Below are 72,089 nucleotides of genomic sequence, written 5' to 3'. Positions count from 1 at the left end.
TTTAATTTGTAGCTTCTTGATCCCATATATGGTTTTAAGACCATGATATGTTTGATGGTGCTATTTTGTTAAGTTAAGGTAGGTTGGTTCGACCACTTTTATTGATAGGGTTTGCATTCTAGTTTGTGAACGCTAATGGAAATTTAATATTTTTAGTAGTCACCAGGATGTATCTATATCACTTGTCTCTAACTACTGGTTGGCATGTTTTGAAGGAACTTTATATTTGCTTCTTTGTATAATGTGAATGTATTTGTTCCGCTTCACTAGTCAGTGTTGTGTTTCTTGCCCCCATGTCATTCACATTTACTATAGTTGTTTGCAACTTACTTCATTAGATGCTAGATAACAACATCTGATGGATAGACAAGCCACAAGAAACCATATGAATTACGGAAGTCTAAATTTTATTGATGTCTTTAATGTTTAATCATAGAGAAAAAATTTCAACCATTAGCCAATTTGTTGTCTGAAATGAAAAACCACATTGATTACTGTGTAAAAAATTTGGGTATTAAATTGATAACAAAGTAGAGGATTATTTTTATTTAAAGAACCAAATTCATAGATGGTGAGAATGAGTGTGAGAGATTAACATTATACTTTAGGGAGAAGAAATTTGTTATTAGTAGCAAGGTAGGTGCAAAGCATGGAAATATGCATATTAAGATGTATTGTTCTGTTGTGAACTTATGACACAATCTTAGAAATTCAAGTTGAGTTACAAGTTTCACATTGAGTATAGATGAATATATTGTCTATAAGATTTTATATTCAAGATGATGAATTGTTTTTATATGAGATTTTGCGTTTTTTGTTTTGATTGTTGATTCAACTTGTGAGAGAGTCCTCAAGAGGTCTTTGTCAAATTGTTTCAGATAAGCACATATTTGCTTATGTATGTTGTTCTAATATAATATCTTATGATATTATTTATGCTAGATTTATTACATGACACTTTAGCTTTGGGACAATTAGTGATTGAATAACATTTGTTGTTGGTTGCAAGAGTTAGTTTTGATGTATGGTAGTATGGTGCAAAATTTATGTTGGCTTCAAGTTTGTCAAATATGGGAGTTATGAAGGTTTCTTAACCCAGGGGAAATTTGTTTGTTTATCATGCCATATAACAAAAGTAAAAATGAGAAAGGGTAATTTGGGAGAGATTCAAAGTAAGATATATGAAGGATTATTTTCCTAATAGTGTTAGATATATAAAAGAAATTGAGTTCATGCTACTAGAACAAGGAAATCTTTCATTTACTGAAATATGCTACTAGGTTCAAACACTTAGCTATATATCATACCCAAGCCATAATTTGAGGCTTGGAGAAGCAAAAAGTTTGAGTTTGGGTTAAAGTAGGAGCTTAAAGAGGTCGTGATTCATTTTTCAGTTAGAACCTTCCTCTAGTGGAGAATGCAAAAATGGTGGAGAGTCTTAAAAGTAGTAGTTGAGTTGCTAAACTAGGAAGAACTTTTAAAAGTACACCTAAGAATAGAGATAAAAAGAAATAGGAGTGGAGGACCCAATTTTCAATCACAGTTTGGTGTCAAATGCTTTAGATGTGATAGACCGTGTGTTATTAGATCATGTTCTCAACCAATGACAAATATAACATGCAATAGATGTCAAAGATACGATCATGCAATAAAAGACCATTAATTGTGTTTATAGTTGAGAGTTTTAAATTCTAGTAGGGTACAAAAAAGGTTTTGTTTTTTAGTATTTCGAAATGAGGAGAATGAAACCTTCTAATCTCACCTTTCACACATCCTATTTACACCCATTACCAAAATACAAGAAAATGGTATGAAAGAAAATGGTAAGAAAAAAATGGTAATTCCTTATTTATTTTTTTTTTGTGTAGTTACATCACTCCATGTATAGGAATATATGGAGACTTTCTCTCCAAATTACAAGCTAAATTTTTGGTGATCCACCAATCAAGGGATTCTATCATTTGTTAGAATGTATGGCTTTAAACTAGAGGGGGGGGGGGGTGGATACTTTAAAGGGGGTTTTCGCAAACTTTTTAAGCTAGAATGAATTTCTTTGCAAGAAACCAGATTAGGAATTCAGTTAGCTAAGAAACAAAGCTCAAAATAGTATAGCACCAGAAAAACAATCGGTTGTTTATACCAGTAAAAATAACAACAACTGAAATTAAAGAGTTTAAGGAAGAGAGAGTTGCACAAACAGTTTATACTGGTTCACTCTTAAACCAAGAGCTACATCCAGTTTTCCAGAAACCACTAGGGAATCCATTAGGTAATCAAATCCATATTACATACACACACCACCAAAGAAGTGACCTTGATCCTTTAAAGAAACACACTTCCTTTGGCACAACACACACACACACACCAAGAATGTTGATCTTGACAACCTCAAGAGCACACCACCCTTCTTGGCTTTACAACACAAGAATGTACATAAAATTCAGAACGAATTACACCCTTACAGAATCAACTGAAATCAATACAGAGTAATCCTATTCCACTTCTCTCTTGAATAACCAAAACTTAAAGTGAAAACTCAAATGTTTGAAAGCTCTTTGAAAAACTCAAATATGTTTTTCTTTCAAGTTGTTTGTTATAAAACATTAACAAACTATTTATAGTATTCAAATCTTGGTCAAAGAATTTAAAGCAGAAGCGTATTCGGTTATCAAATCAATTAAAGCTCACTCAACTAACAAAACTGATTCTGTTAGAGTTTTCAAACAAACAATTGGTTGAAAGAGCGAATCAATTGGTTGTTTTGGTTTGACAACAAGTCAACCATCCAAAACAGTTTTCAAACTCTTTCAAAAACACCTAAGTATAAAACAATTGGTTGTTTCGACAAAACAACAAGTTGTTTTTCACTTAGTTTGAAAACCACTTTAAACTTGAAAGATTTGAAAACACTTAAGCTTTAAATTCAACAAAGAGTGGATTACAAAAATAATCTACCCCAGATTCTACTCTAAAACACATCAACAACTTCAAGCAACTCCAGCCTTCCATCAAACGCCAGGATTTGGATTATTTCAAAGCTTGAACACACTTGATTCAACAATCTCCTCTTATTTGATGAAGACGAATCCCTGGTTGCTTGTATTGGACTTGATTGAATCTAAAGCAGTTCTTTCAAAACATCACATATACAATCCAATGTATCTTACCACAGCATGTTAGTTTTTTTACATTTACAAATTAGTATATAAAAAAAACAATCGATTGTTTCTGTCAGCAGAAGCAAAAACAGTTTTGATTTCAGAGTTTCCAATAGTTTAAAACAATTTTGCAGAGAAAGACACACAAGAACCAATCAATTCTCCCCCTATTTGTCTTCTCAAATAGACTGTAACAGTTATAACACAGTTTAGGAAAGATTTTGAGAGTCAAGAATGCCTAACTCATTTCTCAAAAAGAAGAACCTTTCTTTTGGTAGTGGTTTTGTGAAAACATCAGCCAGTTGCCGTTTTGTCTCAATGAACTTCACTTCATAATCTCCATTGTTCACATGATCCCTTATGAAATTATGGCAGATCTCTATGTGCTTAGTTCTTGAATGCTGAATCTGATTTTTGGTAATATTTATGGCACTTGTGTTGTCACACATCGAAGGAACTTTGCTAATCTTTAATCTAAAATCTGCAAGTTGTTGTTTAAGCCAGAGAATTTGTGCACAGCAGCTTCCAACAACAATGTATTCAACCTCTGCAGAAGAGAGAGCCACACAAGCTTGCTTCTTACTATGCCATGAAATGAGACTTGAACCAAAAAGGTGACAAGTACCACTTGTGCTTTTTCTATCTAGCTTACATGCTGCAAAATCAGAATCTGAATAGCGAGAAGGATACCATAGACCAACATTTGTTGTTCCTTTGAGATATTTCAGAATCCTTTTTGCAGCTTTGAAGTGGGATTCCTTTGGATTTGCTTGATATCTTGCACAAAGACATATCGCAAACATTATTTCCGGTCTACTTGCTGTGAGATAGAGCAATGAGCCAATCAAACCTCTATATTTTGTTTGATCTACCCCTTTTCCAACAACATCAGCATCCATATAACAACTTGAGGGCATAAGTGTGCTTGCTTCCTTGCAACTTTCCATTTCAAACTTCTTGAGAATTTCTTTGCAATACTTTGATTGGCATAAAAAGATTCCATCCTTTGTTTGCTTGACCTACAATGCAAGAAAGAAAGAAAGTTCCCCCATCATAGAAATTTCAAACTCACCTTTCATAGCTGCCACAAATTCTTCACACAAACTATCTTGTGTAGCACCAAATATGATGTCATCAACATAGATTTGCACATGGATAATTTCAGAATTTGACTTCTTGATGAAGAGAGTCTTGTCAATCATTCCTCTTTCATAACCATGTGACAAAAGGAAGTTGCTAAGCCTCTCATACCACTGCCTTGGAGCTTGTTTAAGCCCATATAATGCCTTTTTCAACTTAAAGACATGATTAGGGTGTTGATGATCTTCAAAGTCGGGTGGTTGATCCACATAAACTTCCTCATTGATGTAACCATTGAGAAAAGCACTCTTTACATCCATTTGAAAGAGTTTAAATCCACTCATACATGCAAAAGCTAGCAGCAACCTCACAGCTTCCAATCTTGCAACAGGAGCAAAGGTTTCCCCATAGTCAATTCCCTCCTCTTTATTGTAGCCTTTGACAACTAGCCTTGCTTTGTTTCTTGTGATCATTCCATCCTCATCCAGTTTGTTTCTGAAGACCCATTTCAATCCAATGATGTTCATCTCAGTTGTTTTAGGGACAAGAAACCATACCTCATTTCTAGGAAACTGATTCAGCTTTTCATGCATAGCTTCAACCCACTGTTCATCCTTGAGAGCTTCTTCAATTAACTTTGGTTCAATTTGAGAGACAAAAGCAGTGTGCCTTCAGAAGTTTGAGATAGAGCTACGTTTAGAAACACCCTCCTTTATCTGCACAATAATGTTCTCCACTGATAGATCTCTTGGGATTCTCCATTCTTTGGGTAATTCACTCTGCTGCACAATTTCAATCGGTTGTTTCGAGCATTCAACCGGTTGTTTCGAGCATTCAACCGGTTGTTTTTCTGCACAATAGTCCAATTTCTCCAAATTGATGTTCTGCTCATCCTCTTCAGTGCTGTTCTTTGAAACTTGAATGCTTTTGCGATCAGCTTCATCAAAGACCACGTGAACAGACTCTTCTACAGTCATTAGCCTCTTTTTGTAGATTTTATATGCATGACTATTTAGGGAATAGCCAATAAAGATTCCATGATCATCTTTTTCATAAAATTTCCCTTAGTTTTCCTTTCCATTGTTTAGAACAAAACAGTTGCAACCAAATACTCTGAGGTGACTGATGTTTGGTTTCCTTCCATTGAAGAGTTCATAGGGAGTCTTCTACAAGATTGACCTTATTAGCACTCTATTCATCACATAGCAATAGGTGCTAACAACATCAACCCAAAAATACTTGGGTAGGGAAGATTCACTTAGCATTATTCTTGCTAATTCTTCAAGGGATCTATTCTTCCTTTCCACTACACCATTCTGTTATGGAGTTCTTGGAGTAGAGAAGTTGTGCAGAATATTTCTTATTGAGCCAAGAGCTACATGATCATTTCTTCCATGATCATTTCTTATTGAGCCAAGAGCTACATCCAGTTTTCCAGAAACCACTAGGGAATCCATTAGGTAATCAAATCCAGATTACATACACACACCACCAAAGAAGTGACCTTGATCCTTTAAAGAAACACACTTCCTTTGGCACAACACACACACACACCAAGAATGTTGATCTTGACAACCTCAAGAGCACACAACCCTTCTTGGCTTTACAACACCAGAATGTACAAAAAATTCAGAACGAATTACACCCTTACAGAATCAACTGAAATCAATACAGAGTAATCCTATTCCACTTCTCTCTTGAATAACCAAAGCTTAAAGTGAAAACTCAAATGTTTGAAAGCTCTTTGAAAAACTCAAATCTGTTTTTCTTTCAAGTTGTTTGTTATAAAACATTAACAAACTATTTATAGTATTCAAATCTTGGTCAAAGAATTTAAAGCAGGAGCGTATTCGGTTATGAAATCAATTAAAGCTCACTCAACTAACAAAACTGATTCTGTTAGAGTTTTCAAACAAACAATCGGTTGAAAGAGGGAATCAATTGGTTGTTTTGGTTTGACAACAAGTGAACCAATCGATATGAAGAGTTTGATGAACTTACACTACATGAGTCATCCTCCCTTCTGGCCATTAAGCAAAGATTGAGGCTTTTCTTGTTTTGCCTTTTCTTTCTTCTTGCTTGACTCTTTGTCATTGCTTCCTTTGGTTCATGAGCAGCCTTGAGTGTCTCCCACATTTCCTTAGCAGTTTTGCACTTTGATATTCTGAAAAATTCATTAGTTTCTAGTGCAGAAGCTATAATATTTTGAGCAGACTTATCAAGGTGAGCCATCTTACATTCATCATCTGTCCATTTGGACAAAGGTTTTGTAAAGAAAGCATTTTCCTTTTTGAACTTTGGAATGTAAGGACCATTCTCAATTGAGTCCCAAATTCTTTTATCAATGGATTCAATAAAGATTTTCATTCTTGCTTCCCAAAACTTATATTTCAATCCACAGAATAAAGGTGGTTTGTAGATTGAAGCACCCTCCTGAAAAGATAGTTTTCCAACCATAGGAAAAAGATTATTAGATCAACTTGAATAACTTTCAAGAACCAAGCTCTTGATGCCAATTGTTAGAATATATGGCCTTAAACGAGAGGGGGGTAAATTGTTTAAGAAGGATTTTTGAAAAATTTTAAACTTAGAATGAAAATTATTTGATAGAACCTTGATTAAGGATTCAGTTTTTCCAAAACAAATAGCAAAAGTACAAAGCTGGAAAAACAATCGGTTGTTTTAGCGAAACAATCGGTTGTTTATACCAATTCCAAAATATCAAAACTGAATTAAAGAGATAGGGATAGAGAAATTGTACACAGTTGTTTATACTGGTTCACTCCAAACAAGAGCTACATCCAGTCTTCTCAGAAACCCTGAGGATATCCACTAAGCAATCACCACTTGATCACTTACACCACAACCAAGAGAATGACCTTGAACACCTTAAGAAACACACTCTCCTTGGCAACACTAAGATTGCTGATCTGAACACCTCAAGAACACACAGCCAATCTCAGCAAAACACACAAACGAATTGTTCAGCAGTTTACAAAGATTACACTTGTTACAGATGAATATCTGAAATCAATACAAGTAGAATCCTATTTCAGCACCTTGATCAATCTCTCAACTCTTAAGCAATCTCAGAATACTTTGAAAAAATCTTAGATCAAAAATTTGTTTCAAGATTCTTAAAACTTAAAAACAATTTTTCAGAATATATTCAAGAATATAGTTTGTTATCAATTCTTAACAAACTCTTAATTTCATTTAAAATAGATTGGTCAAAGCATTTAATGACTGGAGCATATTCAGTTAAATCATTTAAAGCTCAGTCAAAGAAAACAGTTTTTCTGTTATGGTTTCAAAACAAACAATCGATTGTTTCCTCGAATCAATCGGTTGTTTTGTTACTTAACAAAATTCACCATTCAAAAACAGTTTTCAAACTTTCTTAAAACACCTAAGTGTAAACAATCGGTTGTTTCGACAAAACAATCGGTTGTTTCAACTTAGTTTGAAAAACATTTTGCTTTGTTAAAATTGAGATGATAATTGCTTTGAGATTTAATCTAAGGGTTGATTACAACATTGAACTACCCAGAACAAAGCTTAAACCAGCACAGCAGCATCAAGCAAAGCAGAGGCTTCATCATCCTTCAAAGGATTTGGATTCTTCAAAACATTGAACATCACTTGGTTCAACAGAAGATGCGTCAACGAAGGATGTCCAAGGCTTGGTTTGGAAGAGGGGACATGTAGTATAAGTCTACGTATCGTTTACCTAAGCCAATCATCCTCCAGGTAGCTAAGTCTTGCAAGACGCAACCATGTGGAAAAAGAATTCGACAACAATTTAGTACATTGGTTATCTTACTAACGAACATGAGATTTAAATTAAAGAAGGAACGCAAAGGACATCTTTGAGAGTGTTATTATCCTTGAATTTAATTGTGCCTGTAGATGACATGGTCGCAGTTGAGCCTGTAGGCAGATTAACATTTGAAATAAATGATGATGAAATGTGTGTAAATAATTGTGAATCAGACGAGTTATGAGCAAAGAGACCTGCAACATTTATAAACGCTTCACTCTTACCATTATTGTTGAATTTTATTATCTCGGCACTAAAGCCTTGTACATGGTTTCCATCAGACTCGTTGTTGTCATACGGTAATGAAGAGGAATCTGCCATGTTTGTCGCTGATGAATAAAAGCTAATGGGGTTATTTTTTATTCGTTGCTGTTGGCCATTGCTTCCATTGGAGTTCCATGTCCCATGTTTTATGTGACACCTATCCTCTGTGTGTCCTCTTTTCAAACTACGCATTCATCTATGGTATGACCTGGTTTGTTACAATGTTCACAAATCTTACCTTTTGATTGCTTCCAATTAGAAAATCGACTCTGCACTGATGCCGCAATTGAAAAATACTCGCTAGGATCCGAATTCATCTGTTGTTGTGTCTGTTCTTGCACAATCAGAGAGTACGCTTGTCGGACATTTGGTAGAGGATTCATGACGAGAATATTGGACCTAATTGTTTTAAACAAATCACATGAGAAATTGCATCAATTTATCTTCTTCCTTCTCGACCTAGTGCTCCTATGTTTGATTACAAACTATGGGTGAACAATATAGCTCGAGTTCATCCCACAACACTTTAAGTTTGATGTAGTATGAAGCCACTAACATTGTATGTTGGGACATGGTTGTTATTTCCTTCTGAATTTTGAAAAATGGCTAGTGCATTCTTCAACCAAACTGGTCGCGGAGATCTTCCCATACTCGATGGGCAGTCTTCGTGTAAATTACCCCTTCGGCTATCTCTACCTCGATGTAGTTGTTGAACGAGGTGCTTTGATCTCTCCAAATCCAAGAGGAAAGCTTAAAGACCTTGTTTTTTATTGTGTGTGTGTTGTCTAGTAGTCTTTGAATTGTTAATTCACTCTTTAAGATGAATCAAGGTTAATTGAATCCTAATCTTTTTGAAAATATGAGTTTTCTAAAAGAGTGTGAAATTTCAACGTGTTAAAATGTTGAATCAACTGGTTGTTTAACACTTAGTGGTTTTTAAAATGGCTTGGAAAGGCTTAGCTTTGTTTTGGCTTTGTTGTCAAACAGATTTAACCGGCTGTTTCAAGAAATCAACTGGTTGATTTTTTTAAAAACCTTAACATAATTCTATTAAGTGGTTTTAATCTGTTTTTAAAATCTTGAAAATTGTTTTTGATTGATTTCTCTTACTTAGTTAATGCATAGGAGCGTAAACCAACCTTTTTATACTCCTATCAAATGATCAAAACAAGTAAATAAAAAACCAGAATCTGTTGAATAGGATTGGGTTTTGCATTCTTCTGAACTTAAGTTTTGTATACCCAAGTATATTTTATTCCTCTTCTTCTCTAAACATTGTATTTCTATATTGAAGTATAAGCCAGTTTCAGAAGGTGTTTCTGGAAACTATGTTGTTTGCCATAGAGTCGTGTGTGTTCTTGAAGGGTTCGATATCATCACTCTTGGTGTGTGTTTTATAATTTAGGATTAATTACTGATGGAGATCAAGTAGAAGAGGATTTCACTAATGGAGGAAGAGGTCATCAACCCAAGCATTTAAAGTTCTTCCTTCTAGTCTTCTAAAAAATAAAGGAGAATTAAATAAAGAGAGGACCAAGCCGAAAAACAACAAGAAGACTACAAGCATTCAAGAATGGGCTCCAATTAATATCTCTCTTTGTAATTTCTTTTGTATAAATTTGTAAATAATATAGAAATAGCTTTAGGATGTGCTAAAAGGGAAACCAAAAAGACACCTCCATTTGTATAACACCTTAGGCGCTAGTTTAGGAAAAGGATAGAAGAAATGACTCTTTCTATTCCTTTATGGCTTAGGCGCTAGTTTAGAAGGAACTAGAAAGTAACCTTCAAAATCTCCTTCTCTTTTGTACATTTGTGACCGACCCTCTCTAATATAAAATGGGTGCTTGGGTCTTTGAAATAACAAGTTTGAAGTTGAATTTTGAGAGTAAAGAATCTCTACCAAATTGGTGAGTGAGTGTGAGAGGCTTATGTCTTCTCCTCTTCTAGTGTTATCTTGGGAGATCTCTTGGGCTCTCAAGTGGCGGCAACAACACTCATCTTGAAGCCAACCCATCCTTCAAGTGGTGCGCACAATTCCAAAAGCTCCAACCACATAAGTTTCCTTGTCCTTTTCATCTTCTCCTTCCATACCCATTCCATATCAAACTCTAAAACATGTCTTTGTTGTTTCTTGTTGATTCAATTAGTAGAACTTGTTTAGTTTGTGTTTATGTTCGGTAGTTTGTCTTAGTTTGCTGTTCTTATGGTTTTAATTGTGTTTCTTGAAGTTTTAATCGGTGCATTTGCTTTCTCTCTTTGTTACATTCGGTTCATATGTTGGAAAATGGGTTTCTATGTGAGTTTGGCTTGGTTCTTGTGTTCTTAATTAAGTTCTTGAATGGCTAAAGAATCTTAATCCAATTCTAAAGGTGCCTATTCATGTTCCAACTCATATTGAATTCATTACATCTTCATATCATATTATTGTGTTCATATCAATTACACAGTGAATTCTCAGTGGTTAGCTAAGGAGTGGATGTAGCTCTGGGTTAAGAGTGAACCAATATAAACATCTTGTTTGATTCTCTCTATCCCTACACTCATAAATTATTTTAACATTGTTTTTCAACTCTACTGGTATAAACAACCGGTTGTTTCGTGAAAACAACTGGTTGATTTTCTGGAATCAAACTTAAAGTAGTTTTTTATTGGTTGAACAAAATTTTCAATTGATTGATTCTTCATAAATTTTCACTCTACTTTCAATCCTTGCAAATATCTTTCAAAAAAATTCACCCCGTTTTGTTTACGCCTCAAATTCTAATAGGAATGACTTAACCATGAAAGAATCATGGAATTACATTGATTCCATAATTCGAATTGGGATAGGTCTTTTTCTCGTGACGACATTTCTAGTGTGTTGTTAACAAATCCGAGTTTCTTATTCTGTGAGTGCGTGTACCATTGTTGTATTCCAGGATTGATAATAGTCGTCGTTCAATTTGGTCGACACCAACATGTGTCCGGGTTGGTCCGAATGATGAACATAGTAGGGATTGGTTGGGTCCATGGCAACCGGCTTGGCATTGTTGTTACTAGTGCCTTCTTTGCCTGACATGATCTCTTATTTAGCGGATAAAAATAGAGAGGTTGTCAGAGCATAAGATCGGTGCTCTGATACCATATATGAAAATGGCTTATAAGAAAATGGTAAGAAAAAATGGTAATTCCTTATTTTCTTGTGTGTATTTACATCACTCCATGTATAAGAATATATACAAGTGTATGGAGACTTTCTCTCCAAATTACAAGTTAATTATGTGGTGATTCACTAATCATGGGATTCTATTATTATCAAGTTAATTGAATATAATTTGATAATCATTATTTTCTTAAAAAAAATTAAATGAAATTCACTTCCCAAAGTATTAATTCCACTTCTTACTTTAACTTACACAACAAATTATACTTATTTTAAGCTTTCAAACAACACATGCATAATAAATAATTTCATCACATGTACAATTAGTTATGGAAAACTCTTAATCCTTACGTAAAAAAGTTGTAAATATTTAGTTCTCTTACATACTATAGATATCAAACTTATACTTTATGCAATCAAAATTTTGTGATCAATGAGTTTCAAATTAGTATGTGGTGCCTTGTCATGCACGAAATGAATTATATTTATGAAAGATGAATTCATTTTTAATATATAATAGTTTAAATGTATATTAGGGTGAACAAAAAATAAATAGTACAAAAGAAAAATAAAAAAATGACGGCTCAACTCGACAACCAACCCTGTGACGAAGGATTACCAATTTCAACTCATATAACCTTGGTGGACTAACCTACCCGACCTTGCTTTTGGTAGACCATTGGTAGGTCGGTTCAAAACATGTCAGATTGACTCATTTTGTCATCCTTATTAATTATCCATTAGAATGTGTGTATAAACTTTATAGTAATTCAAAAACAGGTATCAGAGGAGAGGAGCAGAGAATAAAAGGTATCAGAGGAGAGACATGTTGTTACCACGGTTAAAGAGAGGAACAAAATTCAGTTAAGATGTTGTGATGAAGGTGTTCGAAAGCTTCTGAAGGGAGGAGTTGGGAGAGTGGTTTCTTGGGCAACAAATGTCAGTATTTGTTAGGAGGTTCTGCAGACAACAACAAAAGTGGAAGATAACAAGTGGTGGAAGGGAAAGATGAAATGCACAAAAAGAGAAAGAAAAGGTTACAATTAGGAAGCCCATAGCAGTTTCAATATGAGGTACCACGTCATGTTTGTTGGTATGATGCCACAAAATCTGCAGATATGTTGTCTGCTCTTTGAGGTGGCTCATCATTCATAAAAGGGAAGTCAAACTTTTTTAACGTAACCTCTATTGAATCATGAACAATTATCCAATATGTGAAAACGGTGTAGCAGCTTCAAGATGAGGGACCATGTGATGTTTGTTGGTATGATGCTACAAATTCTGCAGATATGTTGTCAGCTTTGTGAGATGGCTCAACATTCATAAAAGGGAAGCCAAAATTTTTAATGTAATCTCTATTGAGTCATGAATAATTATGTGTAATCCAACAATTCAAATAGGAAGCTTGACTGTGTAGAGTGTACGTTGTATAAGGGTTGGGACACCCCTGAAGTGTCCCTTTTATTTTTAATTTAATTAATTATTTTCTGGAAAAAAAAACAAGTGCTATTATGGCACAAGAACACCAAACTCTCCTTCATCGGCTAACAACTATTATAGTAGCGATGGAAGCATATTAGTTTCATCAAAAACATAACTTCTTAAGTCTGGAAGATTTCATGAGGAATAATCCACCCAATTGTTTAATAGGAGGGTAAACCTAAATAAAGTAGAACAGTGGGTGAGGGATTTTGGGAGAGTTTTGAAACCACTCAATGTGTTGAAGGGAGGAAGTTACCCAATACCATCTATATGCTCACTAATGAAGCCAAGTTTTGGTTGATAGGCATGAATAGATTATGGTAGATAAAGGAGAAAATGTCATTTGGGAGAGGTTCAAAGTTAGATGTATGGAGGAGTATTTCCCTAATAGTGTTCGATATACAAAAGAATGAATGCAACTGGAACAGGAAAATATTTCTGTCACTGAAATATGCTACTAGGTTCAAACACCTAGCCATATTGTATACCCAAACCATAATTTGAGGCTTAGAGATGCAAACAATTTGAGTTTGGGTTGAACTATAAGCTTAAAGAGGTGGTGATTCCTTTTTCGATTAGAGAATTCCTTGTTGTAATAGAGAATGAAAAAATGGTGGAGATTCTAAAAAGTAGTAGTTGAGTTGCTAAATTGGGAGGACCTTCTGGAAGTAAACTTAAGAATGGAGATAAAAAGAAACCTTATTCCATATCTCAATTAAATAGGAGTGGAGTACTAATTTCTTAGCCATAGTTTGGTTTCTAATGCATTAAATGTGGTGGACCAGATGTTATTAGGTCTTGTTCTCATCCAATACCAAATGTAACATGTAATAGATGTCAAAGATATGTTCATGCAAGAAATGATCGTTGTGTTTATAGTTGAGAGCCCCAAATTCTAGTGGGGGGCAACAAGTACAGTCAGGTAACCATCAGAAACCCATAGTAGCTAATGGTGTTTGATATTAGTAGAGCTAAAACTTAATAATGTAATAGTCTTATTAGAGGTAAATGTTTCATCTTTACAGTGCAATTATTTGTATAGTTTGATTTTGGGGCAACCCATTCTTTTATTTGCTATATTTATGTTAAAAGACTTATGTTGTTAGTTAGAGTTAGATATTAAGCTAATGGTTTCTACACTAATTGAAATGTTCTAGTAACTTTTTCTATGTGTGCTAAGTGTCAAGTGGTTATAGTTGGGAAAAGATAAAGGATTAATATGATTTGTATGACTCTAAAAAATCTAAAATCTCTTTTAGGAATGAATTGGTTGTCTAATAATCACATTCTCATACATTGTTGTCAAAAGAAGTTGATTTTCCTTGAATAAGAGAGAATGTAGTTTATCTCAATCCAACAATTTGAAAGAGATGTACTATAGGGTGTAAAATGTTTCATGCTTTTAGTTTGTCTCATAGATGTTGGTAAAACACAAAAGGATATATTTGTAATTTGGGGCATTATTTTTAGAGGAGGTTTTAGGACTTCCACCAAAGAGAAGATATAGTTTACAATAAATCTTATTCTAGGAAGAGGTTATGTGTCACCACCCAAATTAGCAGAGTTGAAGAAACATATAGAAAATTTAATAAAAAAATAATTTATTTGACTTAGTGTTTCTCTATCAGAACTTTTGATATTATTAATAAACAAAAAAGATGACTCAATTAAATATGTATAATATAATACTTTTTAGGCATAATGCATTAGAATTATATTATATAAATTATTTTTATAATAACATAAGACTTAAAAAGAATTAAATATATATATATATATATATCAATTAAATTAAAAGAAAATAAAGACTTATATTTTTAAGAAAGAGATAAGAATTCATGTTTGGAAGAAAGAGATAAGTATGCATGGTAAAAATATTTACTAGTCATTAATGTAACAGTAAAGTAAGGACAATAATGATAATAATTGTAAGAACGTTAAAAAAAAAAGAGAATAAAGGTGCAGAGAAGCCCCCCGGTATTTATTCTTTTATCTCTCTCTTTTCATATTCTTTTTCTCCCTTCTCTCTTAATTTTCTCTCCCAATCTTCATATATGTTAGAATCTGGTTAGACTATGTTGTAGTTGGCGAGTTAAGGAACAATTCTACCTGGTCAGATTTTCAAACAGAGTAAGTTCATTTTTGCTCTAAAGATCCTTTGTTCTCTATTTTTCCTTAGGATTTAGTCATCAATCTTGGTGGTATCAGTTGAGAAGTTTAATCCTCTCAACTTATTCTATTATATACGGAACTTTTGTTATGTTTGGATAACTTGCATTAGGCCCGTAAATCTTGAAGCTTATCCAGACTGTGGGGAATAAAATTCTAGAAGTTGCTTGGAAAGCAAACAATTAAGGTAAGGGAAGCTAAATTTAATTTTTAATAGCACCCTAGGCTAGAAAATCTAGATATGGAGGGGACGTGGTCCCAATATTCAATTTCTCTTACAGGGATGTTGTTGATTTATATATTATGTTGTTTGTTTATATATTATTAAACTTTTAGAAATATTAGATTTTGATGGTTTAATATTTAAGTGTTTTTTTATGGTAAACAGACTTTTGAATGTTGTGGATCACGTTTTAAATGATATTGTATGATGAAATGTGTGGAATTGAATTCATACATTTGGGATAATGTATGGACTTATGTTTGTATATATGTATTAAGTATTGATGTCTATATGGTAACAGAGATCTCCGAGCTTCAGTGATGATCTAAGTCACACAAAATAAGATATTAGGTGGTGAGAAGCTTATGGGGGAGTTCATGCACACTGTGACATATGAGATGCACGGCTTGGGTTGTATTGAACTTACCCTGATCCTTTCTGTTGGATTTGCTGGTAATCTTTAGATAAGGTGTCAGTCTCTAGTAGGACTTACTTAATACGGGTCTTCCGAAAGGTGTCAGATGTTATTTTGTTTGTTGAATATCCTGTATGTGTAGATCCATGTGCTTGTTTTATTGTTGACATTTGAAGAAAATTGAATAATTTGATAAATTGATTATGTAATTTGGCTTTCTCTTTTGATTTAATTGTGTATATTATAAAATTTTATTTTGACTAGCTTACTCTTGCTTTTCTTGCTGTGTTTGGACTGTGATGATTGTATTACGTACACGAGCAGATGATTTTACATGTATCAGAGGGTCTGAAAAGCTTTAGGGTGTTGATTTTGAAACTTATATTGTAAATATTTGTATTTCTATATGTCCTAAACATGTATTAGGATTGAAAAACTCTAAGCTTGTATAGAAATATGTAGAACCTGTATTGTAATAGTTAGATGTTTATTTTTTGAGGTGTTACATTTAATGGTATCATAGCAGTTCATCCTTAGGATAACCTGAGGGTAGTGGGTTTATTGTGTTTCTCATGCGTGTAGATTTTTGTTTAAGTTTAGCTTCAAGACTTAGCTAAAAGTTTCGAATAGGATGTTTAACAAAGTTGTTTTCTTGAAATTTTGTTTGTGCTTGAGTCAAATTAGTTGTGATGAATAAAGATGAAAGTATTAAGAATGAAAGTAATCTTGATAGAGTGGTGAGGGTGCACACTCATGACTAGATCAAGATTATTTTCTATCTTAATTCTAAGTAGCTGAAGTACATTTTAGTGATAAGTTTTGATTGGTTTTTACCTATTTCGTATGATTATTTCTTTGAGGTTAATTTGTCTTAAAGATGTAGTTGGAAATTTTTACTAATTTCTAATCCAATTCTTTATGTGCTTAGAAAATGGCACGTAGACCACATACTCCTCTTCCACCAGTAGATATGTCCAACTTAGCTCGGGCAATAGAGATGATGGCAACAACCTTGCAACAACAGAGTGCTACTATGGCACAACAGCATCAGGTCGCCCTTCATCAATTAGAAACAACTAGATTAGCAGCAGAAGCATCTCAGCTTCATCCACAATCCCATACCTTTAGTATGGAGGATTTTGTAAGACACAATCCACCCAAATTTAATGGAAAGGTAAATCTAGATGAAGCAGACTAGTGGGTGTGAGACATAGAAAGAATCTTTGAAGCTACTCATTGCCCTGAAGGGAGAAGGTTATCCTATGCCATTTATGTACTAACTGGAGAAGCTGAATTCTGGTGGATAGGCATGAAGAAAATGATGGAAGACAGAGAAGAACATGTCACTTGGGGAGAACTTCAAAGTAAGATTCCTGGAGGAGTATTTTCCTGATAGTGTCAGATATGCAAAAGAAATTGAATTCATGCAGCTGGAACAAGGAAATCTTTCAGTCAGGCAATATGCTACTAGGTTAAAAAACCTAGCTAGATTCTACACCCAGACCATGACTGAGGCTTGAAGATGTAGAAAAATTGAATTTGGGTTGAAGCAAGAACTCAAAGAAGTGGTAAGAAGAAGTTAATTTTCCCTAAATTAAAAGGAATGCAGGTTATCTCAACTCAGTAGTTTGAGAGAGATATAAAAGAAGGTGCAGAATGTTTTGTGCTCTTGACTTGTTCTATAGTTATTTCCTGATGTGATTCCTGGACTTCCACCTAAAAGAGAGATAGAGTTTGCAATAGACTTTATTCCTGGAGCAGGCCCTGTGTCAATTTCTCCATATCGAATGACACCAGTGGAGTTAGTTGAATTGAAGAAACAACTAGAAGACTTATTAGAGAAATCATTCATTCGACCTAGTGTTTCTCCATGGGGAGCTTTAGTGCTATTAGTGAATAAGAAAGATGGTTTGTCACGTCTATGCGTAAATTACAGACAATTAAACAAGTTAACAATAAAGAATAAATATCCTCTTCCTAGAATAGACGATCTAATGGATCAATTGCATGGGGCAGTTGTTTTTTCTAAAATAAATTTGCGCTCAGGTTATCACCAAATTTTAGTGAAAGCGGAAGATGTTCAAAAGACTCCTTTTAGATCAAGGTATGGTCACTGTGAATTTCTGGTTATGCCATTTGGTGTGACCAATGCTCCAACTATCTCCATGGATTATATGAATTGGATATTCAAACATTTTCTTGATAAGTTTGTGGTAGTGTTTATAGATGACCTAATTTATAATCTATACCTATATATAAAGGGGATTCCCCTCTTAACTACCATTTTATTTTATTTTAATTTTATCTCTATCTTTCTATCTTATTATTTTATTTGTCATTTTGTGAAGAATTTAAATTTTATATCTCAAAGAGTTTAAACATTCTACAATTGCATCTTTTTTCCAGTTCATCTTCCACTTATATCCCATCAAACTTTCTATCATCTTTTTCTCCTTTTCATTAAACTTTCTATCATCTTTTTCTCCTTTTCATTAAACTTTCTATCATCTTTTTCTCCTTTTCATTAAACTTTCTATCATCTTTTTCTCCTGTTCATCTTCACTTTTATCCCATCAAACTTTCTATCCTCTTTCTCTCCCGATCATCTTCACTTTTATTCCATCAAAATTTATATCATATTTTTCTTCCCGATCACCTTCACTTTTATCCCATCAAACTTTCTGTTTTCAAATTCAAATTACCAGAAGTTGCAAGTTCCAAAACCACTTTCGTTCCAGAACCACGAAATCAATCTGTAAGTGTTGTTTTTCAACTATAAAGTATATATTCTGATTTTACTTTTATTGATTATTCATTTATGAATGTCTTTGGCATTATATGATGACAATATTATAATTATTGTGCTCACACAAACAAATAGAACAATTAAAAAATAGAAAGAGAAATTAAGTACCAGAAAAAATTGAACCAATGAGAGGGTTACTATATGAGAAAACATATAGGAAATTTCCATTCAAAGGATCGTGATTGAGAGGCATTGTATTGATGGGTGAGTTGCAGGGATTATGGTTTTCTTAGGGGGTTTAGTTTTTTAAAAAATTAAAAATTAAATATTCAAAATTCAAAATTCAAAATTTTAAATTTAAAATGGTAGTTAAGAGGAGATCCCCTAGGTAATTTAAAATTTAAAATTTAATATTTAATATTTAAAATTCAAAATTCAAAATTCACAATTTTAAATTTAAAATGGTAGTTAAGAGAAGATCTCATATATATAGGTAATTTAAAATTTAATATTTTAAATATTAAAACATTAAAATTAAAATGCAAAATTTTAAATTTTAAATGGTAGTTAAGAGGAGATCCCGATAATTTAAAATATAAAATATAAAATTTAATATTTAAAATTCAAATTTATTTTTTAAAAAAATTAAAAATTAAATATTCAAAATTCAAAATATAAAATTTTAAAATTTTAAATTTTAAATGGTAGTTAAGAGGAGATCTCCTATATAGGTAATTTAAAATTTAAAACGTTTTTTTTTAAATAATTTCATACTTTATATATTTATTTTTACATTTTGAAAAATATACTCTGAATATATTTTTTATTTACGCTATCTATTTTTTCCATCTAAATAAATAATATTAAATAATATATACATAAAAATATTTTTTAAATATTATCATATTTTATGTATTTATTTTCACATTTCGTAAAATATTTTCTGAAAATATTTTAAATTTAGCTATCTATTTTCTGTCACATATTTCTTTTCTTGCTATATGTATGTTTGCATTGCAACAGTATTTTAATAATTTGTTGTGCTTTTAGTATTGATTTATATTTTAGAATTTTTTAAATAATTATTCTAATGTTTATTATGATTATTTTACATTTTAATATATTACATAATTAAATGAAAAATATAAGTTCTTTTTATACATTTATTTTCACATTTTGAAAAATATTTTCTAAAGATATTTTTTTTACGCTACTTTTTTAAATAATATATTGGTGAAAATGTTTTTTAAAATATTATCTATATTTAATATATTTATTTTTACATTTTGCGAATTATTATATGAAGATATTTTTTAATTATATTTTTTCATTTATATAAACAATATTTAATATATATATATATATATCAAAGTGTTTTTTAAATATTTAATATTTAAAATTCAAAATTTAGTTTTTAAAAAAATTTAAAATTCAAAATTCAAAATTAAAAATTCACAATTTTAAATTTTAAATTTTAAGTTTTAAATGATAGTTAAAAAGAGATCTCCTATATAGGTAATTTAAAATTTAAAATTTAATATTTAAAATTTAAAATTTGAAATTCACTATTTTAAATTTAAAATGATAGTTAAGAGGAGATCCCCTATATATAGGTAATTTAAAATTTAATATTTAATATTTAAAATTTAAAATTTAATTTTTAAAAATAAAGAAGTCACAAAATAACAAATATCTCTTCTCATATATTTTTAAAATAATAAAATAAAAAATAAATATTATAAGGATAAAATTTGAATACTATTAAATAATATATGAATTAAAATGTTTTTTTAAATAATTTCATATTTTATATATTTACTTTCACATTTTGAAAAATATATTCTGAATATATTTTTTATTTACGCTATCTATTTTTTCCATCTAAATAAATATATTAAATAATATATACATAAAAATATTTTTTAAATATTATCATATTTTATGTATTTATTTTCACATTTCGTAAAATATTTTCTGAAAATATTTTAAATTTAACTATCTATTTTCTGTCACATATTTTTTTTTTCTTGCTATATGTATGTTTGCATTGCAATAGTGTTTTAATAATTTGTTGTGCTTTTAGTATTGATTTATATTTTAGAATTTTTTAAATAATTATTTTAATGTTTATTATTATTTTTTTACATTTTAATATATTACATAACCAAATGGAAAATATAAGTGCTTTTTATACATTTATTATCACATTTTGAAAAATATTTTCTAAAGATATTTTTTTTACGCTACTTTTTTAAATAATATATTGATGAAAATGTTTTTTAAAATATTATCTATATTTAATATATTTATTTTTACATTTTGCGAATTATTATATGAAGATATTTTTTAATTATATTTTTTCATTTATATAAACAATATTTAATATATATATATATATATATTTATATAGATAAAAGTGTTTTTTAAATATTTAATATTTAAAATTTAGTTTTTAAAAAAATTAAAAATTAAATATTCAAAATTCACAATTCACAATTTTAAATTTTAAAATTTAAATGATAGTTAAGAGGGGATCTCCTATATAGGTAATTTAAAATTTATAATTTATAATTTAAAATTTAATATTTAATATTTATAATTTATAATTTATAATTTATAATTTATAATTCACTATTTTAAATTTAAAATGATAGTTAAGAGGAGATCCCCTATAGGTAATTTAAAATTTAAAATTTAGTTTTTAAAAATAAAGAAGTCAGAAAATAACAAATATCTCCCCTCATATATTTTTAAAATAATAAAATAATAAAATTTGAATAAATACTATTAAATAATATATGGATTAAAATGTTTTTTTAAATAATTTCATATTTTATATATTTATTTTCACATTTTGAAAAATATATTCTAAATAATTTTTTTTATTTACGCTATCTATTTTGTCCATCTAAATAAATAATATTAAATAATATATACATAAAAATATTTTTTAAATATTATCATATTTTATGTATTTATTTTCACATTTCGTAAAATATTTTAAATTTAGCTATCTATTTTCTGTCACATACTTTTTTTTTCTTGCTATGTATGTTTGCATTGCAACAGTGTTTTAATAATTAATTGTTGTGCTTTTATTATTGATTTATATTTTAGAATTTTTTAAATAATTATTCTAATGTTTATTATTATTTTTTTACATTTTAATATATTACATAACCAAATGGAAAATATAAGTGCTTTTTATACATTTATTTTCACATTTCGAAAAATATTTTCTAAAGATATTTTTTTTACGCTACTTTTTTAAATAATATATTGATGAAAATGTTTTTTAAAATATTATCTATATTTAATATATTTATTTTTACATTTTGCGAATTATTATATGAAGATATTTTTTAATTATATTTTTTCATTTATATAAACAATATTTAATATATATATATATATATATAAGTGTTTTTTAAATATTTAATATTTAAAATTTAAAATTTAGTTTTTAAAAAAATTAAAAATTAAATATTCTAAATTCACAATTTTAAATTTTAAATTTTAAATGATAGTTAAGAGGAGATCTCCTATAGGTAATTTTAAATTTATAATTTAAAATTTAAAATTTAATATTTAATATTTAAAATTTAAAATTTAAAATTCACTATTTTAAATTTAAAATGATAGTTAAGAGGAGATCCCCTATATATAGGTAATTTAAAATTTAAAATTTAGTTTTTAAAAATAAAGAAGTCATAAAATAACAAATATCTCCCCTCATTTATTTTTAAAATAATAAAATAAAACATAAATATTATAAAGATAAAATTTGAATAAATACTATTAAACAATATATGGATGAAAATGTTTTTTTAAATAATTTCATATTTTATATATTTATTTTCACATTTTGAAAAATATATTCTGAATAATTTTTTTTTATTTACGCTATCTATTTTTTCCATCTAAATAAATAATATTAAATAATATATACATAAAAATATTTTTTAAATATTATCATATTTATGTATTTATTTTCACATTTCGTAAAATATTTTCTGAAAATATTTTAAATTTAGCTATCTATTTTCTGTCACATACTTTTTTTTTCTTGCTATATATATGTTTGCATTGCAATAGTGTTTTAATAATTTGTTGTGCCTTTAGTATTGATTTATATTTTAGAATTTTTTAAATAATTCTTCTAATGTTTATTATTATTATTTTACATTTTAATACATTACATAACCAAATGGAAAATATAAGTGCATTTTATACATTTATTTTCACATTTTGAAAAATATTTTCTAAAGATATTTTTTAATTATATTTTTTCATTTATATAAACAATATTTAATATATATATATATAGATAAAAGTGTTTTTTAAATATTTAATATTTAAAATTTAAAATTTAGTTTTTAAAAAAATTAAAAATTCACAATTTTAAATTTTAAAATTTAAATGATAGTTAGGAGGAGATCTCCTATATAGGTAATTTATAATTTAAAATTTAAAATCTAAAATTTAATATTTAATATTTAAAATTTAAAATTCACTATTTTAAATTTAAAATGATAGTTAAGAGGAGATCTCCTATATATAGGTAATTTAAAATTTAGTTTTTAAAAATAAAGAAGTCATAAAATAACAAATATCTCCCCTCATATATATCAAATATTCTCTATCTCTATAGGCACACAAGTATTCTTACACCTTTTTAGATCACAAAGTACTCTCTACTCCCCTAGACAACTAGTTTTAATCTTCCTTTGAAATTGTTACTGAATATTTGGGTTGGGTTGAAGGATCTGTTACCAAATAGTGGGATGATCGGAGTTATCATAGATAAGTTTTTTCAATAATCTCGAGTTATAGGGTGGATAGTTTGGTCTCAACTATCACAAGTGAGTAATATCATCTTAATAAATACTAGGTAATAGAGAGAAAATGAAGGAAGGTTGGAGGATGGGAGACGGAGGACGACAATATCGACACGAAAGAAGCACCGGTCGGCATGAAGAATCTACAACTTTTTTCTTCTCGAACTTCCCAGATGATCATGGCGAGCTTGAAATGTTCAAGGTGTTTCAAAGATGGGCTAGAGTGAAAGAGGTGTTCATCGCACGAAAACCAAACAAATGGGGAAGGAGGTTTGGGTTTGTGAGATTCCTCGGAGTAAAGAACGTAGGGTATCTGGAGAGAGATCTGGATAAGATATATCCAAGGAATAAGAAGCTCTTTGTGAATGTACCAAAATACCGTCGGCAACAACTTGAACCAGTTGGGGTGGAGGGGAGGATTCTGAGGAAGCCGTTCAGGGAGAGGAAGAATGTCACAGGGCAGGAAGACGACCTGAAACACAAGTATAGGCCGCAACAGTTAAGGGAGGAGAAGTGGGTGGAGAGGAACGGAAGCAGGTCATATGTCGATGCTGTAAGAGGTGAATTCCAAAAGCAGTGGAAGGGCCAAAGCATTAAAGCAGAACGGTGTATCATATCGTGGATGGAAAGAAGCGTTGTGGGAAATCTCAGAGATGACTTGGGAGTTGACCAGTTAGGGGAGGAGTTATTGAAAGGGGGCATGAACATGGTTGAAGTGAGGTCCCTGGGAGATAACCTCGTGCTTCTTACGCCAAGAGCAGGGGAGAACATGGAGGATGTTATCAAGCTTAACAAGGTTTGGATTGACACTATGTTTGTGAGTGTCAAGCCTTGGTCAGCTGACAGCAACCCGAGCCACAAGACAGTGTGGGTGAGATGTTATGGGTTACCCCTTGTATTCTGGAATAGGGATTGCTTCTCTAAAGTAGTAGGCCTTATGGCTCCGTCGGCCACTCTCAAGGCTGTTGCAGATTCTACTACTTCATGGGAGCTACTAGAGTATGCTCGAATACAAGTAAGAATATTAAAACTGGAGACTGCGAAAATGGCGAAATGTGTGAGGGTAAATGATCAGTTGTGCAACATTCTTATTGTGAGGAATTATATCCTTCATCTGAGTCGGCGGATAGCGTTTCCTCGTCAGAAACATATATAGAAGAGACAGTTTTATATGAAGAGGAGGTACCCAAACTATGGGAGGAGGACAGCCGCCGTGCAAAGGTAGAGGAGAAAGGGAAAGAGAAAGTAGTGGAAGATGAACAGTACTCATATAAGACAAAATCACCTTTTGGGGGCTCGCTGACAAAAAGCAAAGTAGGGCAGAGGTCAGAAGAAAAAGCAACTACTATGAATAAGGAAAGTATGGGGCAGAAGGGAAGTGTAGGAGTTGACTTGGTGGGTGGCTCAGAATTAGGCTGCGGAGTAGGTTTAGAGGGGCTACTCGTACAAGCTGATGTGGCAGTATTGGTCATGGATGTGGAGCATACAAATAACTCCAACAAAAGTTTTGGGGCTTTGGGCCGCAATGGGAAGATGGTGGCTCAAATAGCAGAGGGAGGAATTGGTGTTACAGCCCAACAAGGAGAAGAAGCAGAAGGGTCTGTGGGCAGGCCCGGCGATGAGGAGCTCGGTCGGTGCTATGCTCAAGGTGGCGATGAGGAGCTCGGTCAGTGCTACGCTCAAGGTTTCACCTGCACGCGGAGAGTAAGCTCCGAAGGAGATCGGCAAGTATCATCACATATATCAACCGATGACGACAAAAATTCAGGGGTTTGGGTATCGCAACGTGGGGTGTCATCAGGGCCAGAAGAGATCGCCAGGGGGGAGCACAAGACTGCAGGTGACGCAGACAGTGGAGAAGTTGGACTGAGACCCTCAGATACGCCAATCTTAAGTATTCCAGTAGGAGAGGAGGGGATGAAGGAGAGAAGTAAATCCAATTCTCCACCACGTAGGAGGAAGAAGAAAGGCCTTGCGGACTTGGGAGAACCTTACTCCCACCCAAGGCGATCGGCAAGGCTGAGTCGTAGGTATGCACAGGTAGTCATCCCGGCTAGTAACAGGAATGAAATATCCGTAGTATGAATCTCTGATAAGGATATAACTAATTGTAATTCTCGGGAAAAACCACCCAATCTCTGGGAAGTCGGTAAAATATGCGGGTTGTTATGCAGAAAAGATGAAGATGAGGTCATCAAAGAATATGGCAGTCTGGAAGAAAGAGATGTGGAGGTTGTGAACCAATGTAAGGAGGGTGATGCGAATGGTTACCCATGATTATAGTGAACTTAAATATCAGAGGAATGGGGGGTAGTACCAAAGCTAGGTACTTGAGACATCTCATAGCTAGGGAGCGAGCGGATGTTGTATGTATCCAAGAAACGAAAGCAAAGGAGTTGTCAGATACCAAATGTTACTCTCTATGGGGGGATAATAACATTGGATGGTTACATTATGGAGGAGACAATGGAAGAGGAAGCCTTTTGTCGATGTGGTCTAAAGAAGCGATTAGGTACTCTAGCCACTTGATGGGAAAGGGGTATATAGTTGTGTTTGGATGCTACATCAAATCTAATATTGATTGTGCAGTGGTGAATGTCTATTCCAGTTGCAACCTGGCCGAAAAGCAGTCTCTCTGGGCGGAGGTATGTAATATCAAAGCAACATCACAAATTAAGGTGTGGTGCTTATGTGGTGATTTTAATGCCACAAGAAGTCGTAGCGAATGGAAAGGAAGTGTGGGCACGAGAACCATCTCAAATGATCACTCAAGACAAATCAAGGGGTTCAATACCTTTATTGATGATAATCTTCTGATTGACATCCCCTTAGTGGGGAAAAATTTTACTTGGTTCAATGCGAATGGCTCGGCGAAGAGTATATTAGACAGAATCCTAGTCTCTGGGGAGTGGATGGATAAATGGCCCATGTGCAAACAGTATATTCAAAATAGAGAAGTGTCAGACCACTGTGCTATAGTGGTGAAGTCGGTGGATAAAGACTGGGGTCCGAAGCCTTTCCGTACCATCGATGCATGGTTTACGGAGAGGGGCTTCTGTGATATGGTGAAAGAGAAATGGAACTCCTACCCAGCCCAGGGGAGTGCCTTTGAGAAGTTTAAAGTAAAACTGAAGTGTTTAAAGGGCGACCTAAAGGTATGGAATAAGGATGTGTTCGGTGATATTAATACAAGTAAGAAGAGAACTCTACAGGAAATTGAGATTTTTGACTGTCAAGACTGTGCTGGTATCCTTACAGAGGCTGATCGGCTGAATAGGAGTGTGCTGGTAACTCGCCTAAGGGAAATTGATAAGAAGCTAGACTCGTTAGCGGGCCAAAAAGCCAGAGTAAGCTGGCTCAAGTATGGTGATTCTAGTACCAGATTCTACCACTCCACTCTGAGATGGAGAAGACTTAGAAATGAAGTTAAAGGAGTGGAGGTAGGGGGACAATGGTGTGAGGAACCTTGTACGGTACGTCTAGAAGCTAAGAAGCTGTTTGAGGCTAGGTTTAAGGCAACGACAGATCTTGGAGTAAGGCTCGATGGGGTTGAGTTTAAGTCTCTCTCGTCAGAGGTCAGTCTCAGTATGATAGCTGACTTCACGGAAAAGGAAATAAGAGATGCTGTGTGGCAGTGTGAAGGCACGAAGAGTCCAGGGCCGGATGGGTTCAATTTTAACTTCATAAAGAAAAATTGGGAAGTTATGAAAGTTGAAGTTGTGGCAGCCATGATTCTGTTCCATGAAACTGGATGTATTCCGAAGGGCTGTAACGCCTCCTTTGTTGCTCTAGTACCCAAAGTCAGGGATCCTGCTAAGCTTGAGCAGTACAGACCAATATCCCTGGTGGGCGCCTTGTATAAGATCATTGCAAAGGTGTTGGCGGAAAGGATTAAGAACGCTCTCCCTTATGTTATTGACGAAAGCCAATCGGCATTTCTCAAGGGAAGAGGAATCCTAGATAGCATTCTCATGGCTAATGAGGTGGTAGAGGACTTGAGGCGAAGCGAAAGGAGTGGTCTCTGCTTAAAAGTGGACTTTGAGAAAGCTTATGACTCAGTTAGATGGGACTTCCTCTATGATATGCTACAAAGGATGGGCTTTCACAATAGGTGGATCCTTTGGATTAAGGGGTGTATGGAGAGCGCATCGGTATCAGTTCTGGTAAATGGAAGCCCAACAGAAGAGTTTATACCATCTAGAGGGTTGCGTCAGGGTGATCCGCTAGCACCTTTTCTTTTTCTGGTGGTAGCAGAAGGTCTTACGGGGTTTGATCCGGTCGGTCATCGGTAGTTGATGACGTCAGCAGCAGATAACCACGTGGACCACTCGCACGGTGACACGTGGATCAGGTGGCAGAGAAATCGGGGAGGAGATGACCTGGTATGGTTATCGGTGGTCAGTTACCGAGTGACCACCGACAGATCAGTTCCAAGATAAACGGGTGACACGTGGATCAGGTGGCAGAGTAGTCATGGAGGAGATTCCCCGGTATGGAGATCGGTGGTCAGTAACCGAGTGGCCACCGACAGATCAGTTCCAAGATAAACACCCGAGGGAGAATGCGAGAAGCAAGAGAGCACCGATCAGTCATCGGGTGCATGGTCATCGGGGTTTCGTGTTACACGCAGTTAAACTGGGACTGAGATTCCCAGCGAGAGCGTTACGCATGGACCTCGCATGATCATACCTCAGAGAAAGAAGAGCTCCTCGTCGGTATAGTCGTGCACGAGAGTGGCCTGAGGGAGTCAGTAAACCGGTCAGTGATTGGTTACTCTCTCAACCCATTACGTGCATGGCATCGTGAAGGGGAAATTGTGTATGCAGAGAGCAATGCTTGGTGAGTGTGCCTAGTCCAGCCACACCTGGCGTTCTCCTGGGAATGTGCGATTTCACCCAGATGGAAGAAACGCACTAAGTTACTCCGCAAGGGAATAACTTAGGCGCACAAGATATGCGCTAGAGCCCTTCAGGTGGAGGCACGTGAACGGTTAGATGCGAGTTGCATGCCTCCACGTGTCACTGTCTGAGAGGGGCGCGACCCAAATAAAGGTGCACTCCGTGTCGTGAAAGGTACAGACAGAAAACCCAGACACCCACGACCCTGATTGTGGTATGTTTTCGTACAAAAGCATAACAGAATTCTGACACGCGCAGAGGACAGCGTAGCAGAATTCTGTTAGGCACAGACACAGAAGGGGATAAAAAGAGAATCAGAGAGAAATACACAGACACTGTTTTTTTACACACAATATTTTCTAGTGATTCTGTGATCTAACTTGAGCGTCGGAGTGCAAACGGCCGCTAGAGGCGCCGTCTGTGTGTTTGCAGGTTGCGTTTGGAGTTCCCAAGGAGGAGGTTCTAAGAGTGTTCTTGCAGATAGCACAGTTGCCAGAGGTGGGTCAAGCAAGCGACAAGGCAATTCCTCCACGCTCGAGTTGTCGGCAGGATCATTTGGCGCCCACCGTGGGGCACGGATAAAAGGTGATTCCCACCCATAGTTTGTGTTGGTGGTGCTTCGAGTGTTCTCTGTTCGACTGCTCGTTATCGCAGTCGACTCCTGGAGTTTCCGTTTGTTTGGAGTTCTTTGAGCTGCTGAGTTTGCTGAGGAAGGATGAGGACAACGCGCTCCAGTTCAGTTGCGCCATCAACCGACGAAGATGTTGTGTCCATGACGCAAGTGATGGACATGATGAGGACGCTGCAGGAGAACGTGGCTGCATCGCGTTCTGAGCAGGAAAGGATGCACGAGGCGCTGGTGGCCTCGCAAGCAAGGAACGAAGAGCTCAACAGGATCAACGAAGAGCTGCGCAAAGCCCTTCAGGAGCGGGAGGAGCGTGCGGCAGGGGACAGATCTGCACCGGCTAACACTGTGGCGGTGAAAGCGTCTTTCACTGGGGTGGAGGACCCTGAAGCCCATCTCACGGCGTTTCATACCGAGATGATGCTCTCAGGGGGCTCAGACGCGGTGTATTGTAAGGTGTTCATGAGCACTTTGAGCGGAACGGCGTTGGACTGGTTCGTCAGTATACCCACTGGCCACATTACCACGTTCCAACAGTTTTCCAAGATGTTTGTTGAGCAGTACATAGTGAACAAGGCGCTACCTTTGGTGTCTTACGACTTGTTCGATATAAGGGAGTACCAAGGGGAGTCCTTGAAGGATTTCCTGAACAGATTCGGAGCTCGGATAGTCCGTTTGCCAGGAAAGGACGAAGAGATGTTCGTGCACGCCTTCAAAAAGGGCGTGTTGCCTGGGCCTTTTAGTGAGTCGCTCATCAGGAGCCACCCCGCCACGTTCACCGAAATCCGGCGACGTGCTGTGGCTCACATTGCCGCCGAGAGCGAGGTCACCGAGAAGAGAGGAAATGTGGCCCCAGCTAAACCGCGCACCCAAGCAAGGGTGCAGCCTCAAAGGGTAATGGAGGCGGCGGCGGGAAAGAGGGATCAAAGGACGCGTCATCCTTACGACCCTAAGAAAAATAAGAGCAAGGGACCAGGGCGCCCCAGGGAGAGTAATCGCCCCCCGAGGTATGAGTTTGTGACGGGTTTGGCTGATTTGATCGCCATCCCAAACATAGCTGCCAGGCTCAAAGTGCCTGAGAAAACGGCGGAGAAGATTTTGGGGCCAAAACTAGACGCATGGTGCGAGTTCCACAAGAGTTTTGGCCACTCTATCAATTCGTGTTTGGCTCTGGGGCACCAGCTCGCCGAGCTGGTCAAATGTGGTTTCCTGAAGGATTACTTGCTAGAGAAGCAAGCGAACCAAGCATCAGGGTCTCAACCGGCGAGCAGCGGAGGGCAACAGCGTCGGAACGAAAGAGGTGCCTATTCACGGCGAGATCCACACCATAGCTGGCGGATTCTCCGGCGGGGGGTGCACAGCGTCGGAACGAAAGAGGTGCGCGAGGTCGATAATGTCAGTGGAAGTCTTTGAGGATCACTCGCCCGACGTGGACATCACGTTCACCAAGGGGGACCGCAGGGACGTGGTGCCTCACGACAACGACCCCATTGTGATCTCGCTTGTCACGGCGGGAAGGACCGTCCACCGGGTGCTGGTCGACCAAGGAAGCTCAACAGATGTGATGTTTTGGCCAACCTTTGAGAAGTTGCAACTGTCCCCTGATCAGCTAAGACCATATGGGGGCTGCTTGTACGGTTTTGCCGGCGACCAAGTGGAGGTGAGGGGGTATATCGAGCTGAGGACGACCTTCACCGACGGCATGGCCTCACGAACGGAGAAGGTCAGGTACCTTGTTGTAAACGCCCCATCAGCATACAACATACTGCTGGGGAGGCCAACGCTCAACAGAACAGGAGCTGTGCCTTCGACAAGGCACATGAAGGTCAAGCTGCCGTCTATGGAGGGTATGATCATCACTAGTTGCTCCGACCAGAAGGAGGCAAAGAAGTGTTACGAAAACAGCCTCAAGAACAAGAGGTCTGTGTGCCACGTAACCACAACGCCTCCCCCTGGCATGGAGCCGGAGCGCGAACCCCGACGAGCTTCGGATGCGGCGTTAGAGGTGGTCGCCGAGGGCGATGTGCCGATGGGGAATGTAGAGGCGAGGTCGGAGAGAAACTGCTCGGAGACCGCCAGAGAAACTGGTATCGCGAGGGCGCTGATCTCCAGCGAGAGGAAACCTCAGCCAGTAGAGGAATGGCTCGAGAAGGAGATCAGTGGTAAGGTGTTTAAGCTGGGAAGAACCCTGGATAGCAAGACGCAAGACCAGATCGCCGAGGTAATAAGTAGACACTTGGATGCGTTTGCGTGGGCTGCTTCAGATATGCCGGGGATCGACCCCGATTTCTTGTGCCAACGTTTGGCAATGGACCCCCAAGTCAGGCCTATCCGCCAAAGAAGAAGAAAATTCAATGAGGAGAAGAGACAGGCGATCAAAGAAGAGACACGGAAACTACTTGCAGTGGGCCACATCAGGGAAATCCAATATCCAGAATGGCTCGCTAACGTCGTCCTGGTCAAGAAGAGCAGCGGAAAATGGCGGATGTGCGTTGACTTTACAGACTTGAACAAGGCCTGCCCGAAGGACTCTTACCCTTTGCCAAGCATTGACGCCCTAGTAGACAGTGCATCAGGGTGCAAGCTGCTCAGTTTCCTGGATGCCTTCTCGGGGTACAACCAAATCAAAATGCACCCCATGGACAAAGAGAAGACCGCCTTCATGACGAAAAGGTCATGTTATTGCTACAAGGTGATGCCCTTCGGGTTGAAGAATGCAGGGGCCACGTACCAAAGGCTGATGGACAAGGTGCTCGCGCCCATGCTCGGAAGGAATGTGCAGGCATACGTCGACGACATGGTCGTGACATCCCTGGAGAAAGACAAGCACGTTGCAGACTTGGAAGAGTTGTTCACCACAATAGCCAGGTACAAGCTAAAACTGGATCCTGAAAAGTGCGTTTTTGGTGTAGAAGCAGGGAAATTTCTGGGGTTTCTTCTGTCAGAGAGGGGAATTGAGGCTAACCCCGAGAAGTGCGCTGCCATTTTGGCAATGAGGAGCCCCGCCAATGTGAAGGAGGTGCAGCAACTCACGGGGCGGATGGCCGCCCTGTCTCGATTCGTATCGGCAAGCGGAGAGAAGGGCCACCCATACTTCCAATGTTTGAAGAGAAACAACAGATTTGTTTGGACAAAGGAGTGTGAGGTGGCCTTCGTAAAGCTCAAGGAATATTTGGCGAGCCCTCCAGTTCTGTGCAAGCCCCAAGACATAACACCCCTCAGGCTGTACTTTGCCATAACTGAGAGGGCGATCAACGCAGTGCTAGTGCAGGATCAGGACCAGACCCAAAGGCCTATATATTTCATTAGCAAGGTGCTGCAAGGCCCGGAGGTAAGGTACCAGGCCCTAGAAAAGGCAGCATTAGCGGTTGTATTCTCGGCGAGGAGATTGCGCCATTACTTCCAGAGCTTCACGGTACTGGTGATGACTGATATGCCGATCCAGAAGGTTTTGAAGAAGCCCGATGTGGCTGGAAAGATGGTGAAGTGGGCGGTCGAGCTTTCGGAGTTCGACATCAAGTATGAACCCCGGGGATCGATCAAAGGTCTTCGCCGATTTCGTGGTCGAGTTGTCCTCCGAGGTGGCACAAAACGCCGAGGGTGACTTTCGCTGGGTACTCTCTGTTGATGGGTCGTCCAACCAGCTGGGCAGCGGGGCTGGGGTCATCTTGGAAGGGCCCAACGGAGTGTTGATAGAGCAGTCATTGAGGTTCGCTTTCAAAGCAAGCAACAACCAAGCAGAGTATGAGGCTTTGATCGCTGGAATCTTGCTGGCTAAGGAAATGGGGGCGAGAGTGCTGATGGCCAAGAGCGACTCGCTGTTGATCACGGGACAAGTAACTGGCGAGTTCCAAGCCAAGGACCCGCAGATGGCAGCCTACTTGGAGTACGTGCAGGAGCTAAGAAGATCTTTCGCTTCGTTTGAAGTGGTGCACGTGCCAAGAGAACAGAATGCCCGAGCTGACTTGCTAGCCAAGCTCGCCAGTTCGGGCAAGGGGGTAGGCAGAGGACTGTCATTCAAGAAACTTTGAAAGCGCCTCGAGCATTCGTGGCAGACCACCAAGTTCTCCATGTTTGTAGATCAATGGGAAGACCGGCGAGAAGTCATAGGTCCCTAACGCAGGAAACTCTGAGGGTGCCGAGGGTCAGAGCGCGCCCAGCAGAAGAAGGGGCAAGATCGATGCAGATTTGCGCTGTCCACGAGCCAGACACGTGGATAACGCCTTACCAACGTTATTTAGCGGATGGTGTGCTTCCAGTGGACTCAGCTGAGGCCAGAAAAATAAAGAAGAGCTCCAGCAAGTTTACCCTTATTGACGGCGAGCTGTGCAGGTTTGGATTCACGCACCCCCTTCTTGTATGCATACACGGAGAGAAGTGGACGAGGATTATGGCTGAGCTCCATGAGGGAATTTGCGGGAGCCACATTGGAGGTCGATCGCTGGCGACAAGGACTATCCGTGCAGGCTATTACTGGCCCACGATGAGAGAAGATTGCAAGAGATACGCCCAGCGTTGCAAGCAATGCCAGCAGCACGCCGATTGGCACAAGGCACCCCCAGAAGAGCTGAAGTCGATTTACAGCCCCTGGTCGTTCCATACTTGGGGAATTGACATTCTGGGACCCTTCCCATTAGCGATCAGGCAGATGAAGTACTTGGTGTTGGCGATTGAATACTTCACCAAGTGGATCGAAGCGGAGCCAGTGGCCCAGATCACCGCACACAAGATTGAGAGCTTTGTATGGAAGAACATAGTGTGCCGGTTTGGTGTGCCTAAACGCCTGGTGTCAGACAATGGGACTCAGTTTGCAAGTCACCTCTTGAAAAAGCTGTGCGAAGAGGTGGGGATACAACAGGTGTTTGCATCTGTCGAGCACCCACAGACGAATGGCCAAGTGGAGTCTGCCAATCGGGTGTTGCTGAGAGGTTTAAAGAGAAGATTAGAGAAAGCTAAGGGATCGTGGGCTGAAGAGGTACCCCGCATAGTTTGGGCATACCATACCACTGAGCAGTCAGGAACCCACGAGACCCCCTTTAGTTTGGTTTATGGATGTGATGCGATGATTCCAGTCGAAATCCAGGAAAGCTCGTCGAGATTCCAGAACTTCGTGGCGGAAGACTCGAACGAAGAAAGAAGAATGAATCTGGATTTGCTGGATGAGGTCAGGGAGGAGGCGAGAGTGAAAGCCGAAGCGGTAAAGAGAAGAGTTGAGCGAAGGTACAACTCTAAGGTAACGTCAAGGCAGTTTAGAAGCGGCGATCTGGTGATGAGGAAGGCCCATCAGTATGAGATGCAGAACAAGTTATCGCCCAAGTGGACGGGACCGTTCAGAATAACCGAGGCGCTCGGGAATGGCGCCTACCGCTTGGAGACGTTAGAAGGAGGGGCGATTCCTCGCACTTGGAACGCCACACATCTCAAGTCGTATTACAGTTAAAGCCTTGTAAGTAAAGACGAATATGAAGAGATTTGAATAGTTTCTGTTAAAACAATTTCAAGGGGGCACTCTTTTTTCCCTAAGGAGGGTTTTTAATGAGGCCACCCAATAAAGAAGAGTTTTTCAAAGTTTAAAGCTTCTATGTTTGCATGCTTATGGCTTCGAGAGTTTTAGGAAAAAGGCCTTATTACTCGTACGTGATCTAGGGCAACAGTAAAATCGTATTGCATGCTCTCAGTTAAAAGTTTTAAAGTCCCCATCGTTTTTCGGCGATCGGCGGCATCAGTTAAAAGTTTTAAAGACCTCGTCGTCTTTCGGCGACCGGAGGCACCAACAATGATTAAAGACCTCAACGCCCTCGCGCGTCTTGAGGCGAGAAAGAGATAAAGTCCTCCTCGTCTTTGTGCGAGTGCAGACGAGAACAGGTTGAAAGACCTCTCTGCACCAGCAGATAGAGGCAAGATTAAAGTCCTCAGTGCATCCAGGGGGGGTGGAGATGTACACCCTGGGCAAGTTGAGGCACCAGATAAAGTCCTTCTCACCTTAGAGTGAGTTCAGGCAAGATAAAGTCCTTCTCACCTTAGAGTGAGTTCAGGCAAGATAAAGTCCTTCTCACCTTAGAGTGAGTTCAAGCAAGAAAAAGCCTTTCTCACCGAGTGAGTCCAGGGAAAATGAGCTGAAAGGTCAGGGGTGTTTGTGACCTTAAATGGTGGGAAGAGGAGGAAAATGCCTTTCCCCCTTTAAGTGAAACATCAATGTTGACCCAGTAAGACCAGATCATTGTTCTGAAACTCAGGGAGGTAGAGAAGGATCCGAAAGGCGCCTCTATCCCCAGATGAGGGAACAATGATCAGGTCAGGAAAAGAAGAAAGGTAACATCGCCAGAACCTTATGGCGTGAAAGTTGAGACAGTGAAGGGGTTGTGCGGTGAGTACCAGATCAGAAGAGTTCCGGGCGATGACAGAAGTAGGGGGGATTTCACTTGGCAGATCAGGTAAACTGTATTTTAATACTAGTTTGAGTCAAAACCTGCTGCCTAGTAAGTGATTTTATGTTAAGGTTTGTTGCCTTAAGTTCACAAGTTTTATTGAACGTCATCGCCGAAGAATTGATAGTTGCTCAAGTTTACTTTGAGTTAACAGTTTGCCAAGTTTGTTATAAGGTTAAACAACTTGCTCGAGTTAAAAGCGGTACATGGAGGGTCAAGTTCAAGTATTGCTGAGTTCACGCAGTTGAGCAAGTTTCGCCAAACAAGGTATCACCCCTGACGATCGATGTCCTCTATGCATTTAGCGCTAGAGCGATAGAGAAGCAAAGTGAAGTACGAAGAACGATGACTGATGAGTTGTCGGTGGGTACGCTACCCGAAGAATGATGACTGATGAGTTGTTGGTGGGTACGCTGCTTGAAGAACGATGACTGATCAGTCTTGCCTTGTCGGAGGAAACTTTTCCAAACAAATTCCTACACAACAAGCTAGCAGACAGGCTATGCCTTGTTAGTCATCCAGTACAAAGCAGTGCACAAGAACTGTTAAGGACGAAGCTAAGGGAGTTGTTAGTCGTGATCAAAGTAGAGGCCAAGATCAAAGAAGGCAAATCGCGCTAAGCCTAAGCTGGTTAACAGTTAGTCGTGTGCAAAGAGAAAGACAAAGCTTAAGAAAATGCGAAGAGAAAGATATGCGTCTGAAACTAGTATATATTAAGCGACAAAGTTTATACAAGTTCAAGTACAACAAATTGTGCATAAGTGTAAAATTACAAAAAAAAAAAGAGAGAAAGAGCTCAAGGAGGAGGGATGAGTTTTCCATCTACCACTTCGTGATAAATGCTGAACTGGGAGAGGTCCAGATCCGGGAGAATGCATTTGATCTGCTCGAGTGCCAACTCGAACCCATCAGCAAGGGCTTCAGCGCCCACGCCTATAAGGTCAGCATTCTCCACTTCGAGCTTTTGCTTGGAGGCCTCCGCAACATTCTTCTCGGTGGTAAGGGAAGCAATGGAAGAAGCAGCTTCTTCCAATTGGCCCTTTGCCTCAGAAAGCTTGCTCACCGCCTCCTCAAGCTTCTTCTCCCCAGTACTGGTCGTTTCTCTGGCAGACTCGAGATCCCCCGCCAGTTGTGAGTTTAGTTGGCGTAGGGAGGAAGTCTCGGCCTCCAGGTGGGTCACCTTGCCCCGCAACTCCACCACCTCGCAGTCCAAGACATTGATGGCTTGTCCCATCAAGATCTCAGTCTTGATGGTCTCTTGGACCTGCGCCAGGTACTCACCCCTGGATTTTTCCACCATACCCCTCAGCAGGGCTACGGACTTTTGGGCAGCTTTGAAGTCACTCTGCAGTGACCCCTTGTCGTGCTCAAGCTCCTTTACCCTCTTCTCCAGGGCTATTTGCTTGCGGTGCTGGGTGGAAAACTCCAGGGAAAGCACTATCTGCTTCGCCAGGTGAATGTCCACCTCCTCCCCGTTCCACTCGCCAAGCTCCCGGCTGCGAATGAGCTGTCGGACCAAGGCAATGACTCGGCTGAAGTTCTCATTGCTTGCTCCAGAGCCGCTTGGTCGAGAGCTGGCCCCGCTGCCTTCAGCGGTAGCGGCGGAGGTTGGCGATGGTGGCGGCGTCACGAGAGGTCCCGGGAGATCCCCCGAGCAAGCAGAATCGCCCCCAGCAGGTGGAGTGGATTGACCAAGTGGTTGGCCTGCTGGGGAAGGAGATGGTGATCGAGGAGCTGGGGATGGCAGTTGTTGAGGAGAGGGAAAGCATGTTGGCACTGGGGCAGGTTGAATAGAAGGAGGCGAGGGCAAACCTTCCTCTATCTCCACTACCTCAATCTCCCCAGGCTGAAGAGATGAAGCCCCCCCAACCGCTGGAAGTTTCCTCTTGCGATGTACGAGAGGAGAGCCAGAGCTCTCCTCTTCGGTTGAGGGAGCAGGAGCAGCAGGAGCAGTAGCAGCAGATGAAGGAAAGGCCTTCGCCAGCTTTCTTCTCTTCCTTCCTGGCTCGGGGCCTTCAGCTGGCGCGATCGAGAGAGGAGGAGCGGCGATAGGATCGGTGGTGGAAGAAGAGGAGCCAGTCCCTTTGGCCCCTTTGAGTCTGGCAAGCTCCAGCAAAGCTTTCCTCCTTTCCTTCCCTGACATCGTATCTACATCGAAGGGAAAAAGAAGAGTTAGATGGCATAGTTATGCAAGTGAGTCAAAATGTATGCAAGCATGCATGAGAATGTGCAAGTATCCTAAGAGGTGAAAGAAGAAAAGCCTACCTATGTATTTTTTCAAAGCCAACGCATCAAACTCATGTTTGATGAGAAGAGCAGAGTTGTACTTGGCCCCCAGGAACAGCCCACATAGCTCGCGCTCGTAGGGGGCCATGGCTTCGAGACCCCGGGGTTTCTTGAACTCAACCCCAAGAACCCAGTAGAGGGGGTACCCCTCGAGCAATGTTGGACTTTGTGGGGTGGCAGATATCATGTAGAACCTGCCTTTCCAATCTTTGAAGGATTGCTGATACAGGCCCAAGAGCACCTGTCCAACAACCCCATTCAGACTAACCCAGGACCTGTCCCCAGGGTTCTTCGCCTCGAAGAAGTAGAGAAACACATCCACGGAGGCGTTAAGCCCGAAGTAATTGCAGAGAATCTCAAATGCCCGGATGAAAGCCCAGGCATTTGGATGGAGTTGGCAGGGTGCGACGTTCAACTCCATCATCAGCTCCTTCTCGAAAAAGGTGAAGGGCAGGCGCAACTTCAACCTCTTGAAGATGGCGGAGTAGATGAAGGTGAAGGGCACCCCATTGGTGGCCCTGTCATCCGCACAGATGGGCATCCCTCGAGGAGGAATGCGTATACAGATATTAAAATCGTTTTCCTTGTCGATGGCGCAAGAAGGCTCATCTGGGTCGTTGCTCAGAAGGGATTTGAGGTGACCCTGCGGTAGTAGGGTGGAGGTTTCGGCCAGCAACGCCAAGGGAGCCCAGTCGTAGACCCTGGCGTTGTCATGGTAGGAGGTTGCATCGGGTGGTGGCGGCATCGGTGCACTTGCTGAAGGCTGTGCACCAGAAGACGAAGCGACGATTCGAGCGGTTTGTTTTAAGCGAGCTATTGCGAGATAACTGCAATGGAGAAAAATGAAGGGTCAGAGGAATGGAAGAAGAAGAAATGATGAATGGTTCGGTGAAAAACAGAGGAAGGGAAGAAGAAAGAGATGTCCAGGCAAAAAAGAGGAAGAGGGAGAAGCAGAAAGCAGAGTGAGGGGCGCGAAAACCCTAGCGCGGGTCGAGAAGAGGAAAAACAGAGAAGATGAATGCATGATAATGAAAGGGACGAATGCAATCGGTGAAAAGAGCCTAAATAGACCAAGGAAGAAGAAAAACCATACCTTTGAGTGATCGCGAAAGGTTAGGAGGTAGAAAGCTTGAAGGGAGATGGGCGCGCAGAGAGGGAATTCGAAGTGAGCGTGAGAGTGTTGAAGAAGATGATGAAACAATGAAAACGCGCGCCTATTTGAATAAGGGAAGTGCTAGCGGCACTCCACGCTGGCCGTTGATGCGGCCACGTGTCGCAAGATTAAGAAAGGAAGTTGTAACGTTAAAGGGCAACACGTGAGGTGGCACGTGATGTGGCCCCACTTGCCACGTGGACCGAGAGCGTGACCACTTAGTCTCTTCGCTGAGAACGAGTTCACAGCTCGAGACTAGGGGGCTTGTGATCCGGTCGGTCATCGATAGTCGATGACGTCAGCAGCAGATAACCACGTGGACCACTCGCACGGTGACACGTGGATCAGGTGGCAGAGAAATCGGGGAGGAGATCACCCGGTATGGTTATCGGTGGTCAGTAACCGAGTGACCACCGACAGATCAATTCCAAGATAAACGGGTGACACGTGGATCAGGTGGCAGAGTAGTCATGGAGGAGATTCCCCGGTATGGAGATCGGTGGTCAGTAACCGAGTGGCCACCGACAGATCAGTTCCAAGGTAAACACCCGGGGGAGAACGCGAGAAGCAAGAGAGCATCGATCAGTCATCGGGTGCATGGTCATCGGGGTTTCGTGTTACACGCAGTTAAACTGGGACTGAGATTCCCAGCGAGAGCGTTACGCATGGACCTCGCATGATCATACCTCAGAGAAAGAAGAGCTCCTCGTCGGTATAGTCGTGCACGAGAGTGGCCTGAGGGAGTCAGTAAACCGGTCAGTGATTGGTTACTCTCTCAACCCATTACGTGCATGGCATCGTGAAGAGGAAATCGTGTATGCAGAGAGCAATGCTTGGTGAGTGTGCCTAGTCCAGCCACACCTGGCGTTCTCCTGGGAATGTGCGATTTCACCCAGATGGAAGAAATGCACTAAGTTACTCCGCAAGGGAATAACTTAGGCGCACAAGAGATGCGCTAGAGCCCTTCAGGTGGAGGCACGTGAACGGTTAGATGCGAGTTGCATGCCTCCACGTGTCACTGTCTGAGAGGGGCGCGACCTAGATAAAGGTGCACTCCGTGTCATGAAAGGTACAGACAGAAAACCCAGACACCCACGACCCTGACTGTGGTACGTTTTCATACAAAAGCATAACAGAATTCTGACATGCGCAGAGGACTGCGTAGCAGAATTCTGTTAGGCACAGACACAGAAGGGGATAAAAAGAGAATCAGAGAGAAATACACATACACTGTTTTTTTACACACATTATTTTCTAATGATTCTGTGATCTAACTTGAGCGTCGGAGTGCAAACGGCCGCTAGAGGCGCCGTCTGTGTGTTTGCAGGTTGCGTTTGGAGTTCCCAAGGAGGAGGTTCTAAGAGTGTTCTTGCAGATAGCACAGTTGCCAGAGGCGGGTCAAGCAAGCGACAAGGCAATTCCTCCACGCTCGAGTTGTCGGCAGGATCATTTGGCGCTCACCGTGGGGCACGGATAAAAGGTGACCCATAGTTTGTGTTGGTGGTGCTTCGAGTGTTCTTTGTTCGACTGCTCGCTATCGCAGTCGACTCCTGGAGTTTCCGTTTGTTTGGAGTTCTTTGAGCTGCTGAGTTTGCTGAGGAAGGATGAGGACAACGCGCTCCAGTTCAGTTGCGCCATCAACCGACGAAGATGTTGTGTCCATGACGTAAGTGATGGACATGATGAGGACGCTGCAGGAGAACGTGGTTGCATCGCGTTCTGAGCAGGAAAGGATGCACGAGGCGCTGGTGGCCTCGCAAGCAAGGAACGAAGAGCTCAACAGGATCAACGAAGAGCTGCGCAAAGCCCTTCAGGAGCGGGAGGAGCGTGCGGCAGGGGACAAATCGTGGTTATGGTTGAAACACAAGGAAAATAATTTTTGTTACTCCTATGCAGAATGGGTTATGAACCCGCTGACATGCATTGGCAGTATCAAATAACAAGGGGAGGCATATAGCAGGCTAGACAGGATAATGGTGGTGCTGCTAGAAAGAAGGAGGGTAAGGACTGGGTAATAGCCACTATGGTCAGAGAAAGGAAGTGAAATGGGTACAGTAGGTCTCTGAAGTAGCAAATCTGGAGAGGTTGATACCACAATCGGTGATCGTCGAAGGTATGCAAGTCAACATGATCGCCGGTCGGCGAAGTGGTGCTTTACATAGGTTAACTTGGTTGCCGATCGGTGAAGCGGCATGACCCATTTGTATGTAGTCGGTGATCGCCAATTGTGCAAAGATCAACATGATCGCCGGTAATTGAAACGGCGATTTCAACATGATTGCCGGTTGATGAAGCGGCGCTCTCCATTTCTTGCAGACGGCGATTGTAGATGGCAACGCTCAACATGATCGCCGGTTATATAAAACGGCGATGGTCAATATGATCACCGATCGAGGAAGCGGCGTTCCCCTTATGCGAGTAGTCGGTAGTCGCCGTAGCTACTTGAAGCGGCGTTCCCCTTATGTGAGTAGTTGGTGGTCGCCATAGGTATGCAAAGATCAACATGATCGCCGGTTGGTGATGCGGCGTTCTCCATAGGCCAACAAGATCGCCGATCGATGAAACGGCGTTCACCATATGTGTAATCGGTGGTCGCCGATGTTGGTTATTTTTTGGGTAGGGTTTTCTCACTTTAAGGTTGTTCTGCTCCAACCATAAAGGAGAGTTGCGCTTGTGGATGGTATAGGAAGTCCACTTCTGGGTACTGTATATGGGTTGGGATACCCCTGGAGTATCCCTTTAATTTTATTTATTCATTGCTGATAAAAAAAAATAAAAATCTCCCCTCATATATTTTTAAAATAATAAAATAAAACATAAATATTATAAAGATAAAATTTGAATAAATACTATTAAATAATATATGGATTAATTTTTTTTTTAAATAATTTCATATTTTATATATTTATTTTCACATTTTGAAAAATATATTCTGAATATTTTTTTTTTATTTACGCTATCTATTTTTTCCATCTAAATAAATAATATTAAATAATATATACATAAAAATATTTTTTAAATATTATCATATTTTATGTATTTATTTTCACATTTCGTAAAATATTTTCTGAAAATATTTTAAATTTAGCTATCTATTTTCTGTCACATACTCTCTTTTTTTCTTGCTATATGTATGTTTGCATTGCAACAGTGTTTTGATAATTTGTTGTGCCTTTACTATTGATTTATATTTTAAAATTTTTTAAATAATTATTCTAATGTTTATTATTATTTTTTTACATTTTAATATATTACATAACCAAATGAAAAATATAAGTGCTTTTTATACATTTATTTTCACATTTTGAAAAATATTTTCTAAAGATATTTTTTTACGCTACTTTTATAAATAATATATTGATGAAAATGTTTTTTAAAATATTATCTATATTTAATATATTTATTTTTACATTTTGCGAATTATTATATGAAGATATTTTTTAATTTTTTATTTATTTATATAAACAATATTTAATATATATATATATATATATAGATCAAAGTGTTTTTTAAATATTTAATATTTAAAATTCAAAATTTAGTCTTTAAAAAAATTAAAAATTAAATATTTAAAATTTACAATTTTAAATTTTAAATGATAGTTAAGAGGAGATCTCCTATATAGGTAATTTAAAATGTAAAGTTTAAAATTTAAAATTTAAAATTTAAAATTTAAAATTTAAAATTTAATATTTAAAATTTAAAATTTAAAATTTAAAATTCACTATTTTAAATTTAAAATGATTGTTAAGAGGAGATCCCCTATATATAGGTAATTTAAAATTTAATATTTAAAATTTAATATTTAAAATTTAAAATTTAGTTTTTAAAAATAAAAAAGTCACAAAATAACAAATATCTCCTCTCATATATTTTTAAAATAATAAAATAAAACATAAATATTATAAGGATAAAATTTAAATAAATACTATTAAGTAATATATGGATTAAATTTTTTTTTAAATAATTTCATATTTTATATATTTATTTTCACATTTTGAAAAATATATTCTGAATAATTTTTTTATTTATTTACGCTATCTATTTTTTCCATCTAAATAAATAATATTAAATAATATATACATAAAAATATTTTTTAAATATTATCATATTTTATGTATTTATTTTCACATTTCGTAAAATATTTTCTGAAAATATTTTAAATTTAGCTATCTATTTTCTGTCACATACTTTTTTTTTCTTGCTATATGTATGTTTGCATTGCAACAGTGTTTTGATAATTTGTTGTGTCTTTAGTATTGATTTATATTTTAAAATTTTTTAAATAATTATTCTAATGTTTATTATTATTTTTTTACATTTTAATATATTACATAAACAAATGAAAAATATAAGTGCTTTTTATACATTTATTTTCACATTTTGAAAAATATTTTCTAAAGATATTTTTTTACGCTACTTTTAAAAATAATATATTGATGAAAATGTTTTTTAAAATATTATCTATATTTAATATATTTATTTTTACATTTTGCGAATTATTATATGAAGATATTTTTTAATTTTTTATTTATTTATATAAACAATATTGAATATATATATATATATATATATATATATATATATATAGATCAAAGTGTTTTTTAAATATTTAATATTTAAAATTAAAAATTTAGTCTTTAAAAAAATTAAAAATTAAATATTTAAAATTCACAATTTTAAATTTTAAATGATAGTTAAGAGGAGATCTCCTATATAGGTAATTTAAAATGTAAAATTTAAAATTTAAAATTTAAAATTTAAAATTTAAAATTTAAAATGATTGTTAAGAGGAGATCCCCTATATATAGGTAATTTAAAATTTAATATTTAAAATTTAAAATTTAGTTTTTAAAAATAAAAAAGTCACAAAATAACAAATATCTCCTCTCATATATTTTTAAAATAATAAAATAAAACATAAATATTATAAGGATAAAATTTGATTAAATACTATTAAATAATATATGGATTAAAATGTTTTTTTAAATAATTTTATATTTTATATATTTATTTTCACATTTTGAAAAAATATATTCTGAATATGTTTTATTTATTTACGCTATCTATTTTTTCCATCTAAATAAATAATATTAAATAATATATACATAAAAATATTTTTTAAATATTATCATATTTTATGTATTTATTTTTATATTTCGTAAAATATTTTCTGAAAATATTTTAAATTTAGCTATCTATTTTCTGTCACATACTTTTTTTTGTCTTGCTATATGTATGTTTGCATTGCAACAGCGTTTTAATAATTTGTTGTGCTTTTAGTATTGATTTATATTTTAGAATTTTTTAAATAATTCTTCTAATGTTTATTATTATTATTTTACATTTTAATACATTAAATAACCAAATGGAAAATATAAGTGGATTTTATACATTTATTTTCACATTTTGAAAAATATTTTCTAAAAATATTTTTTTACCCTACTTTTTTAAATAATATATTAATGAAAATGTTTTTTAAAATATTATCTATATTTAATATATTTACTGTGGCGATGGTAATGTTTCAATTGTCTACTCCGACTACATGTGCACATTGTCATCCACGATTATTTTACCATGAATCACGTGATATGTGTTGTTCGGGTGGAAAGTCATACTTCCACATGTTACTGCTCCGGATGAGTTGATTCAAATATTTTCCGGTTGTTCTTCTGAAAGTAGACATTTTAGACAACATATTAGAAGTTACAACCATGTGCTTTCATTCACTTCACTTGGTGTTCACATGAATGAAAATATAGTTGCAACTGGTCGTGGTATATATATTATTACTATATTATATATTACTATTCATATGTAATATAGAGAAACTAATATAGAGAAAGGAGAAACAATACTATTCATATGACAAATATTATTTCAGGAAGGAGATTGACATCTATTCGACATTTGGCTCGATCAATAAATAATGCAAATAACAAAAATATTATATAACTTGATTATGTATGTAGTTTTATTCATTCATTCATTTAACTTGATATTTGAAGGATCTAACGATAAAGAAGCAGCACCAAATAGAAAAAGACAAAGTTAATTTAACAGTTGTTGCACATCGACATTTTTTCGCAACTCGGAGGACAAGGGAGGACCGGTGGAGGAAAGAGAGGGAAGGCCATCGACGGAAACCCGAGGAGCATAGAAATTTTTCTTCGGTGAATAATTTCTCTACATTCTTCTTTTCAAACTTCCCAGGAGGCTTTGGAGAATATGACATGCTAAAGATCTTCCAGAAATGGGCTAGGGTGAAAGAAGTGTTCATCTCAAAATGCCTCAATAGATGGGAAGAAGATTCGGTTTCGTGAGGTTATTTGATGTGGAAAATGTGTTTCGTATGGAGAGGCAGCTGGATCAAATCTACATTGGCAATATGAAGTTATACGTAAACATACCTAAATATAGAAGAGGGGTATCTGCACAACTTGGTGGTGAGTATGTGCGACTTAGAGAGGTCAAAAATCTTCGTAACCATGAACATGTGAAGCCAAAGAGTAAGGAGGTATGGAGAGTAAAAACAGGAAAGAGTATTAAAAGGGGCCATAGCGAGAGTCACTCTTATGCTGATGCTGTTAGAAATTCCCCACACGAGAGGTGGAAAGGTCCTGTCTTTGAAGCTAAGTCACAAGTTCTTCCATGGATGGCTAACAGTGCAGTTGGATGGATGTTCGAAGACATGAATTTTGATTTATTATGTGAAGAACTTATCAAAGGAGGGATGAGTATGGTTAAAGCTAGATTTATGGGAGATAACATGGTACTCCTAACACCTAAGGAAGACGTTCATATGGAAGACTTTGTTAAGTTAAACAAAGACTGGGTTGTAAGCGCGTTCAAGGATGTAGAACCATGGTATGAAGCATGTGTAGCAGACCACATATTGGTGTGGGTCAGATGCTATGGTCTACCCATACCGCTATGGACTAAGGAATGCCTTACAAAGGTGGTGGGAGAAGTAGCGACTGTGGTAGCCATAGATGATGCTACATTATCATGGGAGAATCTTATTTTTGCCCGTTTCCAGGTTCGTAAACCGGTATTCTGTGAAGTTGGAGGGTTAAAGACCTTTCGGATTAATGGGCAAGTCTTTAATATCTCTCTAGTTGAAGAGGAACCCATGAAAGGGGTAGGCGTGTGTAACTGCACCATGAATCACAGTGAATCCTTAGATAGCTTTTCCTCAATGGGCTCCTTTGTTGAGGAAACGATTTTCTCGTCAAAATTTGGTGATGAGGGGGGTGAGAACGGTGACGAGGACGGTGGTTTACGGCGACCGGAGGTGACCAAGGAAGAAGACAAAGTTAGTGGGTCGCTAGAGACAAAAAAGAAGCTTATGGAGGAGTGTTGTCAGAGTGATTTGGTATGTCAGCAAAAAGGCGAACCCTCTTACTCAAATAAGGTAATGCGTGAGAAGGTAAGGTCTGATGTAGGGGCAGCTTTATCAGTGACACAGCATGTCAACGCAGCATGTATGATAATTCAAAGTTCTCTGGCTAATTTAGCTGAGGCACATTTACTGTGTGCAAAGGCAACTTGGCCCGAGACATACGTGGGCCATCTTTGTGGTGTGGAAGTCCAAAATAAAAATTCGTTGTTATTGGGCCCTAATAATATGGGAGGTGGGGATAGAAAAACAGAGGGCTGCTCAAAGGGTATGTTAGGAGAGATAGGCAGTTTGAAGGATTCACCTATTTACTCCGGTGACGCTGGGGGAGAGATGGAGGATCGTTCAAGTGAAAGCTTATATGGGTCACCTCAACAAGCGATGGGCAAAGTGTATACTTTATCAAAAAACAGAAGAATTTCCTTGTGAGAAGCGTTGCGGCAATGATGGAAGTCCCTCGGAGTGCAGCGGTAAGGGACTGCATATTAACCAATCTCAAAGTCCAGTGGAGAGGGAATCGAGGTCAATCTGATGAAAGAAGGGAGGACTGAAGCCATGGGGGAGGAAGATGCAGGTGTGAAGGAAGGGCCCAAATCACTAGAGGGTATCCAGAGGATAAGCGATCTTAGGGAATTGGGTGAGACATCTATACAAACACGTCGGTTATCCAAGGGAGGCCAAAGAACCAGTCAAAATGGGACCAGACCCTTATCCAGGTTAAGTTACTGCTCTAAAACCGAAAAAGATAGTGATATTATCATTTGTAATAACCGCATGAGGGTCGACCAGAATGATTCTGAATCTGTTAGGTTGTGGGGCACGGGTAAAAGTCTGGGGGTGGAATGCTCAGGTAATGAGGAGGCGGTGATCAGAGAAATGGATTGTATGGAGGTTAGAGATAATGAAGAGATGCTATCATCTGAGGAGGGTGCCGATGGGTTATGATTATTATCAATCTGAATATTAGAGGATTGGGGGGGTGACTAAAGCTCGCTATTTAAAACACTTTATTTCTAAGGAGGGTGCGGAATTCTTATGCTTGCAAGAGATTAAAGCAACTACGGTTTCAGACAATAGATGTTTTGCACTTTGGGGAGATAGTAATGTTGGGTGGATACATAATGAAGGAGTGAATGGGGCAGGAAGCATCTTGTCTATGTGGCACAAAGATGCATTTCGGTATGATAAACATGTGGTAGGAAATGGCTTTATTGCAGTTCTGGGCCAGCATCTTAAATCTAATAGCTTGTGTGCTATAATAAATGTTTATGCAGCTTGCAAGTTGAGTGATAAGGTGGCTTTGTGGGAAACTTTGACGTCTTTTAAGAGTATGCACCAAAGTGTGGCATGGTGCTTTTGTGGGGATTTTAATGCTGTTAGAAGAGAAGATGAACGAAGAGGTGTTAGAGGTGGTTCTAGTAAAAAAAAGGAGATTAGTGGCTTTAATGATTTTATTGAAGGAAATTACTTGGTGGATGTGCCCATAGTAGGAAAAAAATACACTTGGTTCAAGTCAAATGGTACAGCTAAAAGCCGTTTAGACAGGTTTCTTGTCTCCGAAGAGTGGCTTCATATCTGGCCGTTTTGCAAGCAATATGTTCAGCCGAGAGTGGTTTCAGACCACTGCGCTATAGTAATGAAATCTTTGGTAAAAGATTGGGGGCCTAGACCCTTCAAAACCATTGATGCATGGTTTATGGAGCCTGGCTTCAAGGATTTTGTGAAGGAGAAATGGTGTTCTTATAATGTGCAGGGGAATAGTATTTATAGACTCAAAGAAAAATTGAAGCTTCTAAAGGTTGAACTTAAAGAGTGGAACAGAAATGAGTACGGGTGTCTAGAGACCAAGAAAAAGCAAGTTTTGAGGCAGATTGAGGATCTCGATGTTATAGATGATAACAATTCTCTTGAGGAGCACGATAAGTTGAGAAGAATGGAGCTGTTTAGCCATTTGAGGCTGATTGATAAGCAGGTGGAATCTCTTTGTAGACAAAAATCTAGAGCAAACTGGTTTAAGTTGGGGGATACAAATTCTAAATTCTTCCATAGCGCAATAAGGTGGAGAAGACTTAAAAATGAGGTCAAAGGTGTAGAAATTGATCACCAAAGGTGTGAAGAGCCGGAAGTTATTCGAAGGGAAGCAAATAATACTTTTAATCAAAGGTTCCTGGCTCCACATGATGTTGGAGTTAATTTGGGTTCTGTGGAGTTCAAAACCCTTCCAGCGGAGGTTAGTTTAAAAATGGTATCCAGCATCACTGAGGAAGAGGTGAAAGAAGCTGTCTGGCAATGTGAAGGGTCGAAGAGCCCGGGCCCGGATGGGTTCAATTTCAATTTCATCAAGAACAGTTGGGAATTTCTTAAGTCTGACATTGTGGAAGCGGTGTAGTTTTTTCAGGAAACGGGGTGTATTCCGAAGGGGTGTAACGCCTCTTTTATCGCACTGGTACCTAAAGTCAGGGATCCTACTACGCTTGACCAATTCAGACCGATCTCACTTGTAGGGTCCATCTATAAGATCATTTCTAAGGTGTTATCGTTTCGTATGAAGGATGTCCTATCTCTGGTCATTGATGAGAGTCAGTCAGCTTTTTTGAAGGATCATGGAATGTTAGATAGCGTCCTTATGGCAAATGAGGTGGTTGAGGAGATAACTAGAAAACGAAGGAGTGGGATTTGTTTAAAGGTGGACTACGAAAAGGCGTATGACTCGGTTAGGTGGAAATTCCTCTTTGATATGTTACAAAGGCTGGGATTCCACTCTAAATGGATTGCATGGGTCAGAGGTTGCTTGGAGTCGTCGTCTGTGTCTGTTTTGGTTAATGGGAGCCCAACAGAGGAATTTAAACCTTCTAGGGGGTTAAGACAGGGAGATCCTTAGCTCCATTTCTATTCCTAGTGGTAGCTGAAGGCTTGGCCGGGTTAGTGAGACAAGCGTCAAATATGAATCTGCTCAGAGGGGTGAAGGTGGGGAGGAATGAAATCGTGTGTTGCTTGCTACAATTTGCTGATGATACTTTGTTTTTATGCGAAGATTCTTTCTCTAATATTTTCACAATAAAGGCGGTTCTAAGGTGTTTTGAACTTGCATCAGGGTTAAAAATCAATTTCCACAAATCAAAGTTGGCAGGCATCGGTGTTGATAGCTTTTCCCTTAACACCTATGCAAAGACTCTGAATTGCAAGACCATGTCAATCCCTTTTAAATATTTGGGATTAGAAGTAGGAGGCAACCCAAGGAAGAAACAGTTTTGGGAACCAGTTATAAACAAAGTCAGTGCTAGACTCAGTACATGGAAGGGGAGATTTTTGTCTATGGCAGGAAGAGTATGCTTACTCAAATCGGTGTTTACCGCTATACCTCTCTTCTATTTGTCCTTCTTTAAAGAACCTATTTCAGTCTGTAACAGAATTATAAGTATACAGAGGAAGTTCCTTTGGGCTTGGGGCAGAGATAAGAGGTCTATAGCTTGGGTAAGATGGGAGGATGTGTGTAAACCCCTTGAGGACGGAGGGCTAGGGGTCAAAGATGTCAGAATTTTGAATAATGCTTTGCTGGCGAAATGGAAATGGTGATTGATGAATGATGAAAGAGGGAAGTGGAAAGACATTCTTGATTCTAAGTATGGTTCAGAAGTAGGGAGAAGTCATACACGCTTGAAATGGCAATCTTGGTGGTGGAGAGATCTTTCTAAAGCTTGTGGGGAGGGTGAAGATGAATGGTTCCAAAAGTCTGTTGTGTGGAAAGTTGGTGATGGAGGCAATGTAAAATTCTGGGAAGATGCGTGGGTTACTAACAATAATCTCAAATCTCTGTACCCTAGACTTTTTTCTCTCTCTTTGGATCAAGGTATGAAGGTGGGAGAGGTAGGTACATGGGAGAGTTATGGATGGCAGTGGCGGCTAAATTGGAGGAGGGCTAGGTTTGAATGGGAATCTGCTTTGGAGGAAGAGTTGCTCATGCTCATTAATAAAAGTGTTATGAACATGGAATCCAAGGATTCTATTGTGTGGGGTGGGGATACAATAGGGATCTTCTCTGTGAAGTCAGCCTACATACGTTTGGCTAATCAAAACAATGAAGTACATGATGGTATCTTTTGTTCCCTCTGGATGGCTAGAGCAATGCCTAAAGCCCTAATAACTGCGTGGAGAATCTTACTTGATAGAATTCCAACTTTAGTTAACCTGCTTAGGAGAGGGGTGGCAGTAAACTCTTCTATTTGTGTGCTTTGTAGAGAAGCAGAAGAAACTTCTCAGCATTTGTTCTGGGAGTGCTCTTATGCACAACGAGTCTGGTCATTATGCTTCAGGTGGATAGGAGTTTTGTTTGTTCAACAAAAGGATTTAAGGTGTAACTTTGAGAACTTCTATCTTGTTCATATGTCCATTAAGCAGAATCAAGTATGGAAAGGGATGTGGGTGGCAATAGTTAGATGTATCTGGGAGAAGAGGAACAATGTTATCTTTAAGCAAGGGATACCTGACGCCGAAGAGGTTTTCCAAATGGCTCAACTCCATACTTGGTTTTGGTTGAAACACAGGATGTGCTCATTTTCGTATGCTTTTTCGGATTGGCATTTGAATCCAAACCAATGCTTGCAAAGTGTACTATGAAAAGGGAGGTCTCCGAAGATGCTTGAGTCGAAACCAAGGAGTTTCTAGAGAAGTGACCAATGCATGGTAGCCCCAAAGACAACTGGAAGGTTTAAAATTTTTTGGCTGGTGGCGGAATAGAGAAAGGATAGGGAGATCTTACTGGCAGAATAAGTTGAGGACCGAGGAAGGTGTTGTTTCGGTGGTCGTCGAAGTAGATAAAGCGGAGCTCTCCAGTTGTGAGTTGTCGGTGGTCGTCGAAGGTATACAAAGGTCAACATGATCGCCGGTCGATGAAGCGGCGTTCGTCAACATGATCGCCGATCGATGAAGCGGCGTTCTCCATATGCGTGTAGGCGGTGGTCGCCGAAGCTATATAAGGTCAACATGATCGCCGGTTGATGAAACGAAGATCGCCATGCGAGCGTAGTCGGTGGTCGCCGAAGGTATGCAAAGGTCAACCTGATCGCCGGTTGATGAAGCGGCGCTCTCCACTCTACATGAACGCCGATCGATGAAGTGGCGTTCTGTCAACAAGATCGCCGGTTGAGGAAGCGGCGATCTTCAAGTGTGTAGTCGGTGGTCGTCGAAACTGTCAACCTGATCGCCGGTCGATGAAACGAAGATCGCCATGCGAGCGTAGTCGGTGGTCGCCGAAGGTATGCAAAGGTCAACCTGATCGCCGGTTGATGAAGCGGTGCTCTCCATTCTACATGATCGCCGATCGATGATGTGGTGTTCTGTCAACAAGATCGCTGGTCGAGGAAGCGGCGATCGGTGATCGCCGAAGTAATGCAACGTGCATGGGTAAATCGTCGCTTGGCGAGGTGAATGTAGGTGGCCTAGGTTAAGGGTGTTTTGGTTAAGTTGAATGATGCTTTGAGGTAACCTGTTGGTTATAATTTTGGGTATGGTTTTCTCACTTTAAGGTTGTTCTGCTCCAACCATAAAGGTGAGTTCCTCTCGTGGATGTTATAGGAAGTTCACTTCCGGTTACTGTAATGGGTTGGGATACCCCTGAAGTATCCTTTTAATTTTATTTATTCATTGCTGATAAAAAAAAAACCGAAGCAGCACCAAGTAACACACAAGTTACTGAACCTGGTTAGTACACTTTTATGCATAATGTTAGAATTTACCTTCCACGACACGTTTTTAGTCATGGTCAATTATATGTTGCACTATCAAGAGGTGTTTCTCAAACTTCAACAAAAATTCTTATTAAAGAAGGACACCTTGAGGGAGAAGATGGAAATTTTACAAAAAATGTTGTTTATAAAGATATTTTGTTATCACAAAATCAGGTATTGTTCGTTTTATTTATGTGTGACACATAAGGATAAGTATAGGTTATTATTCTACTTACACTATTTCTTATATATATATCAAAGGTAACATAATATACAAGAAGCCCTTACAGTTGAATGAAGATAACAAAACAGGGCATTCACACATTTATCTACACAAACAGGTAATTATCAATATATGTATATTGCATATATTTGTGTGTGTATTTTACAATTTATTCATAATTGACATTCTTTCGTAGGGAACAAAATATGTAAAGACGAGAACAATTATAAGGATGATGAATCATTTGCATTGGTTAAGCAAATTGACATCAAGGTATAATGATTTTACATAATGGTGATGATAATGTCATTTTTTTTATTCATAATGTATTATAAATTTATATTGTTAATATAAATGTGTGAAAAATAATATTTTTCTTATTTTAATTTTGATATTAAATATAAATACAATATAAATGAACACATAAAAAATGCGGATACACAGGCGCGAGAGCGCCTGTGTGCCCGCTAGTACAATATAATACAAATTAATATGATTCTTAATTTAACTAATATTTATGACATATTAATTAAGAATAATATTTTTTTTTACCATCAGTTTTTTTAATGTTATATTATATTATAATTTTGTCATTTTTTTATTAAATATAATATATTATAATATGAGTTACAAGAAAATAATTATTAAATATTTCATAAATTAAAAACTCACAAAAATTATTTAATAAAATGATTTGTTTAATTAATTGAAACTTTAAAATTTAATTTTTAAATTCATTTGTTTTTTACTAAACAAGGTCCGATTTTCAAATTAAAGTTTTAAGGATATAAGTAAAGAATTATTTGTTAAACCCAACTTTAAAAGAAATAGTATTATGTAATTTATTAATTTAAATTCAAATAATTAACTTAATAATAATAATAATCTTCATTAATATTATTAGTTTTGTGCTTTATGGAGAGAAATTGAGAGAGTAAAAAATATTGATATAAGAAAAAAAGAGTAAAAATTATTGAATTAAGGAAAAAATGTTGGAGAAGTGAGGTTCTTTTGATTGATGTAAATAGAAGGAAAGTGAACTCAAAATTTATGAAAGTTTGTGAATAATTTGATGGATGTGATTAATATTGTATTTTTTAATTCATAAAAATAAGATTACAAATTTATTCTTTTAATTAAAAATAATTAAAAAATAAATATGATTTATTTATTTATGAATTTTAATTGCTTTAAAACACTATTTCTTGTAGTGGGTAATAACTGACTTCAGGAAAAAAAAAATGAATTGTCACATTGTGAAAACATGAAAAATTGTCAAAATACTTATATATTTCAATTAAAAATAAAATTTTGAATTGCATAATTCTAAAAGAGCTAAGAATTTGTTTAGAAATATAGTAAATTTTAATAAGTTAAAGCAAAACTGATCCATAAAATACGTTCTTAACGAATATTAAACATAGTATATTGAACAAGGTGCTTTGATGTCTCCAAATCGAAGTGAAAAGGTTCAAGACCTTGCTGATGTGTGCGTGTTGTTTAGTTGTTTGAAACTTGTTAATTCACTCCTTAAGATGATCCAAGGTCAATTGAATCTTTATCTTTTTGAAAAGACGGTTTTCTAAAAAGGTGTGAAATTTCAACATGTTGAAATGTCGAATCGATTGGTTGTTTGACACTTTATGGTTTTTAAAATGATAATGATTTGAGAAGGCTTAGCTTTGTTTTGGCTTTGCTTTCAAATAGATTCAACCGTTTGTTTCGATAAATCAATTGGTTGTTTTTGTGAAAACCTTAATAGAATTTTGGTAAATGGTTTTAATTTGTTTTAAATGATTCCAACAACTTTTGGTTTTTTATTTAACTGCTTTGACCACTTGATTGAAAAAAGTTGTTTAACGCTCTATAGCATTAACTAAGAAAAGAGAGTTTATCAAAAACAGTTTTCAAGATTTCAAAAGCTTTTGATCATCTCAAGCAATAGGATTGCGTTTTGTACTTCTGAACTTTAAACTTTGATTTACCCAGGCGTATTCTATTCCCTTATTCCTTGAACATTGTATTTATGTGTGTTCTTGTGTAAGGCAATGTCAGAAGGTGTTTATGAAAACTGTGTTGTTTGCCATAGAGTGGTGTGTGTTCTTGAAAGGTTCAAGATCATCACTCTTGGTGTGTGTTTTGTATCTAGGATTGATTGCATAGTGAATTCGCAATGGTTAGCTGATGACTGGATGTAGCTCTTGGTTAAGTGTGAACCAGTATAAACATATTGTGTGATTCTCTCTATCCTTATACTCATAAACTACTTTAACATTGTTTTCAATTCTGTTAGTGTAAACAACTGGTTGTTTCGTGAAAACAACTAGTTGATTTTCTGGAATCAAACTTAAAACAATTTTTTTATTAGTTGAACCGAATTTTCAGTTGATTGATTATTCATAGCTTTTCACTCTACCTCCAATCTTTGTGAAAATCTTTCATAAACAATTCACCTTTCTCTTGTTTAGTCATCTAATTCTAACATAATACACTACCATACATGAGTATGGTAAAAACTAGTATTAAACTAATATCTCATAAAATAATAACTTGATTCAAATATCTACAATTGGAAAAAGTCGCAAAAGTCATAAAATTTATGTTTTTAGCTCATCAATTTTTTCGTGAATTTTGTTAATATGTACATAGTATCAAGTTTATGATCTTTATGAATTTTATTAATATGTATATTGATATTCAAGTTCATCATCTTTATACTTTTATGTAACTCTTAACTATTGTTTGGATTAAAATATAATTCTCACTATAACTGAATATCTCAGTTTAAAAAATATATAAATTATTTGACATTATCAATATAAAAAAAAAAGAATAAATAATACTTAGATATTCATAGTTATACTAAATTATATTATGTTATATAATCGATTATATTATAATAAAGAAATTTAAAACACTGATAATATGATAATCTAAAGAGAACGATTTTGAAGTTTTTATGTATAGGAACTAAATTAAGAAATGGCAAGATATCTAGGCTTTGAATTTTATGTTTAATCATAGTGTTCAGAGTTCTTGATTCCTTTTCCTCACTTGCTTACGTGTTTTTATGTTTCTTTCTCAACATTTGAGTGAGTCAGTGTTGTGTAACAATCCCGTGTTTACTCGTTTCTATTTCAATGGACATCCATTAACAACAGTAAATTGGTTGAAGCAAACACAACGGTAATGTTACCCTTATCCCTCACTCTTTTTTCCATTATTGGTTGACATAATAAATCATCATAATAAATTTTTACTGTATCATTTTTATTTCAAGAGACATAGTAAGTGTTTTAACCTATTTCACTTTCTCTTCTCAAACAATAAATTTTTTTGAATCCTTCGATAATTTAGTACATCTTCACTTTTTCCGCTCAAATGACGAAAACTTTAAACCCTTCCGCACCGAAGCTTCTTCTTCGGTAACCTAGTCAATTTGTGATCACAATCTAGATTTCAATCTTCTCAACCTCCTTCTCAAAGGACAAGTGAGAATCTTCGCCGCACTTTACTTTTCCTATTTTTTTCTATGCTAGTTTCTGAAATCAGAGTGTTTGTTAATGTCAATTATTACGATGTTTTACTCCTCTGTGATTGAGTTTCGTGTGGATAGATAAAGAAGGAAGTGATTGAATGAGAATGAGAATGTGAATCTGATGTTCCCTACAAATGGGGTGAAATCAGAAGTGTGATACTGATTATTTTGAAAGAATTGAGTATGAATTAGAGATCGAATATTGATATTTTACTTTTGCTTTTCAAATTTTGGTTATATTTCTCTATTCATAAAATTTAGTCAATTCACAGAGGAACAAAATTTGACGGGAAAGTGGATTCTAGTGGAACCAGTATTTAGTTGTGAGTTTATATTGGTTTTGGGTTCCTAACTCTAGTGCATGTGTCTAGATATTTTGGTTAAACCTAATCTTGTTGTGTGTAAATTTAGTGGGACTGATTCAGTGAGCAAATGTACGAGTTTATCTAAAGTGTTTGACTAAGAGTCAAAGTTGGATGGCTTTGTCAGTCATGTTCCAAGTTTATCTTTCCCTTTGATCATTGATGTAATATTTTTTTGTCCTGATGATTTGGAAAAAATTGCACGTCAACTTTTTGCACCCAAATTGTCAATGCCCCTTTTCAAAATCAAATTCCGCTTTCAGTTCATGATAGTTCCAAATCAGTTAACTCAATGCACTATTGTGGTTGATGCTATATCCCTTATTCATTTCATTTGTTTATACTGAAAAAATGATGGTATTATTTTAGTAAGGAAAAACTATAAGTTCTTTACTTAGATGGAGGGGAGGTAGTGGCCTTGGTACCTCAAGCATTTAGAACTGGGCATGTATGAAACATATATAATTTTGACAATGCCTATGTTAATTCAGCGGTATGATACTTGTAAACCTTAAATCTTATTAATCAATCCATACAAGGATCTTTCTCATGTTTAAGGGCTTCTCTTTTAGTACCAATTTTTTTTTTTTTATCAGCTGATCTGGTCGGTTATCGGTAGTCGATGACGTCAGCAAAAGATAACCACGCGGACCACCCGCATGGTGACACGTGGATCAGGTGGCAGAGAAATCAGGGAGGAGATCACCCGGTATGGTGATTGGTGGTCAGTAACTGAGTGGCCACCGACAGATCAGTTCCAAGATAAACCCCGAGGGGAGAACGCGAGAAGCAATAGAGCACCGATCAGTCATCGGGGTTTCGTGTTACACGCAGTTAAACTGGGACTGAGATTCCCAGCGAGAGCGTTACGCATGGACCTCGCGTGATCATACCTCAGAGAAAGAAGAGCTCCTTGCTGATATAATCGTGCACGAGAGTGGCCTGAGGGAGTTAGTAAACCAGTCAGTGGTTGGTGACTCTCTCAACCCATTATGTGCATGGCATCGTGAAGGGGAAATCGTGTATGCAGAGAGCAATGCTTGGTGAGTGTGCCTAGTCCAGCCACACCTGGCGTTCTCCTGGGAATGAGCGATTCACCCAGATGGAAGAAACGCGCTAAGTTACTCCGCAAGGGAATAACTTAGGCGCACAAAGAGATGCGCTAGAGCCCTTCAGGTAGTGGTACGTGTACGGTTAGATGTGAGTTGCATGCCTCCACGTGTCACCATCTGAGAGGGGCGCGGCCAAGACAAAGGTACACTCCGCGTCGTGAAAGGTACACACAGAAAACACAGACACCCACATCTTTACTGATTGTGGTACGTTTTCGCAGAAAAGCATAATAGAATTCTGACGCACACACAGAAGGGCATAACAGAATTCTGTTAGGCACAGACACAGAGAGAATAAAAAGAGAATCAGAGAGAGATTCATTTACACATTATTTTTGTTAACGATTCTGTGATCTAACTTGAGCGTCGGAGTGCAAACGGCTGCTAGAGGCGCCGTCTGTGTGTTTGCAGGTTGCACTCGGAGTTCCCAGAGGAGGAGGTTCTAAGAGTATTCTTGCAGATAGCACAGTTGCATAGGCGGGGTAAGGAAGCGACAAAACAATTCCTCCACGCTTGAGTTGTCGACAGGATCATCAGCAAATAATGGAATTAAAATTAGAGGAGATAGAAAGGGGTATCTCAACCCTTTTACATAAAACACCCTCATAGAAAAAAGAGGTTGAACTGTTTGCAATAAAACGCTGCAAAAGCTAGCACTAAAACAACACCGTACCTCTAATTACACTAAGAAAACAAGAACACACAGAAGCAACAACGTCATCAGGCATCCCACATGCCACAGCACCTTCGTCCTCCTCTCATTCTATATAGCCTAGCAACAGAGAACATAGGCCAAAGTTGCATAAGTCAGAGATTTGTGTTTTTTGAGCAATGTCCACCAACCAATCTCTTGTTTTTGCTATTCATCTGTATTGACTCGCCATTGCAGAAGTGTGGCCAAAAGCGGTTTCCCGGTGTTGGCATTCATCATTCTCCTCGCCACGCGACGAGTTACCCATACACGTTGCATAACTTCGGCGACCACCGACTCCACACAGATGGAGAACGCCGCTTCCTCGACCGGCGATCTTGTTGACCTTTGCATAACTTCGACGAGCACCGACTACGCACGCATGGAGATCGCCGTTTCATCGACCGACGATCATGTTGACCTATGGAGAACGCCGCTTTATCAACCGACGATCATGTTGACCTTTGCATACCTTCGGCGACCACCGACTACGCACGCATAAAGATTGTCGTTTCATCGACCGGCGATCGTGTTGACCTTTGCATAACTTCGACGACCACCGACTACGCACGCATGGAGGTCGCCGTTTCATCGACCGACGATCATGTTGACCTTTGCATAACTTCGACGACCACCGACTACGCACGCATGAAGATCATCGTTTCATCGACCGGCGATCATGTTGACCTTGTGATGGATATCCACTAGGAGAGGATTTTATTAATGAAGGAAGAGGATTTTCACCTACACATTTGAAGTTCTTCCTTCTAGTCTTCTCACAAATTAAAAGAAGTCAAAGAGAAGATCAAGCCTAAAGATAAAGAAGTTTACAAACTCTCAAATAATAGGCTTCATATTAAATATCTCTCTTTATAGTTTCTTTTAAATTGTAAATAATATAGAATAATGTTTAGAAAGGTGCTTAGAGGGAAACATGAGACACCTCTTTTGTAAAAGCATCTTTAGGCTTTAGTTTAGCAAATTCTAGAAGCTTGGGGAGTGAGCTTAGTAAGGGGGGAGTGAGCTTAGTAAGGGGGGTGTGATCTTAGGAGTTTTTTGGGTAGCTTAGGGAATAAGCTATGTAAATGACCAGCCCTTACTCCTATAAAAGGAGGGCTTAGGTCCTTCACAATTCAGATTGGAATTTTATAGTAGAGAGACTATACTCAAATTTGGAGAGAAATTGTGAGTTTTGAGTCTTCCTCTTCTTTGCCTTATCTTGTGAGCTATGGTGAGCTTCAAGTGGTGGCACTCCATCACTTGTCTTGGTTCAAGGTTCCAAGTGGCGTGAATGGCTTCTTCCAATCCTCAAAATCCAGCAAGCATCTTCCTATAAGTGTTCTTCTTTCCTTTCTTCAATTTTCCATTCGGTAGTTTTATCTCCTAATGTGTTTCCTTCATTTTCTACCGTTTACATTTACTTTTCCAGCTTTGTTCTTTGTTTCTTTTCGGTTCAGTAGCTAGCCTTTCAATTCTGTCCAGTTTTTAATTCTTGTCCTTCATTCCTTGTGTTTTGATTCCATTTGACAATACATGGACTTCCATATGAGTCTTGGTTGGTGCTAAGTCTTGGTGAGTTCTTGAATTAGAACATTGATCCAATTCTAAGTAAAGTGCCATTTATGACCAGCTCAAGTTGCTCCTAAGAATGTCAAAGAATCATGTATTCTTGTTGTTACATTCACATCACCTTGTATAACTTCGGCGATCATGTTGACCTATGGAGAACGCTGCTTTACCAACCGGCGATCATGTTGACCTTTGCATACCTTCGGCGACCACCGACTACGCACACATAATCGGTGCCCGCTGCTTGAAAGGCTGCATAGCAATTCTTGTCTTCTGCTCTCTCCTACTTCAGCCATGCAGTAACTGATATTTCAGTGTTGAAAATCAGTTTCTACAAAGGAGAGTCTTGCAAAAATGGGAATGGTTCCTTGCTCCAACGATGCCTCGAAGTTAAAAATGCAAAAAAGGAGATTTGTTGTCCATCGTGTCCATCACAAACACCTTTTAGAAGCGCAAAAGCTCTCAGCTGAACCCCACGGTACACACATGGTGTTCGTATCAAGATATATCAGCTTCTTTTCATATACTATTACAGCCTAAGAAAATGCCCGTCCACATCGGCTCCCAGCATGACCTACGAGCTCCAAGAACTCCCTTTGCGAACGTTCCATCAAAATTGCTTGGTGAAGCAGAACTCAATGAGAGTGGAAATGAGCTGCCTTCAGAACTTTAGTGGTTTCATTTCCAACTAAGCCATGGAGTTTTTGAGCATGGTCCACCAAAGATTATGGGGTTTTTGCCTTCAGTGGTTTTTGAACATGGAATTTTGTCAACGCTATAAGACTACCTCATTTTGTACCACCATGATACTAAACAGGCTCTGCTTCTGACATATTTCTTCCAAGGAGCACCAGAAAACTATGGATTCCCACTGAAGGCTGCAGAATTCAGAAGAATAAAACACGCACTCCTTCCACACCCCCACCTATCCCTCAGATTTACGCTACCGCAGTAACAAACACAACAGATCCATCTAGAAATAAACAAGAACAGCATAGGCCTGACCCAGTTCACTTTCAGGGATAAACTCCCGAAACCGGCTACTGCCAACAGCAAAGGCGCGAACACCTTATACCTGCTAAAAAACCACCCTCACTTCCTTACTACGCCATACCTGTTCCAGCCCTTGCTTCAACCACTCAGCGAACCAAGAGGAGGCACTGGTTCGGATGCAAAAGCCAGTCCGAGAAAGCGTACGAGAAATCTGATGTTTTGTGCTTTAACCACAACCAGGACTGCAGCTGAGCGTTCTGGAAAATCTCATCGGAGTCAGGCACCCCTTGTCTAAAAGCCACTATGTTCCTGTGCTCCCAAATACAGCTAAAGACGGCCGCCCAAAAACCTAGCCATACTTGATTCTGTTGACTGGACAAATGGGTTAGATGAAAATTCATAAAGTGGTTCATGAGATCTTTATTTTGGACACCTAGAATACCAATCCACCTATAACACTGAGACCACACTTGTTGAGCAAAACCGCATTCTAGAAAAAGGTGTTGAGAGGATTCCTCCGACAGATTGCAAAGAACACAATGAGCTGATGTCACCTGCACACCTCTTCTCAACAAATTAACTCTATTAGGAATTCTATCGATGAGAATTCTCCAGGTTGTCGTAAGTACCTTGGGCATGGCTTTAGCTTGCCATAGGAGACTAAACACACCTTCTCTTGCAGCTGAGCATTGGTGATTATCCAACATAGAGTACGCTGACTTAACAGAGAACATACCCTTCTGGTCCCCCTTCCATATTAGTTGGTCAAGGAAATCCTTCCACACTGCGCCCGTACTAAGTCTGGACAAGAGATCTTCCTCCATATCCGTCTCCCATTGGAACCTACCCCTCCTCCAGTTCAGATTCCACTGCCAAGTAGTCTCCTCCCATACTCCTACCTCCCCCACCCTTTTACCTTGATCAAGAGACAAGGAAAAGAGTCTAGGGTAAACCGATCTAAGACATTCGTTCCCAAGCCACACATCCTCCCAGAATCTCACTCTGGCTCCGTTACCTACTTTCCACCCAATGGCCTTTTGGAACCAACCGTCTTCGACACCTTCACCGCAGATTTTAGTGAGATCCTTCCACCACCATGATTGGTACTTCGACCTCAGGTTCATATTTTATGCTCCTGTACCGTATTTAGATGATATAATCTCTTTCCACTTACCTCCTTCACTACTCATGAGCCTCCATCTCCATTTAGCCAGGAGGGCCACATTAAAGTTCTTCATATCCTTCACCCCCAAGCCTCCTAGCTCTAGAGGCTTACACACATTATCCCAGCTTACCAAGGATATCGACTTAGACTGCTTTCCCCACGCCCATAGGAACTTCCGCTGAATGCTACTGATTTTATTGTACACTGCTACAGGAGCTTTAAAAATGGAGAGATAGAACAGAGGAATGGCTGTGAACACTGATTTCAACAAACAAATTCGTCCTGCCATTGAAAGAAATCTCCCCTTCCAAGAACTAAGTTTGGCTTCGACCTTTTTAACTACCGGATCCCAGAACTGTATCTTCCTCGGGTTACCACCCACCTCAACCCCCAGATATTGGAACGGAAGCTTCATCGTATTACAATTCAGAGTTTTAGCATACGTGCTCATGGCAAACCCGTCCACTTTAATACCGGACAACTTGGACTTATGGAAGTTGACTTTCAGACCCGATGCAATCTCATGGCACCGAAGGATAGCTTTAATTGCAAAAATGCTATCAAAGGAATCCTCACACAAAAAAAAGTGTGTCATCTGCGAACTGTAGCAGACAGCATTCAACATTATTTCTTCCCACCTTGAGCCCCCTAAGGGCATTCGTTCTCAGCACTTGTCTGACCAAACCTGCTAAACCTTCAGCAACCACTAAGAAAAGGAATGGAGCCATTGGATCTCCCTGTCTCAACCCCCTAGAAGGTTTGAATTCCTCCGTAGGGCTCCCATTAACCAACACAGATACTGACGATGAAGCCAAGCATCCTTTAACCCACGAGATCCACTTATCATGGAAGCCTAGCCTGTGTAGCATATCGAACAAAAAACTCTATATACCACCTTATCATGGAAGTCGTATGCCTTTTCAAAATCCACCTTGAAGCACACCCCACTTTTACCATTTCTCTTTATATCCTCAAGGATCTCATTGGCCATAACGACGTTGTCCAATAATCCTCTTCCACTAATAAAGGCTGACTGACATTCATCAATGATAAACGACATAATATTCTTCATACGGCTTGACAAGACTTTAGAATAATCTTGTATATTACACCAACAAGAGAGATGGGTCTGAATTGATCAAGTGAGGACGGATCTCTTACTTTGGGGATGAGCGCAATGAAGGAAGCATTGCAACCTTTCGGAAGAGAACCAGTAGTATGAAAAAGTTGCACTGCTGCCATAACATCCGCCTTAAGCACTTCCCAACAACTCTTAATGAAATTAAAGTTGAACCCGTCCGGGCCCGGGCTTTTTGAGCCTCCACATTCCCATACGGCATTCTTCACTTCTTCCTCAGTGAAGCTGACTACCATATTCCTGCTTACCTCCAAGGGCAACGACCTGAATTCCACCGAACCCAAATGTACACCAAAGTCCTGCGTAGCCATGAATCTCTTCTCAAAGAGAGACTTTGCTTCCCTCCTTACAACTTCCGGTTCCTCACACCACTGAGAGTTCACCACAACTCCTTTGACCTCATTTTTTAACCTTCTCCATCGAATCGCAGAATGGAAAAAATTGGAGTTAGAGTCCCCATGCTTTAGCCAATTCACCCTTGCTTTTTTCCTATAAATGGAATCTAGCTTTCTATTAACCAACCCCAGTTGACTGAGCAGATCTAGCCTTCTCTGCCTTCCCTCGTCCTCTAGAGCATCAATGTCATCCTCCCCGTCTAAATTCTCAATTTCCATCTCAATACATCTTTTTTCCGATTCCACACAACCAAAAACCCTTCTATTCCACTCTTTAAGATCAGCCTTTAAGAGTTTCAGCTTTTCTTTCAGAGCGGAAATGCAATTACCTTCCACCTGATATGATTCCCATTTAACCTTTACCATTGCAATGAACCCTGGTTCCTTCAGCCATACATCGAGGGTTCGAAAAGGTTTAGGCCCCCAATCTTTAACACATGATTTTAAGACTATAGCACAGTGATCCGAGACGACTCTCTGTTGCACATACTGTTTGGATGCCGGCCAAATTTGGAGCCACTCTTCAGAGACTAGAAATCTATCCAGTCTACTCTTTGCTGTGCCATTCGCTTTAAACCATGTAAACCTTTTCCCTACACCAGGAATGTCCATCCAACCATTATTTTAAATAAAGTTGTTAAAACCTGCAATCTCCTTTTTTTGACTTGAATGGCCTCTAATCCCTTTCCTCTCCTCGGGCCTCCTAACAGCATTGAAATCACCACATAGACACCAAGCCAAATTCTGGTACGATTGCTTGAGAGTCGTTAATGCTTCCCACAAGAGAATTTTATCCTGTAAATTACATGCTGCATAAACATTTACCACCACACAATGACATTTTGTTTCAAGATGATAGCCCGCTATAGCGATAAAGCCAGTCCCAATAGCGTGGCTTCCATACTCAAATGCTTCCTTATTCCACATTGTTAACATACTTCCTGCCCCATTAATCCCTTCATGATGGATCCATCCAATGTTACTACTCTTCCACAACAGAAAACATCTGGCATTTGAGAAAGAGGAAGTTTTCGTTTCCTGCAAACAGAGGAAAACAGCACCCTCCTTAGACACAAGGTGACTCAAATACCTTGCTTTTGTCCCCCCTCCCAACCCTCTAATATTGAGACTGATTATAATCATGGTAACTCCTTCACACTTCCCACCCAAGAAACCTCTTTATCATCCTTATCCCTTTCCTCTAGCCGATCCAATTCTTCAACAAGATTCCCCTCGCCCCCTGAACACTCCAATCCAAGATTGCGTCCCAACTCCCAGATTCGCACTGATTCCGCGTCCTTGACATCCAGCTTCAACCGATCGTTGCAATGATGAATGTTTGTACTCGATTCCGCCAAGGAACATTGGCTAAGCCTAGAGACAGGGTTTACCCCATGATGGAGTGTTCCTACTCCCCCATTCGACCTCCTCTTTGGTTGTGCATTTTGCGTTCCCATCCCTCCCGTAGACCTCAGTCTACGAAATTCCGGTGATGACTTACAGCCAACTTCTCCTTTAGACAAAGCGTCGTGTTCCGCACTTGATTCTACACCGTTGGTCCTCTTGCACCACTTAACACTTCCGCTTGATTGGGGGTCTGAGCTCCCCGTAGATGAGCTCTCTCTCTCGCTACTACAGTGGACAGCTTGGCATGGGTTAACATCAGATTCATTCACCCGTGTTTGCATCTCTGCACAATGATCCCCCTCTTCCTTCGTACGATGTGGATTTGACGCAGCCATGGTAGCAGGCCCTTCCTTCCCACTTCGACTAATTGTTTTTCCCCCGTTGCTTCCTGACATTGGGCCCCTTAGAATCCCTTCTTTACTAACCGTACCTCTCATTGTTGATTGGGTCTGACCTTGCTTCGGCCCATTTGTTGGGAAATTGCACCCATAAGCCCCTTCTATTAGGTTAGCCAACGAGTCCTAGAATACCTTGCATGCCTTGTTGACTTGGCTCACAGCAGCTAAAGCTGCTCCTCCTTCAGACCCTCCTTGCACACGTTTTGCCATTTTAAGGAAAGAGAACCCACCTTTAGACTGACACCCAGTATCGCTCGCAGCCTTATTCTCTAAAAACTTTCGGTTAGTTGGTATCGAGGTTTGGGTCAACCCCACCACCTCGGGGTCCTCATCCCGCCGCGGACCACCGTCTTCGCACTCTTCCCCTTCATCGGACAACCTTTCGGCGTGGTATGTTTCCTCCACCACGGTATCCGATGACGATATACTATCGGAGGATTCGTAGTGATCTTCGTGACACAAACATTCTCCTCGTTCTCTACTAGATATCTCCTCTGTAATGACAACATTACAGACCTGCCCGTTGATCCTATACTCCTTCACCATATCCACTTTGCATGCTTTGTGTACTCTAACCTGCAAACGGGAGAACTCCAAGTTTTCCCATTGTCTAGTAGACTCATCAATCTGTACCAGGGATGCTACTTCTCCAACCACCTTCTTGAAACACTGTTCACTCCACAAGGTTAAAGGGATCCCGTAGCACCTTACCCAAACTATTTTATGCTCTGCGACATGAGATTCGGACCAGGGTTTGATGTCATCGAAAAGGGAGACGAACCATTCATTATTGAGCTTAATGATATCCTCCATTCTATCACCGTCTTTGGGCGTTAGAAGCACAAGGTTATCACCCATAAATCTAAGCTTGATTCTGCTCACACCCCCCTTGAAAAATTCTTCATTCAAAGTATCAAAGGACATAGAAGAGGACATCCATCCAACTGCACTCGAAGCCAACCACGCCGGTGTGTTAGGTATTATTTCAAAAGCAGGGCCAGTCCATCTACCTTTTAAGTGTTTACGCACAATCTCAGCATAGGATTGTTTAGGTTTTTGGATCTCCTCCTTTCAAACTGTTCTGTATCCGCGCCAGACCTTCTTCTCCTTCTCTGTCATCTTACCCTTAGAGCTCCTTACTCGCGAGGCAACATGTCTAGATGTGCTTGGTTTTCCTTTCTGAACTTCGACCTCTGCTCTCCTATATTTCGGGAAGTTAACGTGCAATTTCAGGTTGCCAATATAAATCTGGTCCAGTTTCTTTTCCAGTTTGGCCTCATTAGGGACTGGGTAAAATCTCACAAAGCCATATCTTCTTCCCCACCTATTCAGCCGCCTAGAAATAAACACCTCTTTCACTCTGGCCCATTTTCTGAAAATTCTATACATATCATACTCTCCATGACTGTCAGGGAAGTTGGAGAAGAAAAAAGTTGTGGAGATCCCTTCCCTAGAGTTGTTCATCGACGATGCTATCTTGATATCCGCCTCTCTTCTCCAGACTTCTTCTCTCTTCCCCCTCCACCTTGCCTCTTCTCCTCTACCACGATCTCTTGCCATTTGTTCTAGTCAGATAACTCAATAAGGGGTTGGAGATGAAGGAGCTATTTTGGTGTAACAAGGTTTCCTCTTATCATTTTCTTTTGGTACTTCTCTTTTAGTACCACTATTTAGTTAGGAATGACCCATTTCACTCCTGCTTTGGAAAACCTTATTCTTGAAGCTTCCATTCCCCATTATGAGTAAACTTTGCTTATTCAATTGTTTTTTGCTTATTATGCATCCCTTGGTACCTTGGAATCTTGATCCTTTAATTTGTAGCTTCTTGATCCCATATATGGTTTTAAGACCATGATATGTTTGATGGTGCTATTTTGTTAAGTTAAGGTAGGTTGGTTCGACCACTTTTATTGATAGGGTTTGCATTCTAGTTTATAAACCCTAATCGAAATTTAATATTCTTAGTAGTCACCAGGATGTATCTTTATCACTTGTCTCTAACTATTGGTTTGCATGTTTTGCATGAACTTTACATTTGCTTCTGTATATAATGTGAATGTAGTTGGTTCCACTTCACTAGTCAGTGTTGTGATTCTTGCCCCCATTTCATTCACATTTACTATAGTTGTTTGCAACTTACTTCATTTGATGCTAGATAACAACATCTAATGGATAGACAAGCCACAAGAAACCATATGAATTACGGAAGTCTCAATTTTATTGATGTCTTTAAGGTTTAATCATAGAGAAAAAATTTCAACCATTAGCCAATTTGTTGTCTGAAGTTAAAAACCAAATTGATTACTGTGTAAAAAATTTGGGTATTAAATTGATAACAAAGTAGAAGATTATTTTTATTTAATGAACCAAATTCATATATGGTGAGAGTGAGTGTGAGAGATTAACATTATAGTTTGGGGAGAAGGACTTTGTTATTAACAACAAGGTAGGTGCAAAGCATGGAAATATGCATATTAGGATGTATTGTTCTGTTGTGAACTTATGACACAATCTTAGAAATCCAAGTTGAGTTAGAAGTCTCATATTGAGTATAGATGACTATATTGTCTATAAGATTTTATATTCAAGATGATGAATTGTTTTTATATGAGATGTTGCGTTTTTTGTTTTGGTTGTTGATTCAACTTGTGAGGGAGTCCTCAAGAGGTCTTTGTCAAATTGTTTCAGACATATTTGCTTATGTATGTTGTTCTAACATAATATCTTAGAAAGGTTGAAAATTGTTTTTAATGGTTGACTTGCTGTCAAACCAAAACAACCGATTGATTCGTTGAAACAACCGATTGTTTGTTTTAGGACCATAACAAAAAGCTGTTTTGTGCTTTGACTGAGCATTGAATGATTTTCTAACTATTTACGCTCCAGTTTTTAATGCTTTGACCAATCTTTAAATGCAATTAATAGTTTGTTAAGAATATACAACAAACAACTTTGTTAATATAAAGAAAAACATATTTGAGTTTTTCACTGATTTGAGATTTTGAAAAGTTGAGAATTGCTTAGAGATTGCATTGATCAAAGAGTGTGAGATATGATTTTCATCTTGTATTGATTTCAGATTTGTTCTGTAACAAGTGTAATCCTTTGTACTTTTGAAAGAGACTTTGTGTGTATTGCTTAGTGGTGTTGTGTTGGACCAAAGGAAGTGTGTGTCTTGAGGAGATCAAGGTCACTTCTTTGGTTGTGTTGTAAGTAATCTAGGGTTGATTGCCTAGTGGATTCCCCAATGGTTTCTGAGAAGACTACATGTAGCTTTGGGTTTAGAGTGAACCAGTATAAACCTCAGTGTGCATTTTCTCTATACTTTAACTCTTTAATTTCAGTCTTATATTTGAAAACTGGTATAAACAACCGATTGTTTCTGCAAAACAACCAATTGTTTTTCTGGTGCTATGCTTGTTTGCTTTGTGTTTTGGCAAACTGATTTCTTAATCAATTTATTCTCAAAGTAAATTCATTCTAGGCTTAAAAGTTTGCGACAACCCTCTTTAAACCATTCACCCCCCCTCTAGTTTAAAGCCATACATTCTAACAATGATATTATTTATGCTAGATTTATTACATGACACTTTAGCTTTGGGACAATTAGTGAATTGAATAACATTTGTTACTGGTTGCAAGAGTTAGTTTTGATGTATGGTAGTATGGTGCCGAATTTATGTTGGCTTCAAGTTTGTCAAATATGGGAGTTATGATGGTTTTTTAACCCAGGGGAAATTTGTTTGTTTATCATGCCATATCAAAAAAGTAAAAATGAGAAAGGGTAATTTGGGAGAGATTCAAAGTAAGATATATGAGAGCTTTAAATTCTAGTGGGGTACAAAGAAAGGGTGTATATAGTTGAGAGCTTTAAATTCTAGTGGGGTACAAAGAAGGTTTTGTTTTTTAGTATTTGGAAATGAGGAGAATGAAACCTTCTAATCTCACCATTCACACATCCTATTTACACCTATTACCAAAATAAAAGAAAATGGTATGAAAGAAAATGGTAAGAAAAAAATGGTAATCCTTATTTTTATTTTTTTTGTATTTACATCACTCCATGTATAAGAATATATACTAGTGTATGGAGACTTTCTCTCCAAATTACAAGCTAATTTTTTGGTGATCCATTAATCATGGGATTTTATCATTATCAAGTTAATTGCGTATAATTTGATAATTAGTATTAACTGAATACTCCCCCTCAAGTTGGTAGGTGAAGATCATGAACGCCAAACTTACGTCGCAGTGTAAAAACATATTCCTTACCCAGTGCCTTTGTAAAAATATTTGTGAGCTGGTTCGGTGAGAGTTTTAGATATTTCTCCATTGGAAATTTGTTTGGACGAGCACCTGTGAGTCCCGTATCCTACAAAATATCAAGCGATATTTTTTTGTGACATGTAAACACCATTTTTGGAACGGGAAAATTCAATCCCTGGAAAATATTTTAAGTCTCCAAGATCTTTAATGCGAAATCGTCGTAATACACAGTCTTTAAGACACTACATTTTTGTCAGATCATTTCTTGTCAAAAGAATATCGTCCACATAAATCAAAAGGGCAGTAAATGGTGAGTTATCATGTCTTCTGAATAAATAGTAGATAGCCTTGGACTGCCAAAATCCTGCAGATTTAATCACATGAGAAAATTTTGAAAACCATGTCCGAGATGCTTGTTTGACACCATAAAGGGATTTGTTGAGTCGACATACAATGTTCTTCCCCTTTCGATGATGCCTGGGTGGCAAGTCCATGCAAATAATTGCATGCAATTTTTCATGTAAGAAGACATTTTGCACGTCTAGTTGGTGAATAAACCAATTTTTGGCAATTCCAATCGTGAGGAGACACCTCAAAGTTGTCACTTTATCTGTTGGTGAAATTTTTTTGCAATAGTCAACACCTTCAATCTAAGTGTACGCTTTTGCGACAAGGTGTGCCTTATATATGTCGACGCTGTCATTTGATTTGTACTTTATTTTAAGGACCCATTTGCATTCGATGGTTTTCTGCCTAACGGGTAATATCGTCAAGGTCCACGTTTGATTTAGCTGCAAAGCGGAAAGCTCTTTGTCCATTACTTCTTGCCAATTTGGATCAAAGATAGCTTGAGCATAAGTTTGAGGTTCTTTGGTGTCTGTGATGTTAGCAAGATATGCACTATGTACATAGGAAAATCGTGAATTAGAAAGAAAATGATGCATAGGATACCTGGTTCCATTCGTATGATCTTGGGTAGTGGTCGAATGATTGACTTGAGATCTTGTTATGTAGTCTTGAAGCCAGGAAGATGGGGTTAATGTGCGACTTGATCGTCGAACAGGAAGGACGGCTGGAGAAGGTTCGGTAATGGGTGCTGGACTTTCTGGCGTAGGAGAAGAAAGTTAGCCTGGTGGAGGTTTAAGTGCACTGTGACAAGTAGGAGTGGGTAAGTCAATGTCAATAGCGGCAAAATATCTTGTAATAGAGGTGAGGATTGCGTCCGAGACTGTTGGCAGAATGGGAAAACACTTTCATGGGAGGAGACATCCTGACTTGTAAAAATATTGCATGCATCTATATCAAATAATTTTTATCCTTTTTTATTGTGAGGATAACCATTGAAGATGCATTGTCGAGCGCGCGGATCAATATTTTGCTTAGGCGAAACAACAGTTGCGTAACAGAGGCAATCAAAAGTTTTTAGGTGAGAAACTGAAGGTGATGATTGTATAACAGCTAAAAAGGTTATTTATTTTTTAGTAAAGGTGATGACAACCGATTAGCGATATATGTGGTGGTTAAAACGCATTCCCCCAAAATTCTGATGGTAAATGGGACTCAAATAAAAATGTTCGTGTTGTCTTTAAAATGTGTCTATGTTTTCGTTCTACTACTCCATTTTTTTGGGAGTGTAGACACAAGTGCGATGACATTCAATATTTTTTGAGAAAAAAATTACGCATTGAAATAAATTCCAATCTGTTGTCAACACGGATGGTTCTAATAGATGCCTGAAATCAATTTTGTTCAAATGTAATGAATGATTCTAAGAGATGTTGGATTTCAGATTTGTGATTCATAAGAAATAGTGAGAAAAAAAATGTTTTCCAAAAAGAGTTGGGGTTTTATGAGGACCCCAAATGTCACAATGCAATAGATTAAATGGAGAATGAAATTTTATTATGCTTAAAGGAAAGGGTAGCCTTGTCTGTTTAGCTTTGGGACAAATACTACAATTATTATGAATGGAAATGAGATTTTTATTAATAAGTAGTAGATGCGCCAGAGAAGGATGTCTGAGGCTTGGTTTGGAAAAGGGGACATGTAGTATAAGCCTGCGTATTCTTTACCCGAGCCAATCATCCTCCCTGTAGCTAAGTCCTGCAAGATGCAACCATGTGGAAAAAGAATGCCACAACAATTTAGTACATTGGTTATCTTACTAACGGACATGAGATTTAAATTAAAGAAGGAACGCAAAGAACATCTTTGAGAGTGATATTATCCTTGAATTTAATTGTGCCCATAGATGAGATGGTCGTAGTTGAGCCTGTAGGAAGATTAACATTTGAAATAAATGATGATGAAGTGTGTGTGAAAAATTGTGAATCAGATGCAATGTCATCGGTTGCTCCACTACCCAAAATCCATGGTTTCGTAAAAGCAGAATTAATAGACGAGTTATGAGCAAAGAGGCCTACAACGTTTATAAACACTTCACTCTTACCATTATTTCTGAATTTTATTTTCTCGGCACTAAAGCCTTGTACAAGGTTTCCATCAAACTCGTTATTGTCATATGGTAATGAAGAGGAATCTGCCATGTTTTTCGCTGATGAATAAGAGCTTATGGGGTTATTTTTTATTCGTTGTTGTTGGCCATTGCTTCCATTGGAGTTCCATGTCCCATGTTTTATGCGACACCTATCCTCTGTGTGTCCTCTTTTATCACAGTATGTGCAATGAAATTTCAAAGTATGACAGTCATCTATGGTATGACCTGGTTTGTTACAATGTTCACAGATCTTACCTTTTGATTGCTTCCAATTAGCAAATAGACCCTACACTGATGCCACAATTGAAAAATTCTCGCCATGATTTGAATTCATCTGTTGTTGTGTCTCTTCTTGCACAATTAGAGAGTACGCTTGTCGGACATTTGGTAGAGGATTCATGACGAGAATATTGGACCTAATTGCTTTGAACGAATCACATGAGGAATTGCATCAATTTATCTTCTTCCTTCTCGACC

At 38.0% G+C, this 72,089-nt stretch overlaps 2 protein-coding genes across 2 annotated transcripts; both read left to right on the top strand.

Annotated features, from left to right (window-relative positions):
* Window positions 1-47,288: 47,288 nt before the first annotated feature.
* LOC150025452 (uncharacterized) lies at window positions 47,289-48,521 on the top strand. Its single transcript, XM_090294042.1, has one exon. The coding sequence runs from the start codon at window positions 47,289-47,291 to the stop codon at window positions 48,519-48,521; it is 1,233 nt and encodes a 410-aa protein (XP_090150168.1).
* Window positions 48,522-48,677: 156 nt separating this feature from the next.
* On the top strand, window positions 48,678-49,013 carry LOC150025451 (secreted RxLR effector protein 78-like). Its single transcript, XM_090294041.1, has one exon. It carries the CDS (start codon window positions 48,678-48,680, stop codon window positions 49,011-49,013), a length of 336 nt encoding a protein of 111 aa, XP_090150167.1.
* The last annotated feature ends 23,076 nt before the right edge of the window (window positions 49,014-72,089 follow it).

The sequence above is a fragment of the Phaseolus vulgaris genome, chromosome 8 (genome assembly GCF_051622355.1).
Source record: "Phaseolus vulgaris cultivar YP4 chromosome 8, ASM5162235v1, whole genome shotgun sequence".
NCBI lineage: Eukaryota > Viridiplantae > Streptophyta > Magnoliopsida > Fabales > Fabaceae > Phaseolus > Phaseolus vulgaris.
Note: the sequence above shows the minus strand (reverse complement) of the source record. Positions and strands in the feature narration are given on the sequence as shown.

Bases quoted from the DNA above. Each gene is read 5' to 3' on its own strand.
- LOC150025452 (XM_090294042.1), top strand. From the start codon at position 47,289: ATGTGGCACAAAGATGCATTTCGGTATGATAAACATGTGGTAGGAAAT.
- LOC150025451 (XM_090294041.1), top strand. From the start codon at position 48,678: ATGAAGGATGTCCTATCTCTGGTCATTGATGAGAGTCAGTCAGCTTTT.